General features: G+C 40.0%; 2 protein-coding genes and 1 pseudogene across 3 annotated transcripts; 1 reads left to right on the forward strand and 2 right to left on the reverse strand.

Annotated features, from left to right (window-relative positions):
* The first annotated feature begins 4,693 nt into the window (after positions 1 to 4,693).
* LOC122089340 lies at positions 4,694 to 20,017 on the forward strand. Of its 2 annotated transcripts, none has more exons than XM_042658986.1 (4): positions 4,694 to 4,965; positions 5,461 to 5,564; positions 6,126 to 6,769; positions 19,689 to 20,017. In XM_042658986.1, the coding sequence occupies exons 1-4, from the start codon at positions 4,891 to 4,893 to the stop codon at positions 19,826 to 19,828; spliced, it is 963 nt and encodes a 320-aa protein (XP_042514920.1). In that variant the 5' UTR covers positions 4,694 to 4,890; the 3' UTR covers positions 19,829 to 20,017. The 2 variants fall into 2 exon arrangements, with proteins under 2 accessions (XP_042514920.1, XP_042514919.1); XM_042658985.1 differs by having other exon boundaries at positions 4,695 to 4,965; positions 5,458 to 5,564.
* LOC122088940 lies at positions 15,374 to 16,983 on the reverse strand (annotated as a pseudogene).
* Positions 20,018 to 28,901: 8,884 nt separating the features above from the next.
* LOC122088004 (esterase-like) lies at positions 28,902 to 31,561 on the reverse strand. Its single transcript, XM_042657143.1, has 5 exons — positions 31,265 to 31,561; positions 30,408 to 30,617; positions 30,149 to 30,318; positions 29,360 to 29,633; positions 28,902 to 29,273 (listed from the first exon to the last, which is right to left on the reverse strand). The coding sequence occupies exons 1-5, from the start codon at positions 31,533 to 31,535 to the stop codon at positions 29,005 to 29,007; spliced, it is 1,194 nt and encodes a 397-aa protein (XP_042513077.1). The 5' UTR covers positions 31,536 to 31,561; the 3' UTR covers positions 28,902 to 29,004.
* Between the last annotated feature and the right edge of the window lie 40,528 nt (positions 31,562 to 72,089).

Genomic DNA, 72,089 nt, shown 5'->3' on the forward strand with positions numbered 1-72,089 from the left:
CCTTTGAAGAGGTTAAGATCTCTGTAGGTGGATAGGAGTCGGGATAGAACTTTCATTACTGTTATGAAAAGGTATGGACTTAATAGGCACCTTTGCCAGATACCTTAAGAGGGTTCAAAGAAATCAAAGGAAGAGCATTCCAACTTAATGGAATAGGTAACTGAAGATATAAGGTAACTAATTAGGTCACATCAATATTCTCCAAACCCTAGAAACTCAAATATTGCTCTTATGATACTCCATTCAAGTCTGTCATATGCTTTTGCCGTTTCAAGCTTGATAGCGGCATGAACATACTTGTTCTCCACATCTTCTTCTTATAAAGAGGGAGGGAATCAAGATTAGAGCTGCCACCTCAATAAGGGTTTGGAGCCCACAAAATAAAAGTTAACTACACGACTATTAAGTAGGGACTGCTTGAACCATTAGTATGGATATGAGTCTATGTTACAGTCTGCGAAGGGTGTTAAGCACCCTAATCCGCCTAGTTAAAAAATGATTTTCCTATTACTTGATCAAAACTATCATTATGCATTTTTTTTTGTAAAGATATATACATACTATTTAATCTATGCTAAAGCATATGAAAATTGTCTATTAAACAAATGTTGGAAATAAAAAATATGCTTAGAGACTCGGTTGAAAGATTCGTATACGAGAAAGTAAATAAATATAGTATAACATATGAATAATATATAACAAGAGGAAAATCATATTCTCTCAAAATGCATACTTAAATATATGAATGCATATATGTAAAACATAAAGAAAAATCATCAAACATGAATGAAACCATAATAGATATAAAAAACACTCCAAATACTATGTAAAAAAAATATATATATATATGAAAGTTCACATACAATAAAAATACAGCAAAAATAACTTAAATGCCTATGTAGCTAAAATAAACCTAGAAAATAAAGGCTCAATGAAATATATGAAAAAAAAATCATTTCAAGATAAATCAACAATAAAAACATAAAGAAAAAAAAATGGACTGAAGGTTGAAAATGAGAAAAAATGCGGAAAAATACGTTAATGATAAAAACCATTGGAAGAAAAAAAAAGCATGCAAATTGTATGAAATATGTGATGGATGAGACTCTGAGAATAAGTATGTTCAAACAAGAAGTGTATGAACACAAACGCGAACTAGATCTAACATGGGAAATATGACGGATGTGAACATTTATTAAGGCATGAACACAAGGATTCTATCCTACAAGCATGAACAACATATAGCATGTGACAACATTAATTATTTAATAGAGCATAAGAAACATCATTGACTAGTGGAAAAATAAAAAAATAACACGCAATAACATGAAATCATGCATTAAACTAAATTAATTTGTTGATAAATCACTTAACTATAAGATACACACAATTTACATATATAATGCACTCAAATACAACACATGAACAAAGATTAATCAACAAAATAAAGATGTATATTACCACTACTTAAACAGGTAGGATCACACACCTTTTATGTTGGAAATGTAAGTAAACTATATAATTAATAATTTGATTATCAAATTCTTTATGATAAAATTAGTTTTTCTTCTTAAAAAGAGTTTATCTTAAGCATTTTGCCTATCAACTTGATCAATTCTTATACAAAAATAAGGACTATGTTATAGCAAAATAATAAGCTTTATTAAATCATTTCAAATGTCATTTGTAACAACTCTCTCTCTCTCTCTCTCTCTCTCTCTCTCTCTCTCTCTCTCTCTCTCTCTCTCTCTCTCTCTCTCTCTCTCTCTCTCTCCTCTTGAGGAAACTTCAAGATACATCTAAAGATAAATTTAAAAACCCAAGGGGGTAGCGTAGTTGGTGAGCAACGAACTTGGTACGGGCCGTAAACTCGGACGTCCTAAGTTCGACTCCCACTCGACACACATTGAGCCACTCACACGGGGGTGTTTAGTGCTCTTCACTGCTTTTCAGTGAAAGTTGAATGATTCTCATTCAACCCCGGTATGACTCGGTCCATGCGGTTGTGAGGTCAGTATGGGCCTGTGGGACTAGTCAAGCCGAAAGCCTAGATACCCGTCGTTAGTAAAAAAAGAAATAAAGATAATCCAAATATACTTGATTGTTGTTTGTAAATATTAATTTAACAATAGTTTGAAGATCATTGAAAGTGGTTCAGCATCACTATCTCAAGCGCTAGTAATTAATTCATTTGGAATTATCAAGGTTGAGTGATCCTTATTTAATGGAAGTTATAATCAATTTTGATCATAAATCACATAAATCTTTTTATTTATTTATTTATTTTTATGAAAATATAATATTTGGTTGTATAGTTTATTTTAATTTGATATAAAAATTCTTAATGTATGAATTTCTGTTTTATATAAATATATTGCATAACTCATATGCAACTTCACAAGGAATTGGGAAAAACAATAATTATTTATAAAAATTATACTCATAATGGCCGTGCAAAAAATTGCCCTTAAAAGTAAACACAAAGATGAATTTTATTGGAGGTTAATTACTATCATTGAAGATCATCTATAGCGATGGTAAATAAGCATGTGCCTAATTCTTCAATATTTATGAATTTCTTAAAAACAATTTATTACCACTTCTAAGTAGTTCATTTTTTGACATTTTTAATACTATCATGAAAGAGCTACCTTTAAAGTAAAAAAAATATGTTCAATGTCCAAAATTGTGCTAATAATTCGCGACATCTTTTTTACTACCTCGAAAGTTTAATGATAGTTTTATATCAACTTTAAAACCTTGATTTCTTAAAGTGTCAATAGAAAAGAAGAGGGTTCTAAAGAAAAAAAATCTGTACAATGAAAGGTTAACGATTGCTTTTGACTGAAACAATAGATAATGCTTTATTGATCTCATTGCTAGAGAAGCAGCAAGTAGAAATAAATTTCTCACATTTGATAGGTTTGACTCCCCTTTGTTCTTTTGGATTATCTAATTAAATGACAGATTCATACGAGACCGTACTAAGATTCATGCCACAAATAAGAAATTGGGTTGCATCTATACTAATGCTATTCTATCTAATGGGCCACTTAAATGGACGCCCGTCTCTCTAACATATCCCATTTTGCTTTGGAGATCTTGAGTGTTTCACGAGCTATAAACCCAACAACAAATGATGATCATAGTATTCAATTAATTAATTTTTTAAAGTAAATTTAAATATATGATGAATGATTTATCAACATAACCTGTGATAAAATAAAAGATAAAGGCATCTCATATGAATATATCTTTTGTTGTTTTGGATGGGTCATAGAAGGCCTATGTGGGTACTACGTCGATAATTTTTTTTTTTATTTTTTTATTTTGTAGGTAAAATTGATAAATGGTTAGACAATCATATAATATGGATTACCAAATTGAAAATTGTTACTATAACATTTTATTTTAAATAATTTTAGGGTAAAAGAAAGCTAGTGACTACGCCTGGACACGTGCGGGATCATAAAGACTACGCCGTTACCTCTTATGCCCTAAAGATGCCTCTGTGCAGCCTCCCATTGGCTTGCGTAGTGTTGTAGTGGCCACGCAAGAGGGTAGTGTTCTTTTGCATATAATTTTGGGTTGAGAGTTATGTAAGAGGTGTAATGCCCTAACTCCATTAACCATTCACATCTTTGGCCAATGGACATCAAGGCTTTAAAATTCGTTGTACTTTATTAAAGAGGCTAGAAGTTATCAACTAATCTAACAATCTTTCACTCGGCGATATGGGGATTAAAGTTTATATTTTCACAGATCTCCCAAACCTCTTGGTACTTGCCGTATTCTTGGTGGAGACACCTCTATGATATCCCATGTGGATTCAGTATACTTGCCGTATTCTTGGATGTCACATTCTTCTCCCTTTGGGTACGACATCTTTGTTGTGGCCCTACACGTTATCGAGGTCCGCTCTGATACGCTTCAACCCCATTGACCCTGACATAATATTGTCTGTTAAGAATGTGGCACCCAAAAATATGTCAAGTGTATTGAACCCGCTTGGAAGGAGGATGTTGCTGGGCTAGTTGATAAGCTCTAGTTTCCCTAATATGGCATGATACATTTTTAAAAACCTTAAGACTGATAGGCCAAAGAGAATAATATTGTGCCAATGTTAATTGGACCAATGCGTCACAAGCTAAACGCACAATCTCTCTGTATGTAATATGAGACTAAAGTTTGCACACCCTTATTGATTTCCTAAACCTCTTAATACTTTCTGTCTCTTAATAGAAAAATTAATCAATCTCTAAATCGGCCCGACACACTTGTCGTATTTTTAAGTGTAACAAAAGGTAGCATGATTTCTGCATTAACATGTAGACCTATCAATAGTTATAAAATTTCCACCTTTTACGTGAAGTTGGGTTGACAAACGAACACCAAAATTTTTTACGATTACTTAATATTTAATCTCCAGCAAATAAGCATTCGAATTCTAACAAAAAAAAAAAAAAAAACATTTGAAATTTTTCAGCGTGTAAAATTTTACTCCAGAACAAAATAGAGCATATGGAAATTAAATTCTACATCACCAATATCAATGTCATTCCCAAGGTCTATTATTACAATACGATAAGATATCAACCATTGGATGCAACAATTTCATAATATACAGAAATTTAGTATTTCAAATCAGACAGTCAAAGTCATACCTCACACTAATTATGTTGTTGATGGTGTGATATTGGATCAGATCCTCTGCAGCTCGTGTCCGCATTTCTTGTGCTGTCGCTCATTGCTAGTACTGAAGTCTGAAGAAGACGCAGGCGGCTCATTGCGAGACAACCCAGGTCGTCTGGGCTTTATCGCTCGCTCTTCTTGAGAGACTCTTAAGTGGAAAAATATCCGAACTTCAGCAGGAAGACTTGAAAACTTGCAATGGGGAACGAAACCGGTATATGGGACGATTCAGCTCTCATCAATGCCTTCAATGACGCCATTTCCAAATACAAGGTCCACTCTCACTCTCTCTCCCACTCTCACTCTCACTCTCACTCTCACTCTCACTCTCAGAGAGGCAATAGAAGCAGAAATTTCATCTCTTTAATCTGTTCCTAATCGAATTGTTGAATGAAAGTTTTGATTTCTGCGATTAGGGTTTAGTTTGCTCGTGTGTTTCACTCTCTTTAAATAAAACCTTTTTTTTTTGTTGGGTGAAGGGGTTGAAGAAAAGATTAGATTATCAGTATGTGGCTAGTGGTTTATGCGTTCTACCAAAAAAAAAAAAAAAAAGTGGTTTATGGGAGAATGGGTTTTTATTTTTTTTGATTTTTTTGGATTGGTTTCGGTTACCTCTTTTTGTTTTTTGGATAGGTCATTCAGTTTAGGTTGGTTTTGGCCTAATATACAAGCTTCTTCTTCTTGGCTTCTCCCCTCTTTTTCTTCATGAACAACATATCACCCATGCTTTCTTATACACACTAACTGCAGTTTGGTTGTTTCCAGAAGATGCATAGCAAAGGATATCAGGATAATTCAGCCGAGGGAGAGAAAGAGAGAAGCGCTGCTGAAAACGTATCTGATCAAATCGATCAAAGTCATGAAGCTACTGGGTCAGTGTATTAACTTGTGCAGTTTCCCTAGCCCAATCTGCGCTACAATTCTTATCTTCTTTTGATCACATTTATTTTTATCTTAAATTTGTTTCATGTGGAACTGAACAGATAGCATCTAGGATTAGATGTGACACAATTCTTTTGGTAATGTTTTAGTAAGAGTTATATGTTCTGATTCAATTGCTCAAGACCTGAACTTTCATCTTGGTTAGTGATTGCTGGGATTAGATTTCTTTTGGTACAGATGAATGTGGGGCAAACTCATAAGATCTTCTCTTCACCATAAGAAAAGACTCCACCAGTATGGAAGCTTATATATTTAAACATATAACTGAGCCCTTCGAACCAAATGTTTCTGTTATAAATTTGCATCATGCCATTAGCCAAAATACCTGGTAGAAGTTCATGGCAGTACTTTCCTGGGATGGCATATAATTTTAGCATGCATTTCCCTTATGTATAGTTAATAGTTATGTATTTTAAGTATTCTCTCTTCATATTTCACATTATAGTGGTATTATACTAAACATTGTCTTTTGTCTTGTCTTTTGTGCGAAGACAAATAGGGGTGCTTGATATTGACAATGCTGTATTGAACACTGGATCTGATGCTGGAATAGCTAATGATCTTCCTCAAAGTCAAGAAAGTTATCATGCCAATTTACATGCTCAAGAGGAGGCTTTCATGAACATGTCAAATATTCCCTACACACAAAAGGCTCTTGATGGCTTCTCATATTCACAAGATGTGGGAGACTATGGAAAATTACTTAGCCAGTATTATGAACTTGAGGAGCAGAGGCAAAAAGTTTTACAGCAACTTCATCAGACAGGTTACTGGAATTACCAAGGCATAGTTGAAGGTTCTGGTTCTTCTGCACAGTGGGCTGCAAGTTCTACTTTTCAGGAACAACATCAAGTACCTACACACCAATACTCTCTGCCAGAGGTGCTTTCTTCTTGCTGCCATTGTGTTTGCCCTTGTTTGGTGGCTCAATGCTCTTCACTACCTTGTTGTGCTTTGGGTGGAAGTTGTGTCAGTAACATTGGCACTGATGTTAATACTGCTTCATGTAAGATGGGTCCTCAAAAGTCCTCATCTTTTGAAGATGACGGTATTGTCAAAACCAGCATGGGAGCTGCAGAAAGAGCGATTTCTTTGTCTAAGATGATGAAATCTACTGCTTCAAATATCCATGAAGGTTAGCAGATATATCTTTGGAGATGGTAATTAGTGGATGAATTTCTATTATTTGTTGATTGTTATTACAGTTTATTGGCTCTATAACGAGTATGAGAGATTTTTTACCCAAAAAAAAAAAAGTATGAGAGATTTCCATTTATATCAAAATGAAAATGTACAAGTATGAGAAGCAAAAATTAAAAAGCTTTAGAGAAGGAACTGAAGTATAATGATTTTCATGGGACAGGTGTTCTTCTAGTTCTGATCCAATTATTAATTGGATGATTCTATATTCGATCATTGATCCGCTGGATCTGGACAATCTGATCCATGTTACCATATCCGTATCTGGATCCTGCTTATCTTAGGACACTTATAATTTTAAACAGTATTTTATGATATAACTTCTATCCAAGAATATCCATCTTTGAGAAAAAAATATATTGTTCTATACTACTGAATGAATAAGTATTGTTATATTTATAGTTATTAAGTATACGTTGTATAAAAGACACCAGATAAAGATTAAATATTGTATATTATTTGTATTCATAAGTTGAGATATTTGTTTCATACCTATGATCGAACTTGGATCTTAAATGGATCAGATCCATCTTGATTCACCTCTTGTTTTACTAATAATTGGATCTGTCAATCGGACTGGATCTTAGACACTGCTGAGTTTACCTAATTCCAATACACTATAAACGGACTGGATTTGGATCAGATCTTGGTTCAGACCCATTGACAGTTCTGCAGTGAGGTAATAGAGAGCAACAGGAGCATTGCCTTTCTTCATGGCTTGTTCGAATTATTCTCTTATCTTATGAATCTATATCCATTTGTTATTATATTTTTCTTTCTAAACCTAATTTTTATTTATTTATTTATTTTTTGAAAATTTAGGAAAAAGAAACAGAAAAATGGGTGTTGATATGTTATATTTTATAAGAAGCTTCTCAGTTCACAAGGTATTTAGGAAAATAAGTTCATGAGCTTTGACTGACCGTTGGCAATTTCCAAATTTACAAACATAAACACTTCCACTATGTGGAGGGATTAGAATGAAATTTGTATGAGTAGGTAGTGTTTATCTAAACTGTGCAATGGATGGGTACATACTTTGGATGTATAATATGTTCTAAATGCCTTTGTATTGTTTAAAATACAATGCATTTAATTACTCTCTGCTCCACCCTCCCAAAAAAAAAAAAAAAAAAAGAAGAGACAAAGTGTCTACTTTACTTGAATACACAAGTAATTGTTCATACATTCAGAACTTGTTATGTTGTTTCAGTTGTACAGGCTTCTTGTATATTCTAAGACTGATCTTGATGCAATTCAAAAGAACAAGAAGGCCGACAGCAAACCAGGCCATCAAACTGGACGAAGAATAGACTAATATGTTTAATTTTGAATGCCCCATATAACCATATGGGCCATAGGCTTAATATTTTTGGGTTTTCTATTGTAGTGGGCCAATCCTATAAGTCCAAACATTAAGTATTTAAGCCCTGCATGGGATTCAGTAGTTATTTTGTATTTTGTTGTAGTTCTAGAATAGTTTCTTTTTTGAAGAAGACTGAAGTGTGAGGGATTCTCCTGACCATCCATATATAGGAGTTTTCTATTTTTCTTATTTCCATGAAGTTATAAATAAAGAGTAGGGAACCATACCGACTACCAACGGTTTGAACAATTTGTTAAGCTTATGCTTGCTGATTTCTGTGAGATTTCAGAACTCCTTTGCTATGAGATGCAATGAAACCCTTGGTGGGATGCCAAGTTGGACTGGTGAGATGTTGGTCAAGTTCTAGGTGGGAAGCCTAGTTCATAGCTGTATTATATCTTCTATCTTCTATTTGCTTTTCCTTCTCTTCCAAAGGTCATATATTTTTTCCTTTTTTCCTCTATATCTTCTTCTTTTCTTTTCCACATTGATTCCTATCATTGATAGTAGTATTCTGCCATAATTTGAACTTTGCTGCAACACTATCTTTTTGCCTTGTCTCTAGTATTCCTTTTAGTTACTATTTTTCACAACACTTGCTACCATGTTTCCATGACTTTCTAATTCCTTTCTCTAGTTTTATTTTGGTTCTAGTTACTAATTTGTAAGTTATTTACTTCTGTTCTTTAGATTCTAATGTAGTTTTTTTCCCCCTATCTACACATTCCATGTTGGTTCTCTGGTTACTAAATGATGCAGTTGGGCATTGGGTTAGTTTGGGATAATTTTGTAGTTTGAGAAGTTATATATGTCCTTTATTTTTAAAGTAGGGTGTCAATCAGGTTAGGGGAGTTGAGTTGGAGTAAAGATTTGTTTCTATTTTTAGAGTTAGATTCTTATTTCCATTTTCAGAGTAGATTCTTCTTTGTTTCAATTTCAGAATAGGAAAGTAGGGATAGTTTTAGCCTTTAGATAGCAGATTGTACCCAATGATTTAGTGGAGTTTTTGAGGATTGAATGAATGATTTGTTTGGTTGAAACCATGGCTACCGTGAGCTGCGAGTCCCCCTTACTTGATCTTCTTCTCTTCTCTTCTCTTCCCTCTCTTGTCTTCTCCTCCTTTCTATTTATTATTCTCTTCTTTAACGCTTGTGATTGATACTCTGTTCGGGGCGAAACTACAAGATTTAAAGAAAGCTTTGCTGAAGGTTTATTCCCAATCAGTTGACCTTGAGATTTGGACCGAAGGAGGCTTGTACCTAGCTGATTCAAACCCTTGACTCCTTGATGGAGGTCCGGGTTCCAAAATTGGAATCGGATCGCTTAGGGCCCACTTAATGAATAAATAGCACAATTTTTAATCAAGTATCAAAGAGAATGGCAATTCTGTAAATAAGAGGGAGCTTCTAACAAGTAATGGCAGAACTGTAATTTACTAAACCTTTAGGCCATGAAAAAGAAGGGAAAGGGGAAGGTAAAGTAAGTGAACAAAGGGGTAGGATTGGAATGAAAAAAAAAAAATAAAGAAAGTGGGAATAGAAACAAAAGAGAGGGTAATTCTGGGATTTAATAGAAATAAGGAATTAAACCTACTTGAAGAGGTGTTCTTCAACCTCACGACAGCCACACTAGAGGCGGTAGAACATAGAAACGTGAAAGGAGTGAACTCCTATAATACTTCTCGGTTTGGCCTGAAATTGCCAGCGAGAGGTCGCAGCTACAGGTCCTCCAAGATTCTAGCACCAGAAGCCCTTGGCATTCCAGAACTGAACGTGTATTGAACCTGCAACTGGCCTTGGCGATGGCGGAACTCAAATCCAGGTCTGGCTTGGATTCTCCACAGCAACAACAAGCTTTGGAGGAGCTGCTTTTGGGTTTGTGTTGCCTAGACACAAGCTACCTTCGACCCAACTGCTAGGGCCAAACGATGGGAGCTAAAGCTTTAGTGAAGCTTTCTTCTGGACCAGATGCTATCGCCCAGGACAGAGTATCCCAGAGCAGAATATGACAGTAGAAAATAACAAAGGATTAAACCAGAAGAATAAAGGGAAGGGGAAGAAGAAGAGAGAAGAGAGAGTCACGGCAGCCAAAGCTTCAGCCAAGCAAACATCCAATTTCAAATCAAAACTTCAAAGCTGTTTGTTACTAGTGTATCACATGGCTTATAAAAGAAAACTCAAAGCATCAAAATGGTAACTAATATAAAATGGAAACTAATCTAAAATTAGAAGCTAATTAATTTCAAAAGAAATTGTTTCTAAAACCAAAAGAAAATCAAATCAAAGCTAACTATCCCTAAAACCATCGCCCAACTACATCAGCTCTCCCGGTCTTAAAAGAACTCGACTCCGTTGAGTTAGGTCATTCCCCCAAGATACCCTTGTAAATAGCTCACCGATGAGGTGGCACATATTTCGAAATAGAAGATTGGAACATAACTCCAAGAGGGGGGAGAGTAGGGTGACCTGTCACTGAAGTAGGAGTCAGTCGATGACGTGGTATGTCTGATAATGTGTGTGGCCTCATCAAATACGTACGACCTCCTTGCTTCATCTTGATGGTGTTCCGTGCACCATCATAGAGGATACCAGCATGTCGCTGCCAAGGTTGCCCTAGAAGAATGTCGTAGTGCGCTAATGGGGTGACCAAACAAGTTACATGGTACTGTAATGGCCTAAATTGTAAGTGTACTCAAACAACTGCAGTGGCCTTTTCTCGAGCTGTGGGTCCAAAACCTTGTACGTGAATCTTCCTGAAGAGTTGTTTCTGTGGAAGGTTGTGTGCTCTAACAAATTCAGCAGATATGGAGTTTGCGTCTGCCCCAGTATCAACAACTGTATGAACATCAGTAGGATCGGAACTGTGTAGAAGATTACCCTTCTGTCTGAAGAGAGGAGCCTTGTCAACTAGTCTGTTTGAAAAGGATGAAAGACTAGCTGAATGAGCTTCTACATCCTCATCATCATCGTCGACAATATCTTCCTCGAGGGGATAAGGATATAAAGCATATTCATCATCATTTTTCTCAATTGATTGCTTCTCCGCTGCATTCACAGGACAAGTCCTGATGGGACACTTGTTGTAGTGACTTTTTTCGCCATAGCTATGGCATCTGATGTTCTTCACCTGATCACTGTCCTTGATGACTCTGACCTTTTCTCTTTAACTTTGCGAGCTTCAGGCTTCTTTTCCTTCATACGTGGTGGAGGTCTATAAACTAAAGAAGTCTTGAACATACTATTCCAATAGATGGACTTCTCTTTAGTTGTATTAGCATGCGCCGCTGCCACATCAATGGATCTAAAATCAGTGTTAGCCAATTCAAGTCGGATCTCAGTATTTAACCTACTGATATATCGCATCACCCATTGCTGGCCTGTTTCCTGAAGTCGGCACCTTGAAGAAAGTTTGTGGAATTTGAGGGTGTAGGTATCCACATCCTTGTTGACTTGCTACAAGTTAAGCAATTTATGAAAAATTACCTTCTCATAATTAAGAGGAACAAATTTTTCAGTCAGGATCTGCTTCATGACCTCCTAATTGGTAACGGGTCCAAGTCTTTTGACAAACCTTCCATGCAGTACATCATCCCACCATGAACATGCATACCCAATAAACTTGGTGAGGATGAGTTCACACTTTTTCTCTTCCGGAAGAGATTTATATGCAAAAATTCTATCCACTTTGGCAAGCCAATCAAGGAATTCTTCAAGTCCCTTTTCACCGCTGAACTCTGGAACCTCAACCTTGATGCCATAATCTCTATCAGAAAATTGCCAAGTAACATCCTGAGGGACAACTGGATTAAATTGCTGCCTATGAGGTGTATCGTCAATCCGTAATGTATTGGATTGAGGAGGTAGTGTAGAGGATCATTCTTCAGTTCACTTGTCAGACCTCTTCAAAAAGGCAGTAATCTTTTTCATAAACTTGTCAAACTTGGCTTCGGTCCTCTTAAGCCTAGCATCAGTATTCTGTTGATTCTCAGTTAATTCACGGTACAATTTGTGTAGCTCGGCATTGGTGATGTGACCTGTCATGGTTAGAGAAGTGTAGGAAATTTGCTCTGATACCACTTGATGGATGTCCGGGTTCCAAAATTGGAATCGGATCGCTTAGGGCCCACTTAATGAATAAATAGCAAATAGCACAATTTTAATCAAGTATCAAAGAGAATGGCAATTCTATAAATAAGAGGGAGCTTCTAACAAGTAATGGCAGAACTGTAATTTACTAAAACTTTAGGCCATGAAAAAGAAGGGAAAGGGGATGGTAACGTAAGTGAACAAAGGGGTAGAATTGGAATGAAAAAAATATAAATAAAGAAAGTGGGAATTGAAACAAAAGAGGGGGTAATTCTGGGATTTAATAGAAATAAGGAATTAAACCTACTTGAAGAGGTGTTCTTCAACCTCACGAGAGCCATACCAGAGGCAGTAGAACATAGAAACGAGAAAGGAGTGAACTCCTTTAATACTTCTCGGTTTGGCCTGAAATTTCGAGTGAGAGCTCGCAGCTACAGGTCCTCCAAGATTCTAGCACCAGAAGCCCTCGACATTTCAGAACTGAACGTGTATTGAACCTGCAACTGGGCTTGGCGATGGCGGAACTCAAATCCAGGTCTGGCTTGGATTTCTCCACAGCAACAGCAAGCTTTGGAGGAGCTACTTTTGGGTTTGTGTCGCCTAGACACAGGCTACCTTCGACCGAACTGCTAGGGCCAAACGATGGGAGCTAAAGCTTCAGCGAAGCGTTCTTCTGGACCAGATGCTATTGCCTAGAACAGAGTATCCCAGAGCGGAATATAACAGTACAAAATAAGAAAGGATTAAACCAGAAGAATAAAGGGGAGGGGAAGAAGAAGAGAGAAGAGAGAGTCATGGCAGCCAAAGCTTCAGCCAAGCAAACATCCAATTTTAAATCATAACTTCAAATCTGTCTGTTACTAGTGTATTACATGGCTTATAAAAGAAAACTCAAAGCATCAAAATGGTAACTAATTTAAAATGAAAATTAATCTAAAATTAGAAGCTAAATAATTTCAAAAGAAATTGTTTCTAAAACCAAAAGGAAATCAAATCGAAGCTAACTATCCCTAAAACCATCGCCCAACTGCATCACTCCTTAGACCTAAATCCATTCCTCCAGTGAGGGACATGACCTGCAACGGGTCTGAAACCCTAACTACCATCAGGCTCAGTTGCGGGAGTCTTCCATAGTCTCATATCTGACTTCCTGGTATGCATCTAGTAGGTGCGTGAGTTGCGAAGTTGCTCTCCAAGTTTCAGCCTGGTTGGGTGCTTGATAGTTGAGTTTCATCACCTGGAGCTGAGAGACATCCACTGCTGGTTCGATTTCTGAATTTGAGTTTTTATCAATTATTCTTGTGGGCCCATAGCAATCCCATTTTGGGGCTATTGAACCCTGGGTCCGCATCACTAAATCTATTCATTCACTTTTTATCTTGGTTTCTGTACCTCGTAGTTTCTGTTACACAGCCTTTTCTATATCTGACTCAAATTTTCCAGCAAGTTGCTATTTTAGTAATCTCCTAATATGCTCGAACCTGTGTGTTGGATCTTGTTCAAGCTTTAAAGGTTTATTTTCCTTCCCTGTTAGCCTACTTGACCAGAATTCTGGCCACATCAGACTTGTCTTTTCTCTGTTTAATTAAATCTCAATTGCTGGTTTTGGTTCCTTCTCCTTATGATTCTGGATTTACATGAGGTTTTCTAAGCTTAATTGGTGATTAGAATATGCCATTAGATCCTACTAATGATACATGAGCGTCTTGTTGGTTTGACCTATTAAGAGTTCAAATTGTAGTTCTGATCTCAATCTATAGTTCAAATGTTGTGTACTTTTAAAAAGAAAATTCTGCCATCATGTTTGCACCGGGTCATCTTTGAACTACCTCTTAGAATCCACTTTGCAGTTTAGAATCTTCTCCATGCAGCCTCTATATAATCTGAAGGATGTGTGATTGGGATCCTACCCGACTAATTTTAACACCAAACATTTAGTATGGCTTGTGTTTCTTGTGACTGAAGGGGGTAATGTAATTATTGTCAGACATGGCTAGTAGAACTGTAGAATAACCGTTTATAGATAGAAAACATATCTTTTCTTTTGAGAGTTCTGACCCTCACATTTGTGATTTTTTGTTAGGCTATATTTCCACAAGATTTGATCTCTTGGGAAAGAGGTTGAACTCTGAATGAGAAAGTGAGCATCTGAAGCAATTGAGAGGAGAGGATTTAAAGGGCTGGGATATATAATTGGGAAGCTCTAAGGCCTCTGAGTTAAAGGGGACACTAAATATCTTCATATGCATGTCATTTGATTCTTTGTCAAGGGAGTGAAAAGCTCGATGGACTCTGAGTTAAAGGGGGAATTAGTTATTTCCTATGCATGTCATTTGATTCCCTTTTAAGGGAGTGGAAGAGGATCCGGAGTGCCTCCCGATCTACCAGTTGTGCAGCACTCATGGTTTGCCTCCAACATGAAGGGGAACAATGAAGTTAGTGTGAATACTGCACAGCACTCATGATTTGCCTCCAACCCGAAGGGGAACAATGAAGTAAGTGTGAGTACGGCCCTTTGTCAAAGAGATTGTCTATTAATCTCGTGTATTTTAAGGAAGGTAAAATGTCCTGATGGCCCAGTCTAGATAAGCTTCTCTTGGTGGTCCACCTAGTTCTACCATGTGGGCAGGATGATGTGACCATCAGTGTTTTGTTTTAAAACTCAGTATCGGCATCGGTCACAGCCGAAACCGATACGATATGGATCGGTCACAGCCGAAACCGATACGATATGGATCGGTATCGGTAAGGATCGGAAATCGTACAGTTTTCCTGGATTGTTCACGGTATCAGCTAGGATCGGTCCCTTTTTTTTTTTTTTAAGATAAAATTCATTTTTTTGTACTTTGGCACAAATAGACATCACATCTACAGTCAGTCTCTCTCTTTCTCTATCTCTCTCTATTTCTCTCTGAGATCTTCCCATTTTCTTGACTATTCAAGAACACTACAACTCACGACTATGAGATGAGCAGCCAAGAGTTCTTCTGAGACATATAAGAGTTGCTCCCTAGCCCAAAACAAAAACGAACCAAATAATCACAATTCCTTCAATGCAATGCTTCAAAAATTTCCTAGTTGAGAACAATGTCTGAGCTTGCTACTACTGCTTGCTGCTATGGTTGAAGGCCTGAGTTATGTCTTCAAGGACCTGAGACCTCAACGAATTCCAAATATCTCCTCAGGAGGGTCATAGACATGCTGATTAGGAAACATCCCCTCAAAGTCTTGCTTGACTGTTTCTCAATAGTGGATGCGGCAAGAGGCCCTTCAGCAAAATCCTGAAGGGCAACTCCTCTGGTGCGTCAGGAGACTTCTTCATATCCTCATAAATATTCATGGCATCCGCAGGTGAACCATACCTCAAGAACCTCTGATAAATCAGCATACGTTTGAGAATCAGGGAATAAATCCTCCTTTCTCATGCTTTCCCATATTTGCATTGCATCATCCATCTTTTTACATTTTGCTAATGCAATTATTAAGTCCTTATATAGATAGACATCAGGCTTGTATGAGTCCTGCTTTTGAATTATCCTAAACACCTTGAGGGCCAAAGTCACCTCCTCTTGCCATTGGAGCTCGATCAATACAATCACCATATCCATCTTCAGGAGCCTCAACACATGTGACTTAATGAACTTATCCAGTTTCTCTTCATCATCTTTAAATCTTTTCAGACCCAGAACTACGAAAAGAGCTTCTTTGCCTATCAGTTTTTTGCCTCTCCAAAGTGGCGCTCTTGGTCTACCATCATGGTAACTCCTGAAATCCTATACGGGTTTGCTCGAAATGACACCTAGAGTTGGGAGCAGAGGTTTTCATGGGATTGGAACTATTTTTTTAATGGATCGGGTTGGAACGGCCGATCTGGATCGGTATCCGATACCCAGGAGATACCGATACCCGTCTCAGGATCAGTCAGGTATCGGGATCAGTCTCAGCCGATACTGATCCGATACGACCGATCCTGTCGATCCGATACCGCTACTTGATTCCATGGTGACCATTATCACCATTGGTGATTGGATGATAGGTCAGTGTCTAGATTGGTCAAGTGTTGCTACTTAGAATTTAGCCCATATCTTTTTTCCTTTGGTTAAATGTGGTTTACTATACAGACTATTAAACCCTGTGTAATTGTTTCCAGAAGATATAGGACTGATCTTTGAGGCTGAAGGGGTTCAATGGAAATTGTGTATATCACTCAGAATAATGGAGGCCAGTGAGTGCATCAGTAATAATTGACATGGTGGAGGTTTAAATAAAAAATGAGATAAAATGGGCTGTAACAGATTTGGATCTTATCGTGGTGGTCCAAATCTGATAATATCTGATGGATAAAAAAATGGTGGATCTGAATTTCTGTAGAAACACAACCCTAAAACGATGCAGAAGATAATGAAAAAACAGAACAAATAATGCACACAGACTTACGAGTTTTGGCAAGGTTGCCTACGTTCTCGGTGAGATGAGATCCTGCTTCACTATCAATGAAGAATAGGGTTACAACGCTAGTCCCTCACACCTCTCAGTATTGCTTTTATTATAGAGAAAGAAACACTTGTTATAAATATATAGCGAAAAAACCCTAATCCGAAAATTACAAAACTACCCTCAAATAAAAAATTGGAGCGGGGGGCCTCCTGCCCTGCTTGCAACCCCCATGATCCGCTAACCGGCTAGCGGGACCGCCATCCTGCCTGTTGAGGCATTGCACCAATACTCCCTGAATTAAACTGTGACGGAATACAAGACATTGTACACCAACAAATTTGAATCTGTTAGGGTGTTTGGTTGTAATTAGAGGTGATCCTGGGCAGAGTCACAATTCCAAATTTTCAACTAAAAGTGATTTATTCCTAAATTAAGCAGAATATGTGAATTAAATAAATGAACCACCTGATTCTACCCCCATATAAATTCGTTGATTCCACTTGGAATCAACATTATCGGGTTCCAATTTCTAAACCACAAGAAGCATGAAACTCTCCAGCACGACATTCCTGCAACTGGTCGTCGTTCTCCCGTGATTCCAGTGAAGAAGGAGAGCATCGTCTTCAGCGACTGCTAAGAAGGAGAGCATCGGCTCTTCCAGAACTGGTACCTCTCCCTCTCTCTCTCCCCCCTTCATTAGATGCTTACAGGTCATATGGGTAGGGTTTTCTTTTTTTGCCAAGTAGCTGAAGCTACATGGCCCTGAAATGCCGAATAGTGGCTGCAATCCCTCTCCTTCGGCGGAGCAACAGTGTCTGAGATTGCAATTAGGGTTGGGTCTGAGATTTTGTCTGAATTGGGTTGGGGTTGGGTTTTGATTGAGGGTATATTTTGAGTCAGGACAGGGGCTTGGACGGACCAAAAGCACCTAATAAAGTTGATTCCTTGTGGCAAAATGGAATTTAGGTGCTTGTTCCATCATTCCCCGATGGTCGGCCAAGATAACGGTGGTGAGAAGAGTAATAGGGTTTTTGTTTGTTTGTTTGTTTGTTTTAGATTTTGAATGTGTCTTCCCAGGACAATGTGATTTGGATGCTTTTGAAATACATTTTGCTGAAATATGTCACAAGCTCTGCCAGAGCAGTTGATAACAATCTCTGGATCTGTATTTGCAGATATGAAGTGTTATGTAGTAGTAATTTGAGACCAGTTGTTTTGTTTTCCAAGCAGGTTTAGTTCCAAAAATGGGAGACTAACTAATAGTGTCGAGCAGTTTGAAGGATATTTTATAACTTTTCAATTTTTGTTGCTTCAGAGAAGCATACTTGAAAAGAGGTTCACCCTAATGAATTCTGTTGCGGGTCCACTTGGTAATTGCCATTCTAGCAGAGGACTTAAGGTTTTCATAGTTCTGGTTTCTGGCGATGCGATGAACACCACATTTCGGCTTGATCTCCATTGTGGGTCTTGCTTGGATATCATAGGAATAGGCATATGGTAATATCCTGGGAAATGCGAAATAAAATCAGACCACAAGCCAAGATTTAACGCTTACACAACATGTACTGGCACATGTAGTTTGGTACTATTAGACATTAAGATGTACATTATACTCTGCTAATGTATCCCTCAGAAGATACCAGAGGACATGTATTCTAGACATGTTTATATTTGTGTATATATATATGACATATAACCTGTATCACATCCTTGATAGATTTCAGAACTTAGTATATATAAATGTATAGGCTAAGTATACAAATATAAGTATAGGCTATATGCCTATATGAATATTATGCAGAAGGCAGTCTCAAGGATTTCATCTTCGGTTGGGTATGAGCTTGAAAGGAGGCTTCACAAAGGTTGGGGAAGGATCGTGTGTTCCATATTCTTTTGTGTTGACTCCAAGAAGCAGTCTTTCATGAACTTCGGTTAGTGCTTCATCATCGCTCTTCCTTATTGTTTCCTAGTATCAGAGAATAAAGCCATAAATTATATTAGCGAATTTAAAGGCAAGTAAAGAACACATGTACTATAAATGGTTATGGGTTTTCTTTTTAATTGCTCCCTAAATGAACAAGTTAGAGATCAACCTGTGGTTATCCATGTTAAGTTTCCTGCAATAACCTATGAGATGAGGCGTTAAATCATAGATTTAAGTTGGTTAAATATGGTACCATTGAGCCAAAAACACTGACCTACAATAGTGGCATATTCTACAAGGAGCAGCAGTTTTTATAGATATGAATGACAATACTGAAATGGCTTATATTCTTGGGGATAAAGGTATTTGGGATATTAGTGCATGGAATGTGATTTATATATCCTTCTTTTCTCTAGTTCTTGTTATTCATCAATTCATGGTCTCTGACCTTCAACTTAGTAGAAAACTTGGTAAATATGGTTGCTTAAACAAGGAGGGGGAGAGGGGAATTTAAAATCAGCTTCTCCTAATGAGGATACCTCATTAGTAGTTTTGACCGCAGGATTATCCATGTATGTCCATTGCCGACCTGCAAAATTGATTTTACCATACAAAACTAATTAATTATCATGCGTACTTGCTTATACTAGTACAGAATAATAGAGAATTTTAGATTATAATATATTATTCATCTTTAGGTAAATATAGCCTCTAGGCACATGACATCTCTTGGACATGACCATACTTATGGATAATAGTTCTGGGTCTCTCTCCCCAAGCGGAGTCCTGACACCAACAATATTCAATGATATCTTTTGGTAAGATATTCAATGATATAATTGGTTTGCCACCCTTTAACATTCTTCATGTGGTTAATCTTTTGATGTCCCATTTTATTGGGGAATTGAAAAAAAAATATTACATTGCTGCCAAATCCCCTTCAAACTTACGTGCCTTTTTCAATAATTCTATCATAATTAGAAAAGTAGAGACACCTGCTCATGGTCCCCTAACAAGCTTTTGGTATGTTTTCTAAATTCAGGTCCATCGACATCAACAACAGGTCTATCCACAGACTATCTACAGGGATACCTCAGAGGTCAGATTAGAGGTTCTGAAGAACTAACAAGGACATTGAAGGACGTCCTTCATGTTGTAAAAAGACTTGATCTTAATAAATGAAATTGGCTGGGAGGAGAGAAGCTCGATTCAATGAATAGTTTTATGTTTAAAAAAAAAAATGTATGTTTTGTATTAATTGTCTTGAGTTTTGGAGACCATTTTACTTCCATTGGATCAGCAACGTTGTCATCAACTGGATATTTATATATGACAATGTAGATCATTATTATCGTCATGACTTTATTTTAATCTAAATCCAGGATATATCCATGATTAGGTGACTAGGTGAAGGTGAAGTTATTCCAACCTTCCTGATTGAATGACTAAGTGAAGTGCAAGACATATGGTAGAAAACCCTAAAAATGGTGGTCCATAGGCCTCAAATTATATCATAATCCATATATCCAATGGTCAAATTAGTCCATGGGGCAAGAAAAAAAAATTGTTTGAAGTTTGAACATCATCACAGGCTACGGTCTACATTTTCCCTTCAAAGGCAGAAATAAGTACATTTGAGGAGAAGATATGATTCCAATAATGTAAGATTGAGATATTGGCAAGAACAAGAGGATCTGAATGCCTTTAAGGTTGAATGACAAAAGAATGCCAATATGAATCAAGCTTTATTCCACTTGGCTTGCACGTAAAAATTAATTTTCGTGGAATACTACCAAATCTGCCAATCAGGTTTGTTGCCATGGACAACACAAATAATATGGTGAATGAGCCATTGAGCTAGAGTACAACTAAATGGATTGATTTTTTTTTTTTTCTTAAAGTTTTATACTTATGCTGTTAGTTTGATTGTGAAAAGACAGCTGTACCCTTTATTTAAGAGAGGAGAGAGACAGAGAGATAGAGACACATGAAGAATTGGCATAGGCTGCACTCCCTGACAGGGAATCACCTCCTTAAAATTAGTTTGCATTTTCATTTATATGCATTGTGTTGTCCTTAAGTTATACTTTGAAATATCCACAACTGGAGACAATATTGGACATACGATTTGAGGGGTTGTCACATTGTGTATTTTTGAAATATGACTCGAAAGTATAAATTTGAGCATTCATAAATTTGAGCATTCATATTCCATAAATTTGAGCATTCATATTGCATTCTTTGGAGAATCTAGGCCTTGATGATACCTCAAAACCTGGCACACTTTTCGAGAATCTTCGGAACTTTCATCGAGAATCTTTGAAATTCCAACAAAACTTTGACACAAAAATAAAAGCCGGACCCAATTGGGTAGGGTTTCAGCCTCAGATCGAGTGTTGGGCTAGAATATTCTTACTAGATTGACCATGATTGGACTAAGGGAATGATTTAAGAATAGGGCTAATGATTGGGTGGAGGATATGCCAAAGATGGAAAGGGGAGGCTAATGATTGGGGAATGCATGTGCTCTGCACACATTTTCTCTTTCATCATGGAAGTAAGTGGGCAATGATGGTGGTAGGTAGGGGTCACCTTTGGATTCCTTTCACATTCCTACAATGAGGAAAAATGAGAGTATTTATAGATTTTCGGACCCATCAATTGAGATTTTGACGGACCTGCAAAAAAGGATTTTTTTTTGGCTAGCCCGCCATTCCAAAATGGTCCCAGGATCTCTGGCCAAATTGGGCAAGAATACTCGTGGGCATGTGGCCAAAAGCTGACTCAAAATGAGGGAAAAAAGTGACGCATCCCCGAGATTCTTGGCTGGGCCGCAAGGAAACCAGTGGCCTGGGTCATCCCTGATTGGGGATTTGGACTTCTAATGGTGATTTTTTGGAGATCAAGTGGTCCGATTTTTGTATGCGATATATTGTTGGAATCGTCTCTCCGAATACTACTCATTGGTACAAAGTTTGAGGATCGTTGGCTCGAAAAAGTTTGGGATTCACAAAGAACTTTTGTCCGATTGCACCCTCGGGATACCTGGCAACCCTTATTCGTACCATTCGCACATCTTTTGGGAGAGTATTCGGGTTTGATTCATTAGTATAAAGCATGCTAGTATCGAGTGCCACAAAGTAGGGTCGGTGAGGATTTTGGGCTGGGTTAGGGTTTCGGGTCACTGTCGGGTTCGAGTCATCATGAAAGGCTTGAATTCTCCTCTGATGTAGAGCATGACCCTTGATCATATCTTTTTTTTTTTTTTTTTTTGGGTAGAGTACTTGGTGCCCGTTGATGTGCTAATAGTTGATGTCTAAACTGACTATATATTGGTATCCCTGATTCATAATGTATATGTGTGAATGGAGAAAATGCTTAATAAGGACTCCACTTCCCGCATAAGGAGAATATCTTGACAATTATTGGACGAAATTTCGATCTCAGTGGTAGTTTTTTAAATTATTTACAAATGTTTTTATATATTTTTAAATAATTATGTTCCAAAATGTTTATAAATGTTTTATGCCCAATCTATGATATATTGAGAATCTCTATGGTTTTTATAAAAAAAAAAAAAAATCTCTATGGTTGTTACGACGGATTAAAGTTTTTTAGGGTATTGCTTTCTATACCAATCTGTTATTCGATATTGTTAAAAGGAGGGATTTCCATAATATTCTATCATTCTAGTGTTTATTTCTTATTTTCAATTATTATTGCACTCAGTATTCATTATTGTTATTTAGTAGAAAAATAATACTAAATAGGGAAGTGGATTAGATCGACTAGTAAAACCTTATTGGGAAGACCCTATAGAGTCACACTATTAGGTTGACACAATCAACATGGGACAATAGGGATTACATTCTATATATACTTCACTAGTGGTAGGGGAGAGAGAACAACATTACCAAGTTTACGGTTCTTGGTCCACCGCAATCTTCACAAATATATCTCTCCTCTATTATTTATTCTTTCTCATCTCCCTCTTTTGTGATAGTGAGCTCGGGTTTTTGAAATCGTAACTGGAGAAGAGCATCTCCACTACATCGATCTCTCCTACCATGATGAGTAAGTTATACAATCCTTTAGAAAACTTGCGCTCGTGGGTTTTTGAGGTAATCCTATATCACTTTTTATTTATGTTTGATTAAATCTTGTATTGCATGATCAATGGCCCGAGGGTGCAAATATATACCATACTACTATTAAAAAGTACCTAATCCCTATCTTTGGTATACTTTAAAAAAAAAAAACAAAAAAGACAAAAAAGACAAAAAAGACCATCGGCCTCTACCAGAAAAAATTTCCAACGGGCCTAAAAACCCTTAGAAATGGAAGAGAAAATAATAATAATAATAAAAAAGTGGAGCAAGAAGGAGAAAGTAATTATTAAGTATTAAAAAAAAGCGATTTTTCTCAATCCTCTTTCATCGATTTTAATAGTTTTTATTGCATGATATTCCTCAGTAATTATGCCATTATTAAAAAAAAAATAATAATAATAATAATAAAACATGGAGCACAAAGAGGGGAGTAATTATTAAGTATTAAAAAGGATAAAGAAAAAATTGGCACATAATTACTCACAAGATGCCTGGTTAATCCTTTTCCTAATAGTGGGGGAGAAAGATGTTCAAAAAAAAAAAAAAAAAGCTCCTAAAATCTCTCCTTCCTCCTTTAAAATATCTATCCTTCCATGGTAGTAATCTTTATATTTTATATTTATAAAAGAAAATCTCTAATATTTCACTTCGCTTATTTATCTTTCCTCTCTCTCTCTCACACACACGTTCCTATCTCTACCCAAATACCCAAAATCCGTTATTTATCTCTCTCTCTCTCTCCCCCTTATTTAACTCCCCTCCTCTCTGTCTCTTACACGTTCCCAATCTTTCTCTTATCCTATTTATTAGTAAAGAAATTCTTCCCTTATTTATTTCCCCTCTCTCTCTATCTCACACACACATGCACTCCCAATCTTTCTCTTATCCTATTTATTAGTAAAGAAACTCTTCCCTCCTCCCTCTCCTTCATTAGGAAATAGAATCTCTCTCCCTCATGTATTTAATAAATTTTTATATGTATCTGATTTATTAGTAAATAAAATCTTCCCTATTCTCTCCCCTTGATTAGGAAACAAAATCAGAGAGTTGCCCAAAGCCCACAATCTGCTTTAATAGAGCTCCAAGAGCTCACTTTCTCTGCTATTCCTTTGGCTCCAGGTAAGCTCTCGTAAGGTTTCTTAAAGGGTTCTTTAGCTTTTTCTTTTCCTATCTAATGATTCGATTTAAGATATTCGTCTTCGCTCCTTGACCCTATAATGCACTTCTTATCTTCTACAATTTTTTTTTCCGGATCTTTATGGATGTAAACCTGCAGATTTTAATATGTTTTCTGATTTAGGGTATCAGGGAATCTACTTAAATCTGTAATCTCAAATGTTTTTTTTTTTCCATACTTTTTTAAAATGTTTGATTTTCTTCGTTCATTTATGGGTTTATCATATCTAATGTTGGATTAACCCTCTAACTTGTCTCAGGTATAGAAGGACCTCAGGGCCTCATAATCCTTGATCGGTTGAAGAAGTCTTTAATGATTTCAGATGAAGGCACATTGGGATGATCAAGGCTCACACCACTGGTTGGATTTTGCTTCGTTGCTTCTCTTATTCTTAGTTCGAGGGAAAAGGGAAGAAAACAACTGTTTTCCTTCATATTTTTTTTCTTCGTAGGTCTTGATGTTTACGTTGCTGTTTTTCTTTTGCAGATGTTGAGAAATTCTTTCAATAATGTGATCCTGGTGAGTTCTGTTTCTGATATGGGATTGGCAGCGTTTTGATTTTACAAAAATAATAGTGACTACGGTATCAATTTGGTTTCTGGATGCTGTTAAATTGTACATTTTGAGTATTTCAGGGTTGCTATTACTCAGATTTCACTTTAGAATTGGTTGGATCTAAGATCCAGAGGTATCTCCAATACCTCCCCTTATTTTATTTTCATGCAAACCAAATCCAATTCCCTGAATGATTGCATGAAAAAAAAAAAAAAAAAAAAAAAAAAAAGGGCAGTCACCAAGGCAACCTGAGATCAGAAGGTTACATATGATATTTACTAGACTAAAAGGCCTTCGAGTATGTAAAAACATGTAAGAATATGAAGGTAACAACTTGCTTTACCTTTACAATGGAAAATCTACGCATTTTAAAGGCTTGAGGCCCATGGGCCATGGAGGGCAATATTGTGCAAGGTTAATGGGGTCGAGGCGTTATAAATGGTATTAGAGTAGACCTTGACAATATGTGGAGCCACAATGGAGACGTTGTGCCGAAGGGGGCTGAAGATTGTGATACCAAAGAATACGGCAAGTGCCGGACCCTCCTAAGAGATCGGTGAGGTGTCCCCACCAAGAGTACGGTAAGCACCAAGGGGCTTGGGAGAACGGTGAGGGTGTGCAAATTTTAGTCCCACATCACCTAGGGAGAGATTACTGGGCTAATCGATAACCTCTAGTCTCCTTAACATGGCACAATGTGTTTTAAAGGCTAGAGGCTCATAGACCAAAGAGGACAATATTGTGTAAGGTTAATGGGGCCCGGGCATTATAATTGTAAAGGGTCTTCCCACCTTTTATTTAAGCTCGGATGATCATGTTCTCACTGAGCCAATCGGGACCTATGTCGATTCTTCATCCGAAACCCTTAACCCATTTTGAGCTAAAATGCTCCTTAAGCTTCGGGAACATCTTTTGAGCTCTAGAAAGGCATGTAACACCGTAAACTGGAAGCAGCTGAACTTAGTCTTATAGCCTAGTTGGCATAAGAGAGCAGGATGCTCTGCTATGGATCCATAGGTACAGTAGTAGGAGAGAGGGAATTTGGCTAATTTATTAGCCAAGGAAAGAGCATAAAATAGCCAATTATGAGTGGGACTAGTCCTACATTAGGTGGACTTAAGAACCCTAGTCCTACATTAGCTGGACTTAAGAACCCAAAAGTTAGGACAGAAAATGAGATTAAAATGGATAAACCGGTGGGATACCCTACTGCCAGCAGGCCAGTTGGTTCGGCTGGAAGAATATAGAAAAATTTGGTTTTTCTTGTGGGGCTCACATCCCTACATCCCCAATCCTTGCACTTATCTAACATGTAGAGGTCATGATGCTGACCAAATCCAACCTGATAGATCAGTATTTGTGGGGTCCATTAATGAGATATTGATTTTAATTAGTTTTAGTTTTATGTTTTTAAAATAAATTTTGGAAAGTAATTTTAGGGTGTTCACCCAAACGGGCCCTAAGGACCCTTTGGCTGAATTATATAGCAAGCCACCATCATTGTTTCACCTTATTTGCTGCCACATATTCAGTAGAACAACAAGAAAGGGAAGAAGAAGAAGAAAAAGAAAGAAAAAGGAAGAAGAAGGAATAAGCAGAAGAAGAAGAACTAGAAGGAGAGAAGGGAGCAGCTGTCCCTCTCCTACTTCCTGCTGTTATATAATTGTTGTTGTACACATATTAGAAGGTAAAATTCTTCCACCTTAATTGTCGTACAATATTTCTACTATCTAGGAACAACATTCACCTTGGTTCCCAAGCATGCAGCCACCCAAAGTGCGCAACCATAGACTGCATGCATGCAATTTGAGTGGAATTTAAATACAGAGACTGAATAAATTTAGTCATGCATGCTGTACCTATAAAAATTAGGTAATATACAGGTTGTATCTGGTCTCTGTAGCTATGCACAGCTGGGTTTTAGGCTGCATGCATGGGATTCATCATCCCAGAGATGAAAACCCAACTGTAGCACCCATATAAATAAAATATGCTTGCTGAAATTGTAATTAGAAAAGTGTACAGACCTTTGAGGGTCTCTATAAACTCCCAGAATTTGGGTTCAGACCTTGCACGCAAGGGGTTTTATCCCAAGGTGGAAGTGAGTAACCTGAAATTTGAGTTTTTCTAGTTGGGTAAGCATTGGACTACATAAATTTAATTCTGCAGAATTTTCCTGGCCCAACCCAAGGAAATCCACAGAACAGCCTTTGGGAGTGAAGAAAATTTTGCAGAAATCAACCCGCCTGTTGGGCAAGCGGCCAGCCTGTTGTCTCCCACTGGTTAGGGTGTTTCAAGCCCAAATCAGCCCCAATTTTTTTGGACAGTACCCTGCTCTTGTGGATTAAGTTCCCTACCTTGTTTACCCAAATTAGCCCTATGGGAAGGGGTACTTCGAGGGATTTTCAGAGACTTTAAATTTGGATTGAATATGTGCTCTTGAGAGTCATTTTTAGGTTCAGCAGTGAACCTATACATAATCATATTGGGTGTGTAAATGCTTAACAAAAATAATACACATTGGTTTATGAACGTAAAACAATCGGGTGAGAATAGAAAGTTGTTTGCAAGAATCCTATCGCACATGTGATTTGGGTTTTGAGGTGAGTGGATATTTGACTTTATTTACGGAGTGTTTATGCATTATTTCTATTTTTGCATGAATTGTGTGCATGAATGACATGCCATATTGTTGCTATACATGTTGTTTAATATGATGGACTTATTTATCTTGTGCTATTATTATTGCTAACTTGTGAATATGGAAGGATGTGGTTGAGGAATGGTTTTGGACTGTAGAGGTAAGTGAGGTAAGTTATTGTGATTCTGTGGATGAACTACAACTGTAACTATGGTATTGATGGTCTGGGGCACGGTGTGGCTAAGGTTCTTTCCGGTACCCTGGGCCTAGAGATCAGAGGATGTGTGTATGTATGGTGTGTGATGAATGATGATAGTATACACATTCATGTAGATTGCATCTGGTTAAGATTCATAGACCATGGTGCTAAACCCCTTGCCAGTAGGGGGTTAGATAATGGCTAATCCCATGAGATGGTATGTTTGTGATGCAACACGGGTGACCGATGGGTTTTTCGAGACTGTGGCTACCCCAGAACATGGGTGAACGAGGGGATTTTTGGGACCTTGACTATTTTACGGCTCAGGTGATCGATGGATTTTTGGGACTGAGGTTGTATGGTGGGGTTACCCATTAGGGGTTTACAGGGTGACCGATGGGTTTTTCGGACCTGGGATACGATCTATGTTACAGTAGCACTGGTACCTTATGTTGGACTTAGTAATTGTTTGCTAGGTATTGTTTGTTAAAATCGGATCATGAGTATCATATAATTTATTTTGGCATGCATTGCATCATTTGTTTATGTGTGCTTGCATGTACAGGCCTCACTGGGCTTATGAAGCTCACCTCTCATTGATTATTCTTTTTAAATGGTGGAACCGGTGCTGTGGCAAGAATGGACTTTGGAGTGTCCAATTGCTTGTAAGGTCTAGTGCAATTTCTCCAATATTTTTAATGTTAGATGGCCTCGACCAAGTTCTCTCGCTGAGCTAGCTCAATGGTGGTTCTCCAAGGCAAGCTCAATCCGTTCAAAAGAGGCGTGGATGGATGAATTTTTACTTATTCCCTATCATATTTGCTATGAACAAAATAATCTGGTCTAATTTTGAAGGCGGCTTTAAGTAATATTGGGGGGTCATCTCATGTGAGGGCGCTTCTCTCATGGTCAATTGCCAATTTTCTTCGATCTAGAAGCCTAGATTTTAAGGTAAAATTTACCTCTGCTTCTCTCGCAATTGAAGAGCTGAAGTGGACTAGACCTATTGTTGGACTAGTCAAGTTGAATATAGATGGTTGTTTCTTGAAAAATCCAAGTTTGTTAGAGGTTGGTGGAGTGGTTTGTAATTGTTCTGGATTGGTTTTATTTAGTTATGCTATCCCGCTTGGAAATATGACTAACTATAAAGTGGAATTCTCCTCCCCTTTTATTGGTCTGAAGTATTTAAAGGAGATGGGAGAGGAGAGGCTGTGGGTGGAATGTGATTCACCGACAGTGGCGGAGGTTGTCCTTAGGAAATCTATTCCTTGCGACTTTCTTCAACAATGGAGGTTATTCAGTCCCTTTCTTGAATCGATTACTTGTAGGTTAACGCATTGTTTTATGGAGGTAAATCACAAAAAGTATTGGTCTAGAGCTTGAAACTAAACTAGAAGAAGCATCCTAAGCTCCCTTGATAATAGGGATCTAGAAATGGAATGAAAGTTGAAATTCCACGGCTGAAAAATGGCTATATGTCAGCGATGTTTCAAATGGACGACTAAGAACATCTTTTTTCCTCAAAGTCAGCTTCGTCCCTTCATAAATAGCTTAAGAGTTTTTGTTTCCTTGAATTACTTAAAGGGTAAATATAAGACTTTATTATTTCATGACATATTATCAATACAGATTACAAACAATAGATAGATCAAACTCTAGCTATCTAGGGTAATCTGATTATGTAGAAGATTCATCCCTCTTGCATGCATTTTGTAAAGAGATTGGTGGGTCTGAAAATTTTCCAGTCACAATTTTATCGACAATAAATTTATTAGCTGCCTCGGTTAAATGGCTTCCATCCCAGTTAACTCTAACAGAAGGGTTTGCGCAAGATCCTATGAATGTTGGTTTCCCATCCACAACTACTGTCTGCCCACATCGTGCAGTATTGCTGAAGTTATATTTTCCTCCAAAGCCACAACAAGCTACTAGTGGTTGCTGAAATCCTGCAAGAAGAAACACAAATGTGTCAATCATCTCTCTCTCTCTCTCTCTCTCTCTCTTTCTAAAATTTTAGATGATGATGACTTACCAAAGTCCTGAGGTTGGCTCATGAGAAGGTACTTGACAGAGTAAATGTCCACATATGTGATGGCAGCCAAGGGAAGTTGCTTTCTCATTTCCACAATAGCTTCCTTTAACTTCTGATTGAAGTATTGTGATACCTCATTATAAGGAGTTGCACAACCAGCTTTATCTATGTCAGATGCGTTACTCACTGGAAAGTTTATAAGGATATATGCAAAACAGCCAATAGGACCGGTGTTATGGATCCAGAATGATCTCCCTCCTAAACCATACACTGCCTGCAAATTAGAACCAAATCCATCCATAAGGGTATGAAAATCAAACTGTAAATCATTTATTGAAACCGAACCAAGCCATTGACACAGAAATCATGAAATCGTTTAAGAAGTGGTCTAATGTTGGTTTCAAAATTGAGATCGTTTAGTTGAATGGTTTAAACTAACTGAACCCTTTAAACCGGTGACAAACTAATTAAAACCAATAAATGGTGACATAGTAAGTTAAGTCATTCAATGTTAAGTTTACATCCATTTCACTAAAAAATTTAAATTAACGATCTTGATTTCATTATCTAATCCCGTTTGTTAGACAATTCGGTTTCGGTTTAACCTAATATAGTTTACAAGCCATTTGCTCATCGACAGGTTGGCCCAATTGCAACACAATATACAAATCCATAATGTGATTAATGAAAACTTAAGAACCTCAACAAGAGATACACACCAACCACACTACTGCCTAGGAAATAATGAATTTACCTGGTTATTAAGACGGTTCAAATATTATTAATTACCTGAATATTCTTGGAGAGCTTGCTAATTACATCAGGAATGTCAGCTTTGATTTCCGCTAAAGATAGGTTGCTGAATAAACCCAAACCGATATCATTTTGACCAATATCAAATGTGTACAAAGCTTGACCAAAAAACTCCTCCTTGGGTAACAAATTTGTGTAGATTCCACCTATCAACAGATGATGAATAGGATTTTATGAATTGGTATTGCTAAATGATTTATAGCTATAGAGGGATTTTAACTAATTAAATTATTACCTCGGTTCCTGATTAACTGTGATCTGGATTTGAATTGTTGGAACTGGGAGACTTGCACATCCAAGTAGAAGGGGCTGGGTCCTCTCCCAGTTCGGCTTTTATCCGACGGCCTGATTGTTGCCCCCGATACCGCGAAATTAGCACCGTGGCTGAAGTTAGTTCCCAATGAATTGAGATATGCGCTGAGGTTAGGTAATCCGAAACTTTCAGCTGATCAAAATATTCATTATTTTAAAAACAATGATCAGGTCAATAAATGTTCTGTTGCCTTTGCATTAACAATAAGAGATTCGATGAAAAAAAAGGATTCATGTAGCCATCTTGTTGTTTGCAAATTTTTAGCTCAAAAGAAAAGGGAAAAAGGAAGGGGGGAAGGGGGGTGTACAGTTGGGGTACTCCTTAAAGCCTAATCCAATTACCTATAACTAATACTATTTGATCTATCCAAACACTACTTTACTTCATAGCCCATAGCATTGGCCTATTTCAGTCTCCCAACATAAACGGCTTGAAAGCAACATATTCTGTGGTTTTCTCTACAAATATTAGGAATGGCAATGGGGTGGGTTGGATAGAGACTCGCCCCACTCCACCTCTAGTGCGGTGGTTTTGTATCACCGATATAGGGTTTGTGTGGCAGGCTTTAAAAACCTGAATTGGGATCTTGATCAGTCCCAATTCATTCAGGTCTAGATCGATTCAGATCAGCCTTGGAATTGATATATTACGGAGTTTTCACAGAGAAACAGCTTGAGTTCACACCCAGCTATGTCTAGGTGTAAGTAGTGAGGGTGGAGTTCCTTCCCCCCACCTCAACAAAAAATCTAGGAAATCATGAAACAAAGTTTAATTTCTACCCATGAAATCAATGGTGAGCCTTCCATCTGAAGGTCTTCCAGCAGGCATGTGAAAAAAGGTCTCCCCATAGGGTGGGGTGACAAGAGAGAAGGCAGCAGAATCAGCTCCTGTATCAGTATTTGAGTCCCCAAAGTTGAAGATTGCTGGAAAATTGCAACTTGTATTTGAAGCTGAGGCCGGAACACTTAAAATCACTATGGAAGACAACAACCCAATATAGAAAGGAGTCATTAGAACAAGTATACCAAAGGAATGAGAAGAACCAATCATCTTGAGAGACTAAGAGATGATGAGCAGTAGAGACTAGAGAGGATATTATTACTTTAGAGAACTGGTAGAGTATATATAGAGAGAGAGAGGACAACATAAGTATTGAATTACTTACTAGCTAAAGTGCTAAATGGAGTAATACCTGTTCGTTTCCATTAGATTTTGGAAACAATTTTCCTATTTTTATTCCTAAAATTAAACAGACTATTTACTAAATTTAGTGTTTGGTTATATTTCTACAACTCTTTCAAAGTTTTCAAAAATTCCAAGAGAAGAAATCCAAAGAAAATAACCGGAATGGAGAGGATCTAAGAGACCAACTAGTTGAGAAAATAAGGAATCATTCAGTGATAACATGTTCACTTTATTTTCACTCTAATGATCATTGGATCCAATGTCTCCACTATACTTTATAATGCAGTAGGGGACAAATAACACCAATAAAAAAAATACATTTTTTAGTGAACGAACCAATAAATAAATACACAATTGGTATGTGATAATTAAATAGAGTTTTGATTTTTACCCCCCAAAAAAAAATCGATATTTTATTTGATTCATAGGGGCTGGAATGATTGGACATTTTGAAATCCAAAGCTGATCTTTTTCCAAATTTGGTAAGTTTTTAATAATTGATTCAATACATAACCAGCCAAATAATATGTAAATCTAATTTATTCTATTATTAAGCGTATCAGATTTTATTTTCAGCATTTATTTCCCATGGATTGACCTCTAGCTTGGTCATATGATTTTATCTGTTGCTTAACATAGTTATAAAAAATGGAACAGAAAAAAAAATTAAAATAAACGGTACATGTTTTAAATTTATTTTCACTAAGAATCGTTTGTATAAAAATATAGAAGAAAAAAAATGGAATAATTTAAAAACCGAATGGAGCCAAAAAGAGACACCCAAACAGCCAATAGGATGACTGAGGCCGACCTCGTAATCCACCGTCGGCATTTCCATCAGCAGAAAAAGAAGATCCAACCACATCAACCACACATGAGATGCAAAAAATAGATCACAAAGGAAAAAGACACTAAGTCATCCTATATCTGGGATGACCCGAAGCGTCCATATTTAGATCCTTCTTGACCAAAGCCGGCAAAGCCGTCACAGGGTCAGAGATATCAAAATGTGCAGCAGACTTGGAAAGAAAGTCAGCAATAGAGTTAGCCTCTCGCTAGCAGTGACTAATTTCCCACTCAACCGGATGTAGGAACCTCATTATTAACCACTATAGGAGTTCTCTCCCCATTAGGAAACTCTATATTTGGTTTACATGATGAGAGTTCCTATTTTGGGAAACTATATATATAGGCTGCATATTAGGAATTCAAATCCCTTGTATTAGTCAAGCATATCACATGTAGAATCCTACCTTCTCATAATCTTTTGTATTCCAAATCTGTTTAGATTGACTAGGACAACCTCTTGTAATATATTTATACTCTCTGCATGTGATATGCTTGACTAATACAATGCATATGAATTCCTAATATGCAGCCCGTATATACAGTTTCCCAAAATAGGGACTCTCATCATGTAAATCGAATATGGAGTTTCCTAATGGGGAGAGAACTCCTATATCGTTTAATATTCATACAAGCTATCCACCTTTGATGAATGATCCATGGGACTTTTCTTTTTTGAACCAAAGTAACCACTACGACTAAATCACATTCAATCCACAGCCTTTGCACCCCCAATTTTTCAGCATGTTCAATCCTTGAAATCACAGCCATAAATTTTGCCACAAAGTTTGAATGAATTCTAAGGGAAATCCTAAAATTTGCCATCACCTCCCCTTTATCATTACAAAATACACCTCCAGCTCCAGAGACACTTGGCTTCCCAATAGAACAACAATCTGTGTTTACTTTCCTCAATCTACTCGGGGGCCGACACCAAAAAATTTCAAAAATTTCATTAGGCCTACCCTGAACGCCTGAAAATTCCAGCCTTCAAGCACTCAGTGATCCGAAATGGAGATCAACTTCCCTGAGTTAACTAAGGACTATGAATCGATTTCACTTCTGATCATGGCAAAGCAGCGCTCCATAGACTTTGAGATTCCGTCATGTCTTCCAGCATTCCTTTCCATCCAAATGCTATAAGGAGTCAGCAAATTTTAATTTTAGGGGATAAAACCAAATGTATCGATTATTATCATCGATAAAAATAACAAAGTATCTGTGGCCATCAATAGACAAAGAGGAAGGACCCCATACATCACTGTGAACGAAGTCTAAAGGAAACAAACTTTGAGAGAAAGTTTACCCTAATGACAATCTACGGGCTTTGCCTAATTGGAAACTAGGGCACACAGAACTGAGCTTGGTGGAGAGACACAACAAGGCATTTGCACCAACCATGAACTTGAGAAGACCAGAGTGAGGGTGACCAGGCCGTTGATGCCAACCATTGATGGAAGTGCACTCAGCAATATTGGCGACTAGAGAAGAATATGGAGAAGAAAGGGTATAGAGACTCCCCTTACTCGGTCTGAAAAGCAGAATCCTCTTGGTTACCTGATCATTGACAAAGAAGTGGGGAGGGTGAAATTAAAAAAAGACTTTATTTTAGCGAGCAAATCACTGAACAAAAAGGAGAGGTTTTGTGATAGAGGGAACATGCAAGACATCACATAAATTAAAAGAACGAGAGGGGGAGAGAGAAGGGAGAGATGACGAACCAATATTACTGATAAAGAGTCCCTTACCATTACCCACATGAAGTTAGTCGTTACCATTGTACCCATCATAGGACGTGAGAGAGTGAAAATCAGGAGTGACGTGATGGGTTGCACCAGTATCAGGGTACCAAGTCAGAGCGGCAGATGGGTTATAGTAAGGTGGGTAGGTGGGTGTGGGAAGAAGAGGAGGGTTGGTTGTGAAGTGAGCCACTGGTCGAGGGTTGGGATTAAAGCTAAGATAAGGTTGAGGGTTGGGGTAGCCGGGTTAGGTAGGGGGTCGGTAATAACAGGTGTTGGCATTGTGGTTTGTGCAGTTGTAGATGGAGCACCACATATGCATGCCTGGTTGTGGAAAGCAGCCACCACGGCCACCATGACCACCTCGTCCACGCCCACCGCGACCACCACGACCACCTTTCCCATATTGAGAGTTGGAAGAGGTGGAAGAGGCATCACATTGAGAAATGTTAGCTGATGGAGTGTCTATAGAGGCAGGAGGATAGGTCTCTAATGTGTTACGAGCAGAGGCCTTATTTATGAACTCGTGGCTGAGAAGAAAGCCAAGAAGATTAGTAGCGGCTCAAAATGAGAAAGGAGCATTGGAACAATGTAGTGAAGATCTTTGCAAAGAGTGCAAAGAATGTGAAGACAGAGGTCGGATTGTTTCATAGGAGACCCAGCAGCAACAAGCTCATCAGGGAGGGACTTGGCTCGTTGCATAAGGCTAGTCATGGATTCATCAGTTTCTTTGTCAACGATGAGAGGGAGTGCTTCATCAGAGAGGGAGGATATAAGGAGACTCATAATCTGGGAGTCTTGAACGTCCCAGTCAGAAGCAGCGATTGTCTGAGTGGGCTGCGCTTCAGACCCATCGAAATGGCCAAAATTTTTTTGACCCTTGAGGAAGGGCCGTATCTGAGCACGCCAGAACAGAAAGTTCTCAGACGTGAGCTTGATGGAGACAAAATAATGTGCTCCCATGAGCACTGGTTGAGAGGATGTGGGAGAGGGAGAGGGAGAGGTGAGGTTGGTTAATGGAGTTTCCAGCGACATGGTGAAGAAAAGAAAAAAGAAAAAAAAGGAAGAAGAGGGGTGGTGGCCTATTAAACTCTTGATATCATATTGAATTTGAATTGTGTTCACTTTCTTTCATTAGCTAGGTTTACAATATTTGTAGAGATTACATCAGATCATAACCAAAATGGAAATAAAGATTACAATATTATTACAATTGAATTCTTCCAAGAATTACTGATAGCAATTTTTGGCTTTCCAACTGTAGAAGATACTGCAGTATAGGATCCAAGATTTTGTGGTGATTTGTATCACAAGTGGGATTGACTGTATCTTGGAGAGAATTGTGCAAGCTGGACTGTAAGCTGTGGGATTGTTTGTATCTTGGAGAGGGATGGACTGTGAGCTGTGGGATTGACTATATCTTAGAGAGAATTGTCCAATCTGGACTATGAGCTTGATGTTGGTCATTAAGAGCATCCGATAGAAATTCAGGTTTGCTTTGATTGGTCGCATAAACTTTCATTTTCATTCACTGGATATTTTAAGAAGAGACACTAGAGAAAAGTGGAAATTGAAACAGCAGGTTGTTGTGCATCCTCTTGGCAAAGGTTATGTCACATTTCATTTCCAAATAGAAGAAGACATGGCAGAGATATGGCGACGAAGTCCCTTAAAGTTTGGTGGTTAGCTCATTTGTTTCTGAGATGGAAACCAGATTTTAACATACATGACATGCTTATTATGATGAAGCTTGTGTGGGTTCATTTTCCAAACCTTCCCCTAGAATATTGGCATGAAAAAGTTCTTTTGTCTATAGCCAATGCGGCGGGTAGACCAGTGGCTCTAGATAGTAGAACAAAACAAGGCATTGTGGGACACTATGCTCGAGTATTGGTTGAGTTGGACGTAGAGTAGTCTTCAAGCTGTATTGAAGAAATCCAGGTAGAACATAGAGAGCCAGGCATGATGAAAGAGTTCTGTTTTAGGCAGAAGGTGATATACAAAGATTGGATGGTTCGTTGTGGCTTTTGCAAACGAGTGGGACATCGGATCTCTGTTTTTTGATTAAAGGTCACAGAGGATGAGCGTCAGGGAGTATAAGACGGGGCGGTATTGATCCTGGGAGCAACTTACGCTGAAGATGGAGTTGACTTAGTGTTACCCAAATCTGGTAGAGTTAACTCAGTGGGGCATGTGGGAGATGACCTTCCTAATCAGGAAGGTAATTAAAATTTAGATTCCCCATCATTTTTTGTTAAGCCAACTTGATGAGAGGTTTCATTACCCAATATAGAAATGGTGGGAGAGAATAAAGGAATCACAAACATGATTGATGAGGAGAATTTAGTGGTTTCCTCATGTGCCAAGGATATAGAAGGAAATTTGGAAGTTATTTTGGGAAGCGAATCCTCCCAAGATAACGTTATTGAGTCCAACTCTTATTCTCTAAATTAGTTAGTGGTTGGGTCGGATTGTGAGGAGTCAGATTATGTTGTGGGATAGGACACGAATTTGGAAAATGGGTCCATGGAGCACCAATCGGATTTTGGTGCTGGTATGTTGGATAAGAATTGTAGTCAACCAAGAGACAATGAAAGGGAGGAGGGGGAGGTCCATGAGTGCATCCATCCTGATCCTTCGCAAGAAGTCAATGCTTTTCTAAGAGGAGGAACTAGAAACTCCTACAGGGGTGCCGCAGGTCAAGCTGAAAATGTGATGATTGCTCCTTCTTCAGTTCGTCCAAGGAGAAAGAGAAATCAAACCAGAGGTGGAGTGGAGCAGGTTGTGGGTAGCTTTCCTACAACCACTGTTCGGGATGGGCAGGTGATTTTGGTTCATCCTGAGATTACAGTTACTGATGCAGTGACTAAGCAAAGGAACTAAATAATTTGGAGCATTCAGTTTCCCATCAAAAAAAGAAACAAGTCACGAGGGGACAGAGCAAGAAGTCCGTCAATGCTGCCTCTTAAACTTTGTTTATGATGAAAATTTTATATTGGAATATTAGAGGGGTTAAGAAGAAAGTAGCTCAAAGAGGCTCGTCTTGCTTATTTAAAGATCATTCTCATGAGGTGCTCTATCTCGCCGAACCTATGGTAGATGTATCCAAGTTTCCATCGCTATTTTTTAATAGATTGGGGTATGTTTCGGACTTCATATATAATAGTCGAAGGGACGGGATTCCTAACTTATGGGTGTTGTGGAAAGTTTCAATTAGTAGACCCTGTATTATATCTTAATCGAACCAAGAAATTACATTCTCTTTGAACTTGATGGGTAGCAGGGTGTGTATCTCGATGATTCATATGAGTTGCTTTAGAGCCACCCGTAGGGAGCTGTGGTTGGATTTTTCAAGTCTTTCAATTGGTGCAGAGCCCTGAACAGTGATGGGTGACATCAACGCTATTCTTGTTTCCCATGAAAAAAAAGGTCCGAGAAGGTATAATATGGGTGCAGCGGAAGAATTTGGAGTTATGGCAGATGCGTGTTCACTTTTAGAGGTTCCTTCTCAAGGTCTAAAATTCACATGGACAAATAATAGGCATCGTGGGCATATGGAAGCTGTGTTAGATAGGTCATTCTGTAATAATGAATGGTGTACCTTCTTTGGAGATCGCCCTCAACGGGTTCTACACCGATATGCATCTGACCATGCTCCTCTTTTGGTGATCTCAAAGGCATTTCACAAACTAGGTAACACCCCCTTCAAGCTTCATAGATTTTGGATGGATCATGTTGATTTTTTCTAGGTTGTTAAAAGGGCGTGGGAGCAAGATATCAAGGGATGGCTGATCTAACGGTTGGTTCAGAAATTAAAGAGCCTACAGCCTATCCTTAGGCATTGGGCAAGGGAAAACTTCCCTAATTTTGAAGTGGAGCTTCAGGGTGCGAAACAAAGATTGGTGGTGGTCCAGGTAGAAATAGAAATTTCAGGTATGGATGATTCTGTGTTTGCCCGTGAGGCAGATACCAAAACTAGATATGTGAAAGCTTTGGAAGATCATGCTATGCTTTGGGCTGAAAAATCGAGAAATAGATGGTTGAAGAACAGTGATAAGAATTCAAAATTCTTTCATATGCCTACTAAAACTTGAAGGGCTCAGAACTTAATTTCGCAATCTCAAGAAGGAAGATGGATCAATGGTTGAGGGTCAAATTCAGTTGGGTGGTTAATATGTTGTAGAGTACTATGAAGCTTTCCATCGAGAAGTTCCATTGTCTTATCATCCTAAGCTCTTTAAGTGCATTCCTTCTATGTTGCTTCACGAAGATAAAAGGGGTTGGAATCTACTCCATCTTCTGATGAAATCAAAAGGGCGATTTGGGAGCTGGATCCTGACAGCTCTCTAGGTCTGAATGTATTTTGTGGTGCCTTCCTCAGGAAGTGTTGGGACATTGTTGAGCATGATTTTTGTGCGGTGGCGTGCTCTTTTTTTGTCTCAAGATACTTGCCTAAGGGTGTAAATCACTACTTCATTACCCTTATCCCAAAAGTGGAGGGAGTGAATACCCTAGACAAGTTTAGACCTATATGTTTGGGAAACTTCTTTTGCAAAGTTATCATTAAAATCTTGGCATTGAGATTAAGTGGCTTGATTCCAAGACTAGTTTCTGAAGAGCAGGGTGCTTTCCAGCAAGGTAAAGTTATTTCTTCAAATACCAGTGTTGCATCTGAGTTGGCCAATTTAATGTTCAATTCTACTCGTGGTGGTGGCTTAGGATTGAAGTTGGATGTGAGGAAAGTATCTGATTCTTTATCATGGGGTTTTCTTTTTGTGGTGTTCAAAAATTTTGGGTTTGGTCCCAAATGGATAGGTTGGATTCACCAAACTCTTGCATCAACCAGAATCTCTGTCCTGGTTAATGGAGGTCCAGTGTGTCTCTTTGGTGTGCAGAGAGGTCTTCGTCAAGGAGATCCCATCTCCCCCCTTTTGTTTATATTGGGTGAAGAATTTCTCTATAGAGGTCTACAGCAGATGATCAACTCTAATAAAATTAAGGCTCTGCAGGGTCCCCATGGGGTTAAGATTCCTAGTTTTCTTCTATTTTCTATTTGTAGACGAAATTTTTATATGCAAAGTTTTCTTCGGGAAGATCACTTCAACGAGAAAGGAGCGAATCACTCAAGAGTTGGGTATCCATAGTTGCAATTTTCCTACCCGATATCTAGGGGTGGAGATTTTTAAGGGAAGAGTTAGAAGAGACCCAATGCTTCCTCTGATGGATAAAATCAAAGGTTGTATGTTGGGATGGAAGGTAAAGCTTCTCTCTATAGCAGGAAGGGTAGAGTTGGTTTGGTCGATCATTGCAAGTATACCTATTCACAAATTTTCTATCTATTGGTGGCCTTCTTCTTTGGTTGTTCTTATAGAGTGATGGATGCGCAATATTATTTGGACAAGGGATGCTATTTCGAGCAAAAAAATATGGGTGAAATGGGCCTCTATTTGTAAACCCAAGTGTGAAGGAGGGTTGGGACTGAGAAGACTCTGTGATGTAAATAAAGCTTTTCTTTGTTAACTTGCTTGGCAAGTGAAGCATGAATATTCTACATTGGGCAGATTTTCAAGGCAAGATTTTTGTCCTCTTCTGGAGAGTTTAGAAGATCTTATATATCATCTTCTGTTTGGCATGGTATTAAAAGAATTTAGGGTTTTATTTCTTCAAAAGAAAGATGGTTTGTTGGTAGGGGAGATAAAATTCAGTTTTGGAAGGATAGGTGGTTGGAGAGTCGCTCTATTGAAGAGCTCTTGAGTTGTGATGAATCTCTATGCCCAAGGGAGCGATTGGTCAAGGATTTTATTCAAGATTTCTCATGGAATTTGCCATAGGAAAATTCTTTTTCCCTAAGAGTTATTTTTGCAAGAGTGGAGAATGTGAACATCCCTTCATTCCAGGTGGTGGATAAGTGTTTCTGGAGCCTTTCTTTGTCGGAAGCTTTCTCGATAAAATCAGCTTGGGAGGAGCTTAGGCGAAGAAATCCTATAGTCCCATGGTTTTCCTTTGTTTGGAACAAGCCTCTTCTTCCTAGGTAGTCCCTATTTGAGTGGAAATTGATGCATGGAAAACTAGCTCCAGAGAAGAATATCTAAGCAAAAGGTATCTATCTAGTATCTCAATGTGAGCTTTTCCATAGTTCTTTGGAAACTCAACAACACCTCTTCTTGGACTATAGTTATTCCAAGTTTATAAGGAGTAATTTCACTTCTTTCTTTAATGTTTCTTGGGTATCTCAGCCTTCGGTCTCTGACTTTGTATCGTGGTGGAAAGCTAAGAGTAATCAAGTCCTTGCAAAGAGGCTTGGTTGGCTGGTCTCATCCTTGTGCCCTTCTTTCTTTGGATGCAGCATAATTCTAGAAAGTATGAAGGGAAATCAATGAAGACAGAGTTTGTCCTGAGGCAGATTATTTCAACTATGAGAGACCAAATCCCATCTTGTAAGAGTAGAGTGCCTTCTATGGCGGATCTAATTTGCGCTAGAACATTGGGTGTATCAATCTTTTCTCTAAAAAAGTCTCGTCCCTTGTAGATAATTTGATCTGTGCCTCCTCCCTCATGGTTCAAGCTTGATGTGGATGGATGTTCTCTGGTTAATCCAAGGAGAGCGGGAGCAGGTGGTGTTATCCATGACTCAAATGCTAAGGTGACAGCTTCTTTTGGGATCTTTCTAGGAGTAAGAACAAATTATGAAGCAGAATTTCAGAGTTAGTTAAAGGTATAATGATGGCAAAAGAGCTGGGAATTCAACATTTATGGATTGAATCAGATTCTATAGCTTTCATAATGGCAGTGAATAGAAATCTATTCCCTAGAATATTCTTCAGGATTGGCTCTTCTTAATTCCGTATCTTCAAGCCATTCAATGGAAGATAACTCATTGTTTTAGAGAAGCAAATCCCATTGCGGACTATCTGCCCAAATTAGTTGCTCGGAATAGTGCATCTTCTTTTACTCTTGCCTTTCCATGCTCACTGGAGGATGAGCTTCGGGTTGATGCATTGAGTCGGCCTAGGTTTTGTTGCCATTAATGTTTTGTAGTGGAGATTTTAGGTCTACCTTCCCCTGCTGATGGCAATGCCAAAGGTGGGGGTGGTTTTTCTTCTTCTCTTCTTTTTTTGTTGGTTGTTTCTGGTATTTTTCATAACCCAGCTTGCATTCTATTTCCTTTTTCCATTTTAGTATATAGGATCTTTTTAGCAGGAAAAGAAAAAAAGAAAAAAAAAAGGATCTGAATATTGATGATGCCGCATATGGAAAAAAATTAATATTGAATCAAGAATGGGTGATGATAGAAATAACCATACTAGAGTCAAAGTTCGATAGAATTGTAAAGTGTATAATTAATATGTTTTTTAGCTTTCAAAGTTCAACTGAAATAACCATGCTAGAGGCACCAAACTGCATCTATGGAATACGGATTATTGTTGAAGAGAATGATCCCCCTCTATAAAACTAAAGATGCCATACAAATAACATGTTTATTTTTGGTAGAAGAAGTCGACCTTGAGAAATAAAACTAAACGTATTAGACTCCAAGAATCCAAGACCGCAAAGTCACCAAGACATGAAGAACATGTCAAGACTTCAACATTGAAGATTCCTTGGAACGATGAGCTGCTACCCTGGTATGCTAGAAGAGGCCAAAGCATTGGGCGATGGACAAGATCTGGATGGATCCGCACCAATGGAACAAGTAGAGATAGACTCTGACATCCCAGAATCTCCTGTGACTCTAATCCCACAGAAGTCTTACGCGAGGGCTATTGGTAGCATTTTTCTAGAGATCGATGATCTCCCTGATCCTATCCATGCTGGTACCTCCACCAAGGTAATCATACCCCAGGATGCTTATGAAGACAGACTGGGTAAATACTATTTCGCTCTGATCAGAAGAATTAATTTTTGATCCATTTCTTTGGATGCGATTAGACATGAGGCTGCAAAAAGGATGAATATCAAAGGGAAGGTGAAGATAGTTCCCATGGGAGCTACACCATTTTCTAGTTTTAATCAAAGGGCGATATGGCATCCATTTGGAGGTGTAGTCCTATCAAGCTGGGTGGGCAATATGTCAGACTTCAGCGGTGGCACCCAGATTTCAACATCCATTAGAAACAGGTGAATAAGGCTTTGGTTTGGATTAAATTTCCAGACTTGCCATTGGGGTACTAGCACGAGAAGGTTCTTTTGACTATGGTGAAAGCATCTGGAAGGTCTGTGACACTTGATCAGTGAACTAAGCAAGTCATATATTGGAACTTCGCCCAGGTATTGGTTGAGATGGAAATAGGAGGCACAAGGGTGGAAGAGATTCAAGTGGAAAGACGGTAGCAAGAGACCACTACCCTATTTTGGTTTAAACAGAAAATTATCTATGAGGATAGCATGGGTCACTGTGGTTTTTGCAAAAAACTTGGCCACAATATTGCTTCATGCAGAGACAAGAAGACCACTGATGCCAAGGAGGCCGAGCTGGAGAAGGAACCTAGAATACTTGGTGCAGTTTACGTGGATGAGGAGCCACATCGATCTGCAAGCCTAGCCAAGAACAACCCCTTGTTTACTGAAGGTGAGGTTGCCGTTGAGGGTGGTGGATGTGGCAGTATGGGGCAAAGCTGCCCAACAGAGGGTGGAGTCCCCTCAAAGGGAGGTGAAGGGGATCTGGAACCATGTTCATTGGAAGGTGAATTTATGGATAGGATATTGGAGGATATTACCCCTCAATCACGTAGACCTTCCCCTTTGGATGATCAATTGAGATTATATTCCACCAATAATACTCTTCCTTACATGGAAACCCAGCCCAGTTTGGAAGTTGTCTTGGATGTGGGGTGAGCAGATTTGGGAAGTAGGCAGATGGAAAATCATAATTTGGAGCGACCCATCACCCATGTTCCTATGGAATTGGGTATGGTCTCTGAGCTCGACCCCGATGGGGATACCAATGCTAATTCTTTGCTCTAAGGGGCTATCCATCATGGTGTTCTTCGCAAAACCCAAAGACATGTCCCTCGTTGTGGTGTGACCATCACTGGAGGGCATGGGCTTGTGCAAACAAGACAGTCTCATGGTGGTGCAGGGGTTGACATTATCAACATGGCTGCAAGGCAAAGAGAAGATGGTAATGGTGGCTGGGTTATTCAGAAGAAGAGGAAAGGAAAGAAGGCTACAAAATCATATCAGGCCCCTGTTAGGACTGATCACAATGCCTCCTCTCACATGTGATCATGCGTGTTCTATTCTGGAACATATGCATAGGATCTGATGTGGCCGCGAGGAATTCTCATGTCGTAATAGCCACAATGTTGATTGAATTATGCATGTGGGTGGCTTGGATATGGAATGCAGTGTTGCTGATGAGAATACTGATATTTTATGGCCATACTAAATAGGCATACTAGACTAGGTGTGGGCATGTAATACAGTGTGGCCGATGAAAATTTTGGTACTACATATGCATACTAACTATATCAATATGAAAGATCTGTATATTATTGTGACTAGCTAGTTATAACTACATTGTGCTATGATCCCTCACCAACAGGGGTGAGGTGTTGGATAACCCATTGTGATATGTTCAATGAACCCTTTTGGAGTGCCATTTTTGTGGTACGATGTGATTGCTTTTGGAAGACAAAACTAGCTTGGCGTGCCTAATGATGATTATCGTGACATGGCTGCCAGTAGGAGTTACTGAGGATTTTCTAGCTAGCCAAGGGTGCATCCCAGACCACGGATACTACTTAATGTCTCTTATATGGGTGGTGCTGCTGATATGGTGATTCACTCCATGCCAATCTCAGAGATTGGGAAGGGAAAGGTGACTATGATTCAATCAAAAGTTTCCAAAATTGATGAGGCAGTTAATGAACTTACATCTAGGGATATCCCAGGTGGGCAGCATAGAGGAAAACTTGTCAAGACTAGTCACACTAATTTTATGCGTATTCTATATTGGAATATTAGGGGTATTAAGAACGATGCTGGTAGAAGAGCCTTGAGCACCTTATTGAAAGGTCATGCTCCAGACATTCTTTGCATTGCGGAATCGATGGTGGCGGTATCTCAATTTCCTGCTTGTATTTTAATAAATTGGGTTTTGATTATTTTAGTAACTCTTGTCCTGATATAATTGACAATTTATGGATTCTATGGAAGTTCTCTGTGAGTAGACCATCTATTATAGCTGGCTCTGATCAGCATCTCTCTTTTACTTTTTCTTGGCAAGGATCTAGAGTGTGTATCTCAATTGTTCATGCCAACTGCTTTTTAGTAGCTCGTAGAGAACTGTGGACGGAGTTATCAAGTTTGCAGATTGGCTTGGGTCCTTGGGTGTTGGTTGGTGATATTAACGCCACTCTCTATGCCCACGAGAAAAAGGCCCAGGTCGATTTAATGTGCGATTGGCAGCAGAATTTAGTGCTATGGTGGATGCTAACTCTTCGCTTGCAATTCCTTCCATTGGGAGAAAATTTACTTGGTCTAACAATACAAGGCAGGGTAGGGTGGAGGTGGTGTTGGATAGAAGTTTTTGTTCTGGAAGCTCGCTTTCTTTATTTCAGGACTGTTTTCAAAGAGTGTTACCTTGTATAGCTCCTAATCATAGTCTGCTCCTCATTGTCTTTGATGCTAGTTCAAATCCATCCAATATTCCTTTCAGAGTCCACAAATTTTGGATGGAAGATGGAGGTTTTATCTCTGTGATAAAATCCAGCAGGGAGGAAGAATTATTGGGTCAACAAATTTTTGTTTTAGCTAAAAAACTTAAAAGGCTCAAACCGGTGCTAAGGGTGTGGTCTAGATCCATGTTTCTGAATTTTGATAAGGAGCTCTAGAAGGCTAAAAATAATTTAGACCAGATTCAAGGAGAGATTGAAGCTTTGGGCACGTCTGAAAATTTATTTAATCGTGAGGTTGAAGAGAAAACCATCTATTTAAAGGCCTTGGAAAATCATGAGAAGCTCTGGCCAGAAAAGTTAAGAATTAGGACGATGAAATATGGAGACAGGAACTCAAAATTCTTCCATTTGTCTACAAAATACAGCAAGCAAAGTAGACGATTAGATCTCTAAAGAAGTAAGATGAAATATGGAGACAGGAACTCAAAATTCTTCCATTTGTCTACAAAATATAGCAGGAAAAGCAGAGGATTAGATCTCTAAAGAAGTAAGATTGTTCTCTATTATCTGACTAGTCTCAGTTGAGCTCATACGTGTCAGATTATTATGAATCTTTTCATAAAGCAATTCCCCTTGTTTAGAATGTAGAGCTTCTTCATTGTGTTCCTTCAGTGTTGGATGCTCAAGACTCTTCAAGTTTGGAGGCAACCCCATCTATGGAGGAGATAAAACTGGCAATATGGGACCTTGACCCAGATAGTTCGCCTGGCCCAGATGGAATTGGAGGGGCTTTCTTTCGAAAAGCTTGGGATGTGGTGCGAGATGATTTTTGTAGAGCAATTGTTTCTTTTTTCATCTTTGGAAAAATTCCAAAAGGGGTGAACGACTGTCTCATTTCATTGATTCCAAACGTGGAGGGAGCTGATTCTCTATGTATGTCTAGACCCATCTGCATGGGAAATTTTTTTTGCAAGGTTATCTAAAAAATTTTGGTGACAAGGTTGATTGGCTATCTACCTCGATTGATTTCAGAAAAGCAGGGGGCCTTTCAAAAAGGTAAAGTCATATCTTTTAATACTAGCTTGGCATCCGAGTTAGCAAACCAGTTGTTTACTACCTCTAGGGGGGAGGCATTAGTTTAAAACTAGATGTTCAGAAAGCATTTGACTCACTGTCGTGTGATTTTTTATTTGGCGTTCTTAACCGGTTCGGTTTTAGTCATTGGGTGCACCAATTATTACTTACAACAAGAATACCAATCCTTCTTAATGGTGGCCCCGTGGGTTTCTTTGGAGTGGAAATGGGTCTCCATCAAGGCGATCCTCTCTCTCCAATCCTTTTCATTTTTGCGGAGGAGTTGTTGTGCAGAGGTCTTCGGTCTTTAGCTATTACCAACAAAATAAAGCCCCTCCCTAGTCCTCGTGGTACATATGTTCCTTGCCATTTACTTTTTGCCAATGACATCTTTATCTTCATGAATGTTTCCCTAAGGTATGTACGACACCTCGAATGCTTTTTGGATTTATATCAAAATTATTCAGCTCAGTGTATAAATCTGGAAAAAAGTAAATTGTTCTTTGGAAATTTACTGCCTAGAAGGAAGCATCAGATTGCCCAGGTGGTATGGATCCCAGTTTGTAATTTTCCCACTTGTTACTTGGGTGTTGAAATCTTAAAAGGAAGGGTTAGAAAAGATTCCCTCCTTCCCCTAATGGATAAAATCAAAGGGAGGTTATTGCGCTGAATAGGAAAACTCCTTTCTATGGCAGGCCTTGTGGAACTAGTAAAGTCAGCCATCTCTAGCATTCCCTTGCATAACTTTTCAATTTATAAATGGCCTTCTACAGTCATCAAGCAGATGGAGTGTTGGATGAGAAATTTCATCTGGTGTGGTGATGTGGATGTTATAAGGTAAATCTCAGTCAAATGGGAAGATGTGTGTAAACCAAAAATAGAGGAGGGATTGGGCATAAGAAGATTGCGAGAAGTAAATGATGAGATGTTGAGTTAGTTAGCTTGGCAGGTCAAGCACGAAGACTCAACATGGGGAAGATTTTAGGGGAAATTCCTATCCAAAATGGGTGCATTGAAGTCTAATTATATTTCTTTATCTGTTTGGCCAGGTGTTCGTTAGGTCTGGAATTTTGTTTCCTTTAAAGAGAGGTGGACATTAAGTACTGAAACTAAAATTTGGTTCTGGAAAGATAGCTGGCTGGGAGATCTATCTATTGAAGATTCACTGCGGCTTCATGAAAGTCTATTTCCTCAGGACAGAATGGTACCTGACTTTATTGAAAATGGAGCCTAGAACCTTCCTCTTCCTACTTCTCAAGCCTTATCAGAGATTTTTTTGAAAGTGGCTGCAACAAACATCCCTACCCATGTAGTGGGAGACACTTGCTGCTGGAGCCTCACATCCTCTAGATGTTTTTCAGTTAAATCAGTGTGGGAAGACATTAGAAAATCAAAGATAAAGGTTCCTTGGGGACCGCTGGTCTAGGGGAAGTTTCTACTGCCATGTCAATCTTTATTTTTCTGGAATTTATTTCACAAAAGATTACCAACAGATGACTTGGTGTGTGCTAAAGGAATCTCATTATCTTCTCGATGTGAGTTGTGCCACAAGGCAGTGGAATCTTTGAATCATATTTTTGTGGAGTGTGAATTTTCTATTACAATTTGGAGAAAATTTTTAGAGAAGTTCATAGCCTGGCAGAATCATCTCTCTATTGCAGATCTTCTAGCTTGGTGGAAAGCTAAATAAAGATAGTTTCTCTGAAGGATGGATGGCTGGTAGGCCTTGTGATTATTCCCTATTTCTTATGGCATCAAAGAAATAAGAGGTGAAAAAAACCTCTACTCTCGAAATTGAAGTAAATCCTTAGAGAGAGAGAGAGATCCCCCTCCGATGGATGAGTTAGAAGGAGATCGTGCGACCTGCCCGTAGGAGGAAAGGACCGATGGCCACCCGCCGGACAGAGGCAAACAGCTACTAATCATAGACTTCTTATGCGCTGTATGCCCCTCCACTCCTGATGTGGTGCCTGGTACTGTGGCAGAGCAAGGAGATTCAAGAGAGGGTGAGAGAAACAATGAAGATAGATGACCTGCGGATCAGTAAGCACATAAATCCTATGCTACAATGACAAAGACGACTCTCCCCGACGTGGAAGATCTCCCAAATCCGATTCACGTTGGATCTCTAACAAGGGTAGTGATTCCACAGGAAGCGTATGAAGAGAAACTAGAGACCTTCTCCTTTGCGTTGATAGGCAAAGTAAACTTCAAGTACGTTTCTCTGGACGATATAAGGAGCGAGGTGTTAGCTGCATGGAAGCTGAAGGGGAACGTGAATCTTTCTCCCCTAGGGAAGGGTTTTATTCATTTTGAGAAGGAGGGAGATATGGCCTCAGTACAGAGGAGAGGTCCGATCAAAGTAGGGGGACAAACTATTCATTTCCAGGGAAGGCGTCCAGAGTTTAATATTATTGAAAATTACTCCCACACCAAGCTCGTTTGGATTCGATTCCCTAAGCTTCCCATGGAGTATTGGCATGAGAAAATTCTATTAACCATGGCAATGGCAGCAGGAAGGCATGTCGCTCTGGACAATAAAACCTTAAATGCAACGATGGGAAATTATACAAGAGTCCTCATTGAGATGGAGCTCAATGGAGTCAGAGTTGAGGAGATGCAAGTAGAATGAAGACACCCAGGAAAGGATATGATATTCTGGTTCAATAAGCAAATCATCTACGAAGACGATATGGTTAGATGCCTCTCATGCAAAATGCTGGGACATCATGCTAACCAATGCAGAGGAAAGATGGTGGGGAAAGCTGCTGTCGAGCAGGCTTTTCACCAGGTCGGTGGCGGCTAGGATGGTGGCAGGGAAGAAAATCCTTCACAAAAGGTAGGTGATTATCGGACTCCTACTTGAATGGTAGCTGCAGTAAATGGGAATAGTTCCCATATTTTCCAAAATCTTCACATGGAGAGTTCCTATATTTGCCAAGATTTAGTGGTGGATTTAAATGGAGAAGAATATTTCTCAACTGAGAATATTCCTAACAATGAGGTGGCTACAAAGGACCCGATAGGTACTAGAGCGCAGAGGGTGGATAACACACTGGACGTGGAAGACCTTGGGTCGACCCAATCTCTAGTCCGTTTGAGAATGAATCGCAGACCTCAGGCGAGGAAAGCAATCACAGGGAGGGTGGTTTACTAGTTAGGGAAGCTCAGACACAGAGGAGCGACTCTCACATGGTGCGTGCTCTGTAACTATGGCGTAAAATTAATTACAAACCAAGTGGTCATGGTGGCAGAGGGGGGAAGAGTGGCAGGGGCCAGGTTTGGGAGGGGGCTGAGAAAATGTGACAAATCTCTCTCAATCGTGCCTGGTGGAAGGCTAGGTAGTTATTCATCACAAGGAAGTAGAAGAAATAGATATGATCATGCAGCATGGTGAAGGGTCCGATAGACTTGGAAAGCAATCTTCTGAGAAGGAGAAAAATGATGTATCTGCTCACCACTCCGCCTCCATGTAACTGCCTATGAAGATCTTCTGGAATATCAGAGAAATTAAGAAGGTGGAAGGTAGGAATGCCTTACGTCACTTTATTAAGGATAGAGCACTGACATTATATGTATAGCGGAGCCGATGATTGAAGTAAGTGATTTTCCAAACTTATTTTTAATAAATTGGGATTCAATAGTTCTTTCATTCACAATTGTAGAGCAGGGAAGCCCTCTAATTTGTGGATTTTATGGATGAGAAATTTGACCACCCCAACTGTTGTCTCTGAGTCAGAGCAGCACATTTCAATCTCCATCAAGTGGGAATCGAAATGGTTTAAGATTTCGTTCATTCATGCCAGCAACTTCAGGGTAGGAAGAAGGGATCTGTGGTTGAAGCTACTGGCTGATCTCCCCCAGCCGTTAATCCCTTTGGCTATTATTCGGGATTTTAATGCGACTTTGCTTTCCTATGAAAAAAGGGGGCCAAGGAATTTTAATATGGGTTCAACTATTGAGTTTGGTGCCTTAGTGGATGCGTGTGGGATGGCCCAGCTGCCGTCATCAGAGAGGAAATTCACTTGGTCTAATAATAGACGTCGTGGCAATGTTTCGGCGGTTCTGGAAAGATGTTTTTGTAATGAAGAATGGATTGACTGTTTCCAGGATTTTGTTCACCTCAGCTCTATCTCAATGGCCCATAAATTGTCCCTTTAGGTTCCATAAGTTTTGGATGGAACATGGAGATTTTGAGAAGGTAGTTGCCACATCATGGGAAGAGTGGATCTCAGGGAATCCGATCTCTATTCTAATGCTGAAACTCAAGAGGCTGAAGCGCGTGCTTCATAATTGGGGGAGAGAGGCCTTCCCGAACTTCAATAAAGCCCTTGAGGAAGCCAAGGAGAGATAGATGATCATATGTTTGGTTTAGAAGTGGATGCGAAGACCTCTCTGATAAAAGCCTTAAAAAACCATGAAAAATTTTGGGCTGAAAAGGCTAAAGTTAGATGGATGAAGCAAGGGGATCGCAATTCTAGGTTCTTCCATTTTTCTGCTAAAATGCGAAGACTCATAAATTCTATAAGAAGCCTCAAAAAACCTGATGGGACTTTGGTGGAAGGTCAAGACCAAATAGGTAATTATACAGTTAATTCCTATGAGCAATTTTACAAAGTTGAGCCTTTAGTGGAGCATATGGAGCTTCTTGATTCCATCCCTGTGGTTGTTCACCAAGGCGATTGCTATGTGCTTGATGCCTTACCGGGGAATGAAGAAATTAAAAGAGTTGTATGGGACCTGGACCCAGATAGTTCTCCAGGCCCGGATGGATTTTCTGGAGCTTTCTTTAGAAGATGCTGGAATACTGTGGAGCTAGAGGTGTGTAATGTAGTTAAATATTTCTTTAATACTAGCCAGTTGCCTAATGGGGTGAAAAATAATTTCTTAGTCCTTATTCTCAAGGAGGAGGGAGCCTCTTCTCTAGATAAATTCCGGCCATTGTGTATGGAGAATTTTTATTGTAAAATTTTATCCAAAATAATGGCGATGAGGCTTGATAAATTGCTCCCCATGTTGAAATCTGAAGAACAGGGAGCCTTCTAGAAAGGAAAGTTTAATCCATGACAACATCAGTGTCGCTTCAGAGCTGGCAAATATGATGTTTTCTTCTATGAGAGGGGGAGGTATGGGATTAAAAATTGACATCAAGAAAGCATATGATACAATCTCGTGGCCCTTTATGTTTCAGGTGTTGCATCGTTTCGGGTTCACAGAGAAGTGGATAACATGGCTGAACCAGATTTTGATATCCGCTAAGATATCGATTTTGATTAATGGAGGTTCATAAGGATTCTTTGGTGTGGAGCGAGGTCTGAGGCAAGGGGACCCCATATCTCCCATGCTCTTTATTATTGCAGAGGAAGCGCTCTCCAGCGGTTTGAAGTATCTGATCCAGAACAATAAATTAAAGCCAATTCATGGGCCTCGCGGTGTCAAAACCCCTGCTCATATTCTCTTTATCGATGATATATTCATCTTCTCCAATGCTTCAATGAGGTATGTAAGGAATCTTAAATACTTTCTTCTAAAGTACCAAGAGTTCTCAGGGCAGTTTATTAGCTTAGAAAAAAGTAAGCTATTTTGGGGAAAATTTCCCCTTCCAGGAAGCATCGAATCTCTGATACATTAGGCATTCCCATGTGTACATTCCCTACAAGGTACCTAGGTGGAGAAATCTTCAAGGGAAGGATTAAAAAAGATACCTTGTTGCCTTGTTGCCAACTATGGACAAGGTGAAGGGGAGATTGGTGGGCTGGAAAGGGAAATTGCTTTCAATGGCGGGCAGAGTGGAATTGGTTAAAACGGTGATTTCGGGAATGCCGGCCCATAGCTTCTCTGTTTACTGGTGGCCTACATCTCTAGTGGCAATGATGGAGACATGGGTGTGGAATTTTATTTGGATAGGTGATGTAGATATAGTCATGGCTGTCACAATGAAGTGGGACTCTATGTGTAAGCCCAAGGATGAGGGAGGTCTGGGGCTTAGGAGGCTATGAGATTCCATTAAAGCAATGCTATGCAAAATGATTTGGAGAATTAAAACTAAGAAGACAGCAGCATTGACCTTTCTCAGAGCTCAGTTTCTAAAGAAGGATGGAAGATCTCTAAAAAATGGCAACACCTCCTCTATATTTGCAGGTATCAGGAAGATATGGACCTTTGTGGATGATAAGGAGCATTGGATCATAGGGAACGGTCAACTCATAAATTTTTGGAAGGACAAATGGTGGGGGCCAAACTCCATCATGGAACTTCTTTCACTGGACAATGATCAAAGCATCTCTACGTTAGCAAAGGTAGGGGAGTTCATTATAAATGGGGAATGGCACCTACCTGATGTAGTTTCTCCTCTTCTTCATGAAATCTTTGCTTAGACTAAAAAGATCGACATTCCGAGTTTGCTGATGGAGGACTTCAGAGCGTGGTCGCTAGATCCCTCAGGGAAATTCTCCTCAAGATTGGCTTGGGAGGATGTTAGAGTGAAGTCCTCAAAGGTGCATTGGTCTACTTTGATTTGGCAGAAGAACCTTCCTCCAAGACACTCCATTTTTGGATGGAAAGTGGTGCATGACAGAATCCCTACGGATGAGTTGGTCTGCCAAAAAGGTGTTTATCTACCATCCAGATGCGACTTGTTTGGAAAGGCTGAAGAAAGTATGTCTCATATTTTCTTACACTTCTCATTCTCCATATCTATCTAGAAGCATTTTCTAGATTTTTTTGAGGTGGTGTGGGTAGATCACCCAACCATTCAATCGTTGTTTAAATGGTGGAAGAGGAGAGCTCGAGTTATTCAGATTAAGAAGCCATGGAAGTTGGGTTTGCTAATCATCATCAACCATATTTGGTGGGAAAGAAACAAGAGAAGGCAAGAAAATAAAGAAAGGGCGGTGCGATATGTCTTTCAAAGTATAAGGTAAGAGATTCAGCTTTGCTATGAAGGGTCAAGTGAAGAAGTTCGTTTGATCTCGGATTTGATGTCATGTAGGAAGATAGGCTTAAGTATCAGAAATCCTACCTCCCCTCCCCCTCTTGAGGTCCACCGCTGTAAGCCTCCTAGGGAGTGGATGAAGATCAACGTGGACGGTAGCTCGCTTGGTAATCCAGGCAATGCAGGTTCTGGTGGAGTCTTAAGGAACAATGAAGGCAAGGTAATCGACTCTTTTAGCATTTTTATGGGAGTCAAACAAATATATGAAGCTGAATTTGAGGCGGTCTTGGAGGGTATTTTGCTTTCTAGACACCATAATGCTAGGGGTGTTTGGATTGAGTCTAACTCAGCATTGGTGGTCTCAGCAGTCCAGAGAAGGGAGATTCCATGGTTCGTCCTGCAGAAATGGAGATCTGCCGTTCCCTTCTTGGAGTCGGTACAATGGAAGATCACACACTATTTTTGTGAAGCTAATGTAGAGGCTGACTTCCTCCCTAGTAAAGCATCCAAATCTTGTATTTTCGAATTCTTGGTGGAGTTCCCGAGTATATTGTTGCTGAGTTAGCTTCGGATGCATTGGACAGGCACCATTTTTTATTCGGCTAACCCCTTCGCTTGCTCCCTCTGCTAATGGCCATGCCAAAGGTGGAGGTTGCAAGTGGGCTTAGTGGGATCAGCCTGCCCTCTTGTATTTCTCTTTGTTTTTGCTTTCTTCTCTTTCAATAAAATTACCTTTTAGCAAAAATAAATAAATAAATAAATAAGATGATTTTTTTCCCAAAACCTGTGAGGAGGGATTGAAGCAGGAGAATACGATGGCTGAGAATATTTTGGTGACTGGCGCTCAAGAGATTGGGTATGATCTAGGGGGAGGAAGACAACCAAATAGAGGGAGGCAACTTCGCATGACCGATTTCTGGAGGCCACAACCAAAGGCACCTTCAGAGCCGGCCTCTTATCTTGTCCCTGGAGGTAATAAGGATGATAATAGAAGAGAGAACGGAAGACCAGAGGTAGTGAAGAAGACCTACTCTATGGTGGTGGGTTGGTCTCTGCTGGATGTGGAGAACTTGCCAGAGCCAATATATGCTAGATCACACACCAAGATAGTAATCCCACAATATGCGTATGAGGAGAGATTAGAAAAGTTCAAATTTGCCCCAATAGGTTAAGCCAATTTCAGGTTTCTATCTTTGAATGATGTTTGAAAAGAGGAAAATGATGGATGGAATTTGAAGGGAAGGATTGCCTTGTCACCGATGGGAAAGGGTTTCATTCTTTTCTAGTTTAAATTAGAAGTGGATATGGTTGCTGTTTGGAGAAGAAACATGATAAAAGTTAGAGGTCAAGTCATCCGCTTTCAACGATGGAAATCGGACTTTGACATCCATGCGGTGAACAATCCAACCAAACTAGTGTGGATCCGATTTCCAAATCTCCCTTTGGAGTACTGGCATGAGAAGATATTATTGAAAATGGCCAAGGGGGTGGGGAGACTAGTGGTGTTGGATTGACGCACCAAATCAGCGGCGATGGGGAATTTTGTCCATGTCCAGGAATAGATTGTGATTGGGACCAAAAGGGTGGAGGAGATTCAAGTAGAAAGGAAGCAACTAGGATCAGGAGAGGTTTTTTGGTTTAAACAAATGATTGTTTATGAAGATGGTTTGGCCAAATGATGATTCTGCAAAAAAGTTGGTCATACGTTATTCCAATGTAGGGAGAAGAAGGAGGCTGATGCTTGTGGCATGGAGAACATGGACCAAGACAAAGGGATGGTGGCCATGGAGAACAATGGTGGTGCTGGGTGGAGATCAAACATAGATGGTGGTGGATTGGATAAGGGATTGCTTTCCAACTTGGAAAGAAATCATTCCCAATCAAGAATTCCCTCCTCCATGGAACATATTATCTGGCCTAAGGAAGGTATGCAGGGGCAGGGAGATATCTCAATTCTCCTTCCTCTTGAGAAGGCACTTAGTATGGAAACATATTCTCAAAATATTGGGAACCTCAACGACTTGGATGAGGTTGAGGTGGAGTCTTCCAATGAGTCAGACTATGGGCTGGAAAATGGGGCGGACATAGATCTATATTCGGCTCCGAGAGATTAATCTGAAATGGAGCAGCGAAGACAAAGTTTTTACAATGAAAGGGACGATGGGATGCTTAATATCCAGGGCACTGGAATAGGGTCGTAGCAAAGTGAACCTCTGGTTGATAATGCTCCTACCCATTAGCAATACTTAAATGGGGCGATGATTGTGTATCATGAAGATGTGGCGGAGGTGGATAGAGTATGTCGTGAGATGGAAAAAAGGCAACAGAAGGGAAGAATACCTTTTCTCATGAGCAGGCTTCCAGAAAGTCTGATAGATTGGCGCTTTTAAAAAAGTGATTATGAAGATCATGTTTTGGAATATTAGAGGCATGAAGAAGAAGGCTGCTAGATTGGCCTTAGGAAATTTGGTGAGGGTGCATTCACCGGAGATAGTTTGTTTAGCTGAACCGATGCTAGAGGTTCAAAAATTCCCAAAGAGAATTTTTAATTAGCTAGGCTTTGATGCAGACCTCATTCATAATGAGAGATCAGACAAGGTGCCAAACCTTTGGGTTTGGAGAAGGGGCATGACTAAGCCACATGGAATAACATTCTCAGACCAGCACATTTCGATGAGTGTTTGGTGGCAGAACACTCACTTTGCTTTGTCTTTTGTTCATGCCAATTGCTTTAGGCTTCTAGAAGAGAGTTGTGGACTAATTTAGCTGCTGCAAATCCTAGTTAGGGTATGCCCTGGTTGGTGGCTAGTGACTTTAATGCCACCCTGTTGGTGCACAAAAAAAGAGGTCCCGGCACCTTCAACATGGGCATTACCGCTGAGTTTGTAGCGATGATTGATGGGTGTTCTCTTATTCAAATCCCTTCATAGGGTCAAAAGTTTACCTGGACAAATAATAGAAGAAAAGATAACGTTATGGTGAAGCTGGATAGAAGTTTCTACACAAATGATTGGTTCTCTCTGTTTCAAGATTGTCATCAAAAGCCTTTAAACTACGCATTTCGGTTCCAACGATCTTGGGCTGATCATGAAAATTTTAAAAAAATTATGAAAGATTCATGGGATAATTGGATAAGTGGATCGACCCTCTATGTGTTTAGTCAGATTGCGATGAAGGAGTGGGCTAGAGAAACTTTTCCCAATGTGAATCTTGAAAAGGAGGAGGCGCTAAAGGAACTTGAGGAGATCCAACAGGGAATAGAGGAGAATGGGATGAATGATCAGTTCTTCGCTCACGAGGCTAATGCCAAAACTAGATACCTCAAGGCACTGGAGGGATACGGAAAATTTTGGGCTGCAAAAGCTCGGATTAAATGGAGATTACAAGGCAATAGAAGTTCAAAATTTTTCCATGTGGTGGTGAATGTTAGAAGACTAAAAAATACTATAAGGAGCTTGAAAGCTGGAGATGGGCAGCTCATTATTGAGAATGCAACTGGAGGAGTTCGTGAAGAGTTATTATAAGAATTTTCTCAAGAGATCCCCTACTGTTGAGCATATGGATATGCTAGAATGTATTCCATCTGTGTTGGCAGACATAGATAGATGGAGAATTGACTCGCTGCCATCCAATAAGAAGATCAAAAGGGTGATTTGGGATCTCGATCTTGAGAGCTCTCTGGGCCCAGATGGATTTCCAAGTACGTTTTTTATAGAGCTTGTTGGGAGATTATCTTGTTGACGTTTGTAATGCTATTAGGGGATTTTTCAGTAGAGGTAGTATGCCCTATGGGTTAAATAGCAATTTTCTGGTGCTTACTCCTAAGGTTGAGGGGGCGACCTCCTTAGAAAAATTCAGACCATTATTTATGGGAAACTTTTACTGTAAAATTGTTTCTAAAATCATGGCCATGAGACTCTTAGTTGTGATGCCTAGAATAATTTCGGAGGAATAGGGGGTCTTCCAGAAGGGCAAAATCATTCACTCCAATATAACTCTGGCTTCAGAGTTAGGAAATATGATGTTCTCGATGACTAGAGGGGGTGCCATGGGGGTGAAGATAGACATTCAGAAGGCCTATGATTCTATTGCTTGGGACTTCATCTTCCAGGTGTTCAGAAAGTTTGGGTTCTCAGAGAAATGGATTTCTTGGGTGTTCTAGTTGCTGGTCTCTACGAAGATTTCCATTCTTCTCAATGGGGGCCCGATAAGGTACTTCGATGTGGAGAGGGGTCTGAGACAAGGGGATCCTAACTCCCCAATTTTCTTTATATTGGCTGAAGAGGTCCTTTGCAGGGGTTTAAATAAGTTACTAGAAGAGAAGAAATTGAAGCCAATCTAGGGTCCTCGAGGAGTGATCACTCCAGCTCATAGCCTATTTGCGGATGACATCTTTATTTTTGCTAATGCATCAATCTGGTATGTGAGGAATCTTAAAAATTTCCTTTCCAGGTACCAGGAATTCTCTGGGTTGTACATCAATTTGGAGAAGAGTAAAATGTTTGTGGGTTCGGTCTCTCCCCAAAGAGAAAGGGCTATTGCTGATGAGCTGGGGATTCCTCTCTATACTTTTCCTACAAGGTATTTCAGGGTGAAAATTTTCAGAGGTAGAGTGAAAAGAGATGCAGTAATTCCTATTAGGGATAGAGTGAAAGATCAGCTGGTAGGGTGGAAGGGTAAAATGCTTTCCTTGGCAGATAGAGTGGAATTGGTGAGATCAGTAATTATGAGTATGCCTACTTATAGTTTCTTGGTGTATTGGTGGCCATCGTCATTAATTTCGACTCTGAAAAGGTGGATGCAAAATTTTGTATGGTCGGGAGAGATTGACACTAGTAAAAAAATTGTAGTTAATTGGGACCAATGCTGCAAACCCAAGGAGGAAGGGGGTTTAGTTCTGAGAAGATTGAGGGACGTTAATAAAGCTATGCTCTGTAAGACTACATGGAGAATAAAGCATGAGAATTCTCTAGCTAGTAGATTCTTAAGAGCTAGATTTCTTAATAAGCGGGGGCAGCCTAAGAAAGGATACAGAAAGACTTCCATATGGCCTGGCATTAGGAAGATGTGGAATTTTATTTCCTCAAATGAAAGATGGGTGGTAGGTGATGGCCGTTACATAAATTTTTGAAAGGATATTTGGGTGGGCTTTGCTGCATTGAAAGAGGGTGTGGATGGCGTAGATTGTTCGGTATTTAATGGAAAAGTGGGTAGACTCATTATAAATCATAAATGGAGGATCCCAATGGTGAATTCTATTTTCATGAAAAATATTTTTCATGTTGTCTTGTAGATTAAAATCCTAACTTATATCTGCAAGGATCGGTGTGTCTGGAGCCTTTCTTATGATGGAAAATTTAATTTGAGATCGATGTGGGAGGAAATTAGAGAAAAGAAGCCAATAGACCCCTGGGCAGTGCTAATTTGGTGTAAAAGGCAGCAATCTAGGGTCTCATCTCTGGCGTGGAGGGTGATCAATGGAAAGATTCCTACAAATGACTTAGTGAAGAAGAAGGCAGTGCCCCTTGCTTCAAGATGTGCCCTATGCATGGCAGAAGAACAAATGATCCATCATATATTTGTGACATGCTCATTTTCCAGGGAGATTTGGAGTTCTCTATGTGTTTGCTTTAACGTCACTTGGTGCCCTCAAGGATCTTTGTTGGAGCTCACGCAGTGGTGGAAAAGAAAGATTAAAATTGCAAGCTGTAAGGAGGCTTGGTGTATGAGTTTTGGCATCATTCTGGATCATCTCTGGACGGAGAGAAATTCCAGAATTTATGAGGGTGTTGAGCGGATGGCCAAATACTTATCTCTCATGGTGATGGAAGATATTAGAAGGAATAAGCCTAGGACGAAGGGAGAGGTAAACACTTGGGTAGATCTGATGTTTTGCAGACACCTAGGTCTTTCTATTTAGCCTGCCAGTCGCAGAGGTAGGTTTGTTGGTGCAAGCCCTCTGTTAATTGGGTAAAATTGAACTTTGATGGGAGTTCTTTGGGAAATCCCAGTCGGGCTGGAGCTGGTGGAATTTTTTGGAATCATCTTGGTATAGTCATGGGGTCATATAAAAAATTCATGGGTGTGACAGGCGTATTTGAAGCAGAGATAGAAGGTCTGATAGAGGGGCTGATGCAAGCAATGGCTATGGACATCCAGTTCTTCTGGTTGGAATCAAACTCGAGTGCGGTGGTTACTCTAATTCAGCAATAGAAGGTCCCATGGTTTGCTTTGCAAAGATGGATGTATCTTCAACCGTACCTTAGAAGTGTAACTTGGAAAATCACTCATATATATAGAGAAGGAAAAGCGGATGGATCAAAGAGATATTGTCTGAAAGAGTGAATAACCTGAACTATATTAGACCTGATTCCTTTTGAGGGATACGTAGGCAACTTGACATGTGCAAGTGCAGTCTCAATCATCTAAGGCAATAAATTGGTTCCTGAATTAATAATCAAAGTATCTTAAAATATTATCATAGTTTGTGTCCCCCAAGAATCACCATTTGGCATGAAAGGCCATTAGATATCTGTCATCCACCCATTCGTTCATCACTTCTTACCCAGGATTGTGTCCCCCAAGAATCACCATTTGGCATAAAAGGTCATTAGGTATCTATCATTCACCTATGGTCCATCCATTCTTATCCAGGATTCTATCCCCTAAAAGAAAATCACCACCCAGAACTAGTTTATCAAGGCCAGTTTATTCTCCACCCTTAATCAGTCAAAGTCAAAAGAGAAAAAAAGAAGAGCTTGACGCAACATTGGTAAAGGCTTGTTTGAATCATTGCCAATGAGTAAGGCTTTGATAAATCATCATATCTCGTTGTTTGTATAGGTTTCAGGAAAATTCATGGGCCCGTTGGATAAGACATTGAGGAAATGGACCTTGGACGTAAATATAAGGGCACCAAGATTGTTGGAATCCATGAATGTGTCATTTCTTAGCCAAGTCGGATGTGTGAACCTACATCACCAATTACTTCGACAGGTACCTCAACACTGGGATGCCAACCTGCATATATTTCAGTTTGGATTAGCAGATATTTGCCTAACTCTTGAAGAATTTTGGGTTTGTATGCTATCTCCACCCAAAGGTAGTTTGTTCCAACCCTCTTTAAAGAAAGATTGCTTAGAGGAAATTCTGGATTTCTTTGGATGTAAAGAAGAAGTAAAGCGGTTTGTTAGGTATGGGAAAATTGACATTCTGAAGGTGGCTCAGATCTTCAACCAATATCTACCAATGGGAGGAATCCATCAGCAGCGATCCTTGGATGCTTATTTACTTTGCATGTTATATTCTCCACACACCCAGGCATGGTGCACCATCTATTTTGATTGAGGCAGTAAAACAATTGAAGAAGGGAGGTGACATCGTCCCTACGGTTCTTACAGAAACGTTTAAGGGATTTGATGACATGAGCCATAGCCATAGATTTGGACTAGACTATTATCAGGGGAGTCTTGCTATTTTTCAGATTTGGCTCCTCGAGAAACTGAAGCTCACCATACCATTAAAGGGAAACCCACTTGGAGTTTTTTGTTACCGAGATAAGAGAGAAGTGCCAGAATTCGATCTTATCACCGATTGGAAGAAGTACTTACAGGAAAGGACTGTGCAGGATATTACATAGAGGTGCCTAGGGAAGCCACAAGAAGATTTTCTGATGAAGACCCTTGGCCACAACTATGTCAGACTGATGGGATTGACACACACTTCCTTTTATTTGCCTATGTACATCAGCCGACAATACGGGCTCGAGGAGACGGACGCAAAAGAGTTAGTGAACTTTCACCCACCTCAAGAATTGTCTCCAAAACCTTGTTATTCACCTGTCCCGTCTATGGTAGGAAGGTGTTCCTCCTTTTCAAGTAATTCACTTGGTAATAGAATGAGAAAGTATTTGGATTCTCATGTAATCCCGATTATTTTAATTATGACTTGAGTTATGGGATTGATTGTGCCTAAGCATTGCAAGCAAACAGGAAAAAAAAAAAGAGGAAGAAAGATTTTCTTTTGTGCCAAAAGTAAGTTTTTATAAAGATGTTGAAATAAAATAATGAACAAACAAGGGGAGGGAAAAAGAAAAAAAAATATCCATGTGTTTGTGTTTGTGTTTGTGTTTGTGTTTGGGTTTGCAGGAAATGCAAGAACAAATCCCTATGGGTCAAAAGCCATCATCAAGAATCAGATTCTAAACCAAAAATCAAGAATCAAGGAAAAATCAAGAAAAGACATGATTGACTCGGCCCCAAGCAATCTAATTGCATTGACCTGACCCCAATGGTCCAATCTCATTGACCCAGTCCCAAATAGCCCAGCCTGGTTCGAAAGAACCCACCTGGAAGACCAGATAACCTAGCCTGATTCGAAAGGACCCCTTTGAAAGACTAGATAGCCTAGCCCAATTTGAAAGAACCTGCCTAGAAGACCAGATAGCCCAGTCTGGTTCGAAAGAACCTACCTGGAAGACCAGATAGCTCAGCCCGGTTTGAAATAACCCACCTGGAAGACCAGATAGCCCATCCCAGTTTGAAAGAACCCGCCTAGAAGACCAGATAGCCCAGCCCGGTTCGAAATAACCCACTTGGAAGACCAAATAGCCTAGCCCGGTTCGAAAGAACCCACCTAGAAAACCAAATTCTCTATCCTGGCACATGTGAAGCCCAGCTAAGGAAAATCAAAAAAATCAATTGTTTTTTATTTATTACAAGATTGGAAGAACAGAGAATTTCTCTCTTGTAACCATCGATCCCAGATAGTCTAGATTGGCTCGAAAGACCCAGCTAAGGAAGAATCAGGATTGAAGTACTAACCTTTTTTGCAAGAATGGAAAAGCAGTGAATTCTTTTCCACAATTGGCAGCCCCAAGTAAGTCCTCAACTTCAAAGTAGGTAGGAGATATTCTCTGTTGGATTTTTCAAATCCTTCATAACTGACCAAGATGACGACAGTACATGCTCCGGGTGATAAAATGTGGTCATTCTTTTCTTTGCCCATCGATTGTTGACATAGGCCTTGGCCAAAGAGGGGCATTCTGTAGACACCCAATTTTTTCATCTTCCTCTGGCTATGATGAAATATGGATCTTGGACACGACTTCTGACTTTCGACCGACAGAGAGGCAGATGGAAACATTCTCCTACCCAAAACGATAACCATATATGAAAAAATCTGGTCAAGATAACCATACAAATGAATAGTGCTCAGAAAAACGATTCTGACGAAATATGATACGCCAAAATTGGACTGATGGATCTCTGGCAATCGTTCTTGGAAAATCATGGTTTTTAGCACGCATGTCGCGCCTTCCCGCACATAAGCTATGATACCCTACTTTTTGAAACTGGTCTAATTACATGGTTGACTCAGTTTAACTAGATTAGCCACCACTGCACTCGTTTCTAAGCCAACTACGGCATCTAGTCTATTAATGCAATATGCACAATGATGTCAACATTCATCACATAAGCACATCACCATTTGACATTGAGAAAATGAACACAACACGCATGGCATAAAAATATGAGGATGGCTAAGCTATATAGCATTTGCATGATGACATAGCTAGTCTAGATACAATTAAATGAATGCCAAACAAACCTTGAAACAATGTCAAACGTCATCTCCCCACTTACCTGTTGTGTACAATGATTCACGCCCGGTACGGGTGAGATCCGGTGCGAGAAGCGTAAGTTTTGGTGAACCTATCATAAGTGAATGGGGTTAGTATTTCACCACTTTGGGGTCAAAACTAACAAGATTTGGTGACAAAATCATGTTTATAATCCTAAAATAAAGTCGCACATCCATTTTGGGTCCATTCGGACTTAAAAATCACGTCGGGAGCCTCTCGGGTGCGTCGGACAGCCCACCTGTCTTGACCCACCAGTCATGACTGGCGGGTAGGTCGACCCACCGGTCCTGACCCACCGGTCATGATCGGCGGGCAGGGTGGCCTACTGGTCGGCCCACCGGTTGGGCCCATCGGTTGGCCCCGAGGGCCTGCCCTCTCAGGCGGGTGCCCTCAGGTGGGCCATTTGGCCCACCGGTCTTGGCGAAAAAATGCCATTTTTCCCCGAAGCCTTCCCCAACCTTTGGGGAATTCAAATGGGGCTTTTCCAAACCCATTCTCCACACATTCAAAGTCTCATAAGATGGTTCTAACCTAGATCTAGGTTAGATTTAAGGAATGGAAGCCATCTTACCTTCTTTGCTCAAGAACTCGTTCAAAAACCCCAAAATCACTTCAAATCACCAATGCTCCTCCAACCGTGGAAACACTTCTTCAAATCCTTCAAAATCAACACATAAACCATCTATTAAACCTTATATTCATCATCTCAAGGGGAATCTACAAGATCCCAAGAACCACTACCCAAATCGAGGGTTTTACTTGGGTATGATGAAAGTTTAAGGAATATAGCCTTCGCTCACCTCTAAATGTAGATCTCGTGTTGGGGATCACTCTTCCGGCGTCGGAATGGGAAGATCAAGCCTTAGTGCCGCTTAAATCCATTCCTTCTTCCTCTTCCTCCCCTTTCATCTTCTCCGTTCTCTTTTCTCCTTCCTTTTCTCTCTCCTCTTTACTCTTTTCACCAACCACCCGAATGTCATAAATGAAAAAATGGAAAACTCATAAATGCTATTTATACTTTCTAAAATAACTAAGTAATCATATGGGTGGGTCACTCAAGTGGGCGGATGCGCCCACCTGTGACCGCCCACCTGAGGGCCGAAAATTGGCCAACAAGTGGGATTTTGATGGGATTCGACTCTCGGCATGAATCTCACTCTCGGCATAAGGTATATTGTACGTATACGCTTTAGAATACTGCTACATACCTGCTTCATCCGTACATGGCCGTATGATATGTGCATGTACACGGCTTGGGTACACCCGTCTCCTCTAGCACTGACTCGGACTTGTGCGGCCAACCGGTGTTCAAACTTACCCTTGCCATCATGGTCCATAAGGAGCCCGCCATAACCCTCTCCAGTTCAGGCCCTGCATAGTTAAACCGGGTCAACCGTGTAATTAGACCGGGTTTAAAAAGTAGGATATTACAATAAACCTCCTGTAGTATCCGGCTAATCCCAGAAACTACATATGTCTGCCACACTATTGGGAATCTCCCATTCTAAAAATGTGTTCACCTTGCCTAGGTCAACCTCTATACCCTTGGCTGAAACAATGTGGCCTTGGAATGCCACCTGTGATAGCCAAAACTCACACTTGCTGAATTTGGCATAGAGTTGCTTCTCCCTCAGCCGTTACAGTACTAACCTCAGGTGAACAGCATGTTCCTCGGCACTCTTGGAGTAGACCAAAATGTCATCAATGAATACTATCACAAACTTATCTAAGACAACCTGGAATACCCGGTTCATCAAATCCATAAATGTAGCCAGTGCATTGGTCAACCCAAATGACATTACCAAGAATTCATAATGTCCATACCTTGATCTGAAGGTTGTCTTACTGACATCACTATCCTTGATCCTGAGCTGGTGGTAGCCCGATCTAAGGTCAATCTTAGAGAAAACCTTGGCACCCTACAACTGATCAAATACATCATCTATCCTTGGCAAAGAATATCGGTTCATGATGGTTAGCTTATTAAGCTCCTGGTAATTGACACACAATCTCATACTTCCATCTTTCTTCTTGACGAACAATACCGGTGCTCCCCATGGAGACACACTAGGTCTAATGAATCCTTTCTTTAGAAGGTCTTGAAGTTACACCTACAATTCCTTCAACTCTGTGGGGGCCATGTGGTAAGAGGCCTTTGGCAATGGTGTTGATCTGGGGAGTAGGTCTATAGCAAACTTTATCTCTCGGTCCGGTGGCAAACCTATCAAGTCATTCGGGAATACATCGGGAAATTCCCTCACCACATCTAGCTCGGTCAATGGCCTAATCTCTATCTCAGTATCCATCAAGGATGCTAAGTAGCATTAACATCCCTTATCTAGTCGCTTCTTCATCTGGAGTGTGGATATGATAACCTTTTTGGGTTTCTTAGGCTTATCTCCTTAAAACACAAACTCATCATCATCACGAGGTCTGAAAATGATAGCCTTCCTTGCACATAGCACACTGGGTTTGTATGCAGACAACCAATCCATTCCTAAAATCACGTTAAAGTCGGTCATATCCAACTCGATCAAGTGAGAATTCAACTCATGATCACCTATGGTCACTGGATAGGGCTCATAAACATAGTTCAAACCCACTACACTTCCTGTAGGGGTGCTCACAGCCAAACATTGAGTCAGTCCCTTGGGTGGAATGCTCATCTTCTTCGCAAATATCAGTGACACGAACGAATGCGAGGCTCCTGAGTCAAATAACAACATATGCAGGCTATAATGATATCAATAATATACCTGTCACTACATCGGGTGTAGCCTCGGCATCTTCTGCAGTCATAGCAAACACTCTGCCCTGTGGTCTCTGGCTCTGTAGGGGCTACGATGGTCTAGGGGCTGAATATATCTGCCCAGGCCTAGGTGGCATAGTGTAGGGTGCATCACCTGGCCTTTAGTAGGGGCATGTCCTCACCATGTGGCCCGGCTGATCATAATAAAAGAACCAAGGGCTTGATCCCAAAGACTGAGATACAGCACTAGATCGGGAGGGCTGGGAAGTCTGACTAGCATCAGGCCTCCTAAATTGCACTAGAGTTGGGTTGACATAAGGCACTTGGAAAGGTTCGCTGCCTCCCATAGAATCAGTAGATCCCATTGGCCTATTTCCAGTTCCTTGCTGGGCCGTGAAGTTGTCTCTATGCTAATCTTCAATGGATTTGGCCATTTGGACCACATCAGCATAGGTCTACAGTTTTAACCCCACAATGGTTGACCCAATACCTGGCCTCAACCCTTTCTTGAACTTCTTTGCTTTAGCTCTATCACCTCTGAGATGCTCAGAAGCAAAATGGAATAGCTCCTCAAAGCGCTGCTGATACTCGAGCACAGATCGGGAACCTTGAACCAAATGAGAGAACTCACTCTCTCTCCTATCTCGAAAGCTTTCTAGAAAATAATTCTCAAAGAAGGCCCCTTTGAAGTCTCCCCAAGTGGGGTTTGGGTTACTAGCCCTCAGAATAGGCTCGATGGCACTCCACCAATCATATGCTTCATTCTGTAACTGATAGCCCACACACAAAATTTTCTGCTCATCAGTGCAGCCCATCAGTCTAAAAACCTTCTCCATTCCACCAATCCATCTCGATGGATACAATGGGTCTTAGCCCACCTTTGAGAAGCATGGGGGCCTAAGTCGTTGAAACTTCTCCATCATTTTTGTCAAGTCTATCCAGCCCTCTATATGGGCTTGGGCTTGGGCTTGGGCTTGGGCTTGTGTTTGGGCTTGGGCCAGCATCGAGTCTTGCACCTGCCCATGCAGTTATGCCCCACCAGATGTTTGAAGGATATCTGATCCAGTGGGTATTGGAATAGATGCCGATGGAGTAGGAGGTGCGGGCGGTGCATTATAGGCTTCTATTTCCGCCTGGATCCTATTATTGATCATGGCCATGAACTGATTTTGCCTTTCTTCTACTTCCCGCATCATGTTATTCATAATGAATGCCACATCTTGGGCTGTGAGTACAGGCAAAGCTGGAGGTGCATTGTAGGGTCTACCCCGATTCCTTGTAGGGGAAGCAGGAGGTGATAGGCATGATTGGGATTAGGATTGGGTGTTCCGATGTGACATGACTCCTATGAAGGAATCCAATTAGTACACATACATAATCAAGGTTGCATGTAATTATAACACATGAGTGCATAGTGGGTCCCACATGTATACGATAGTCAAAATTAGGGTTAGGGTATACATAAGTGGGGTCCACACATATTAGGATCCGATTGTGCATGTATCCTAAAGGGGCACAGCATTAAAGTAACCAAAATCAAAATTTTAGATTTGGAAAATAAAATGATTTATTTTCCAAAAGAGTCCACTGAAAACAGGGGGACATATCACCGGGAATATGGTTTAATCCACCAAAAATAATAGTGGTATTTTCGGTGGCAAAATAGAGAGCAAAAATCCAGTTTTTCACTTCACCGGAAACAGGCACCGGAAGCATGCCCAGCGTTTCCAGTGGGCTATTTCCAATGGCACCAAAACGGCCATAAATAGGCTTTGGTCTTAGCTTCTTTATATAAAACCCTATTTTCTCTCGCGTGAAAGGTGTGGAAACAACTAAGGAGGATTTTGCTACCCATTCCCTATCTTCCTCTCATTATTTCACTATCAATCGGTGCCACATTCGCACCAAAGGTATGTTCCTCCTCTCTGTAACCCAGTTTTGTGATTTTCTTCTCTGTGAGCTTTATACTCAGCCATTGAATCTGGATTTTCATCCTAAATCCTTATGAATCACATTGCAACAATGTCTGGATGTCGTGTACGTACGTGACGTCCCATTGAATAAGAGGAGCAAGACGTCACCACTCAGTTCAACCCCATCCTGTTCCGCTCTGTGGTTGAGCGAGACCATTGGGAACTCTTTAAGCTCCGTAATGTGGACTTAGGAGTCTATGTGAGGACCAATGACTTCTATGTATTCTGTCTCTGTCAACGGTTTGATGAGATTGGGTGGTATTGTATCTTAAAATCCAATAAGTACTATTACCCCACACTGGTCAGGTTATTCTACTCCAACTTACAATGCGTGAACCAGGGTACTGAAGAGAGGCGGATCACCTCCTATGTGAAGGGGGTGGAGATCTCCTTTGACATGGGGTAGTTGGCCAATATTCTGTTGGTCAGCAATGCCGAAGACCTAGTGTACTATCCACCTCGGACTCTGACATATGAATTCCAGAGTCCCAATACCTTTCAGGAGATCAATGACATACTGACTAAGGAAGCCAAGGGATGGAACCATTCAGTCAACTATTTTGCTACTTCAAATGTTGTCTGATGTACGATTCAGTTGAATGTCCTCCCCACTTGCGGACACTATAATGAGGTATCAGCACTGCAAGCTTATGTGACCTACTACATGTACATGGGGGCTCAGATACGTCTCTTACCTCCTTGTGGACCATGGTGCTTCGGTCCAAAGGAGTGGATCGCTGAGCGGGAAGCCTATGCAATGGAATAATACTCACTGACATCTTCCACCGCTTTAGGGTGGACTTGGAGGGAGAGGCACGCTTGTGTGAAGAGATCACAGACTTCAACCAAAATTCTCTGAGGAAGATGACCATAGATCTATGGGAGGTGACTCCTATTCCAAGAGAGGGTCAACAACCTAAGGAGGTAGAGGGTGGCAGTGTCAGTGATGTTGGTGGGGGTGTGGTGGTGCAGGAGGAGAAGCTGCTAGGGTTGGTGGGGCTCCACCACCTGATCCCCAGGCTATGGGTTCTATGGCCCGCCTACACACCACCACATCTCTAATGAGGAGTATAGATGGCCACCTCAACAACATAGACAGGACCTATTGTCTTATGGATAATAGAGTGGCCTCCCTAGAGGCACAGATGCAGGCGATGGTCTTCCATCTTGGTATTCCGGTGCCTCCTCTAGGAATGCATGGTCCGAACCAGGCTCAGGGCCAAGGACAGAACCAGCAACAGCAGTGGCAAGAGCAGCAAGAGTAGTGGCATGTTTGCTACTGTAGCTTTTAGGATTTCCCTTTCCATGTTTTATTTGAGTTTGATGTTTTAGGTTTAGTCGAACTTTTTACATTCTGTTATTTGCTTCAATTGTTTAATTTCCTAGACTTGGGCTAGTTAGGATTTCCTATTTTCAATACTTTATTTTTCTTATGAAAAATATAAGTTGTGTATTCAAGTTATCTATTATAATAAAACGGCTTTAACACCTATACTTGTCTTCTAATTGTGTAATTTCTATTATTGTTGTCTTGAGATTTTTATTTAATCCTAATTTCTCCAAAATCATGGTTTGGCTGAGATTTTGAGTTAAGGCAGAGCATTGCGCTCTGATACCATACCTATCACACCCCATCTCTAGTAGACCCAACTTACCATTAGGAATACCGGTGGTGTGAATAAGACACGTACCTGTCTTCTAAACCTACCAGGATCTCTGATAGCAATACCTTAACATTTTCATTATCTCACATCATAAACTAACATAAGCAACGGAATCAAAGTATAGTAGCGGAATTATAAATAAAATGGAGAAATGTCTAATGATAACATAATAGAAATAACCAAGTTTTCTATTTACAATCCTTCAAGACTTACATATATCAAGTTTAAAACATAATATTCATATAAGTGTATCAACATAATCAAAAATTACGTCGAACACCTCATGGTGCCATGTATGCACAAGTTCACAGGCACAGTCCTGGACATACTTCTCCACTTTCGGCATCCACAAGTCACTCACTCCGTACTCAGGTCTGGAGGAAAAAGAGTCACTAGCCACAGGCACGACCATACCTGCATCATCATCTAAAAAGTGTGTATATGTTGGGTGAGCTTTCTAACTCGCTCAATGAGGGATAGGATCAAGCACATCCAAGCAAGACAATAGCAGTAATAATTTATGATGCATGATTACAAAAATTAAATACATAGTCCATGATGCTCTTGATGCAGTTCATTTATTTATTATCCACCTAACAATACAACTAAGTCTAGTAAATGCTACCATGGCGCATTAGGTTGTATCCTTCGTCTCAGAACTGCCATCAACTATGTAAGGATACAAACCCTAGCCATGAATAGAAGGCTATCAGTCCCCGTATGCATCCATGGGCCATCCAGAAAACCCCTGATAACTCCCTCCTGGCAGTCATGGCACTGGTACATCATTGACCACGTCGGACAGGTTCCCACCTCCGATAACAATCGCATCGTACCACCGGTGTGGCATTCCAGAAAGGCACATCGAACATACCACAATGGGTTATCCAACACCTCAACCCCTGTTGGCAAGGATTCATGGCATAGGGAGTGATACCTAATCATATATATGCTATATGCCTTCATAGTGATACAGTTAGTATGAATTACACGATACCTGCACAACCTTGGCCACAAAGTGTAATCCATCTCCAAATACAATCCTTGGTACATGATACCAGTGAGACTTTGGCCATAAAGTGAAACCCGAGACTGTTTACCTAATATAGCATACATATCACAGTTGAGTATGGACTATGCGACACCGGCACCAATCATCGGCCACGAAGCGTATCCATTTCTAAATGCAGTCCCGAGGTACACGATACCAGCGAGACCTTGGCTACAAAGTGTAACCTGCGACTACAAGTAACTATAATGCACATAATCAATGTATGAATGCAACATACATACGGAAATCATGGCATTGGTATCACCTCGGCCACATTGGATTCTGTCTCACACACACAACCAAACACAAGGCGATCACAGTACCGGTTCCACCTCGGCCACACCGAATCCTATCATACATCTCCATACAATTCATATCATAATCATAAATAACAAATGTAACATATCATCATCGCATTTGAGCAATTACAATCAAATATAAAATTCTAAGCATGTGAGAAATTTAATAATAATAAACATTCCAAAAATAAACATAGTCCATCCCTCACCTGGTTTACAATCGAGTGTGTTCAGGTTCAAGTACGGCCATTGATCGATCAATTCAATTCTGGATTTGGGGCATGTACATGTCATTGTCCTAGAAACAAGGGAACCGAACATCAGTACGCATTGAAAACATCAGTAGGGACCAACACAGGTCACCCCTAAAGGGTACAGACACTGTTCCTAAGTGACAGTACTATCACCGAAAACACCCACCGGAAACAAGGCATTTCCACCAAAAATATCAGTCCTGTTTTCGATGGAGGTGACAGAGAGCACATAAGGTTCATACGTCCACCAGAAATATGCCACTGGAAATAGACCTAGTGGATCTGGTGGGCTATTTCCAGTGGTGGTTCAAGGCAGTCCACCCATTTTGGGGTTTTTCGGCTTAGGCTCAATCGCCAGGATTTGTTCCATGGAGTTTGTAGGGGATGTTAATAGCATCATTCTAATCCAAGAAAATTTTAATTCCATCGAACTGTTTGGGAGATACATCGATAGAATGATCGAAACCCTAGTTGGTCTTTTGGCAATACATGTTGTTGGAGCTCATCGGGCTTGGTTCGAGCTCGGCAACAACACCGAAAGGGTAGAACACACATCCTACAACCTTAACATGATTTGTACACCAAGATTCCATCTATACCTAGCTTTGTCTAGGTTGAAATAAAGAGAGAGTGGTATGGGAGGTTGTACTTTCCTCCGGCAATGATTCTTGCAACAAGGCAGCAGTCGGCACCAAGGTAGGCCTCCAACCTCCTTCTTCTTCTACTTCTTCTTCTTTCCTCTCCTCTTTCTCTCTTCTTCTAAGTTGAGCATAAGGGAAATGAGGAAATGAATCCTCATTTCCCAACTTATAACTTAAGTGGACCTTAGGGTCTATTTGGGTTGGATCCTTTTGGACCAATCGGGTTAAAATGGATTTCGAGGCACGAGGACCCACGCATTTAGGTTGATAAAGTGCTCACATCATGAGGAAGGTGTGAAGGATGATTTGGGATCATCCAGAGTCATTTACGATGCAAGTGGCGGGAACCATAGGCATCGAAATCTCGACAGTAGCCTATCAACTCACAGGAAACAGGCATTGGATCTAGGCCCAGGCTACTTCTGGTGGCTTGTTTCCAATGGTCTTGACAGCTTGCTGTCCCATGGCTGATCCCACATGGGTGGTTGCCCTCGGACATGCTCAAGGCTATTTGGCAATTTTGATGCGTACCTAAATTCAAGTGTGGGGAGTTGGGTCACTTACCATCTGGGATTGGAAGGTATGAATCCCCTCCAGTTAGATAGGCACATGATGCACGAACATATGGGGTCATCTCTACCCCTTTAGCAATGCGCAATCCAAGGCCTGTCACAACAGTTCAAATTAAACCAGATTAGGGCATAGGTGTAACAGAGGACGTGGTACCAATGAGTGGCTTCCATGTATGGGCTGCCTTTGGACAAGTTAGTTTAAGCTTGGACTAGTTCTTTGTTCACTTTAAACACTTTCACTTCTAGACTTGGAAACTACAAAAAAAAAACAATAAAAACAGAAGTAGTACTATCCAAAGTGGGGCAAAATGTACACTTATATCCCTAAGATTTCACATATTATTGTGCTCATCAAATTCCC

The sequence above is a fragment of the Macadamia integrifolia genome, chromosome 9 (genome assembly GCF_013358625.1).
Source record: "Macadamia integrifolia cultivar HAES 741 chromosome 9, SCU_Mint_v3, whole genome shotgun sequence".
In the NCBI taxonomy this organism is placed as follows: Eukaryota; Viridiplantae; Streptophyta; class Magnoliopsida; order Proteales; family Proteaceae; genus Macadamia; species Macadamia integrifolia.

Bases quoted from the DNA above. Each gene is read 5' to 3' on its own strand.
- LOC122088004 (XM_042657143.1), bottom strand. From the start codon at position 31,535: ATGATTGGTTCTTCTCATTCCTTTGGTATACTTGTTCTAATGACTCCT. The intron at 30,618-31,264 runs GTAGAAATTAAA...TATTTTGATCAG, and splicing joins GCTCACCATTGATTTCATGG to CTGAAAGTTTCGGATTACCT. The intron at 29,274-29,359 runs GTAAGTCATCAT...TTCTTCTTGCAG, and splicing joins GAGCCAACCTCAGGACTTTG to GATTTCAGCAACCACTAGTA.
- LOC122089340 (XM_042658985.1), top strand. From the start codon at position 4,891: ATGGGGAACGAAACCGGTATATGGGACGATTCAGCTCTCATCAATGCC. The intron at 4,966-5,457 runs GTCCACTCTCAC...GGTTGTTTCCAG, and splicing joins ACGCCATTTCCAAATACAAG to AAGATGCATAGCAAAGGATA. The intron at 5,565-6,125 runs GTCAGTGTATTA...TTTTGTGCGAAG, and splicing joins CAAAGTCATGAAGCTACTGG to ACAAATAGGGGTGCTTGATA.